This window comes from Gymnoscopelus microlampas (genome assembly GCF_963454915.1).
Source record: "Gymnoscopelus microlampas genome assembly, chromosome: 18".
Classification (NCBI taxonomy): domain Eukaryota; kingdom Metazoa; phylum Chordata; class Actinopteri; order Myctophiformes; family Myctophidae; genus Gymnoscopelus; species Gymnoscopelus microlampas.
The window spans coordinates 7,888,540-7,960,628 of record NC_139955.1 but is presented as its reverse complement, the minus strand read 5'-3'; the positions used below and the strand labels follow the sequence as shown (position 1 = coordinate 7,960,628).

Sequence of the window (72,089 nt, the reverse complement as noted above, 5' to 3'; positions counted from 1 at the left end):
ACTTTAAACAGGCAAAAGTCATGCCTCGCTTGGCCGAAAGTCGTGAAACTTGCTTACACTTGTGCCTTGACTCATGAGGAACACATCTATCGCTTTGACCAGTAAGCTCCGCCCTTAGATTGTCCGCAATTTTGAGCAGTTTGAAAAACACTTAAACCCAGGATTTTTCAGCTATTTGCGTGAAACTGTATCATCTGTGTGATCTCCTTTTTCACAGTTACTTGTCTGTTGGGCCAATGGCGTCTCCCTTAAATGAATGCCTCACAATCTCAAGGTCGCCAGTTCAAGCCTCACTTGATGCAGACTTAATTTAAGTTGAATTGCAAACAACATGACTGTATCAATGAATTCATGTGCAAATGGTAAAGATAACCTGAAATGCTTATTTGAGAGTACGTTTTTTCAACGTATGACATACTTCATTCTGAAAATAGCCGATCTACAATCTCAAAACTTTTCAGATAGCAACGTGTTTCTGAGCTTGTAGATCGGCTGCTTTCACTGTTTTCGGTAGCGAGGAGACATACAATTTCTCTATTGGTAAATGGTTTGTGAACGAGTGATCTTAGTGTTGGCTTGGTTCATGACAGAAGGCAAGAGTTTATGATCTTCAACAGAAAACATCAGCCTGGACAAAGCTATAGCACTATAGGTAGTGTTGCAGCCTACTAGCCTATCATGGGGCGGCCATAGCTGGGTGGTTTGTTTATTTGTTTATTTATAAGGATCCCCATTAGCTGTGCCCTGAAGCACCGCTAGTCTTCCTGGGGTCCGCATCTAAAAACAATACATTTTACAAACATGTGTCATACATTTAAAAACAAATTACAAAAAGGAAAAAAACAAAACAAAAACAAAAAGCAATAAACAGAAACAAATCATAAACATAAAAAGAAAAAAATATATGTATTTGGCTATGTGATCCATTCACATTGTGCTATGGAACACATAAGATTAATTTAAAAAACCAGAGGCCCTGGTTGCCCCAGGTTCGATTCCAGGCCATCCCAGCATATGCGTCGATGAAATTAAATTTGTCCTTGAGCAAGACTCTTAACCCCTAATTGCTCACAGGTTCTCATTGGAAACAAGACCACAAGGACTTTCATGAACGACCTGTTAAAAGGAATTATCCTTATCCTAGTCCGAAGGTTGAGAGTTCGATTCCTGTTAATGGCAATAGGTTGAGATGTCCAATCTATCCATTCTGTTTCCATATCTCTCTCTCTCATCAATCTATTCCGTTTCCATGTCTCTCTTCAATCTATTCCGTTTCCATGGCTCTCTCTCTCTCTCTCTCTCTCTCTCTCTCTCTCTCTCTCTCTCCAGTTTCCATCTCTCTCTCTCTCTCTCTCTCTCTCTCTCTCTCTCTCTCTCTCTCTCTCTCCAGTTTCCATGTCTGTCTGTCTCTCTCTCACTGGCCCCGTATTATCGCTGCTTGCAGCTATATTTTTTATTTTTGTTTCAATTAATTGATTATTTTATTTTCCTTTTAGTTTTATATAAAAGCCCTTTACATAGATTCACCCACACATAAGTACTTAAAATAATCAGTCAACTTGTCTTTACTTGAATTACTTTTTTTTAAGGCTTACATTGCTTTCAAAACAGTGTTTTTTAAAACAAGTTTAAAAAAAAAATACCCTTTTGCTACTCACCAAAACAAAGACGGTTTTATGGAGTTGAAAGCCTACTTTACTAAATGGGAACACTGTGAGCCCCCACCTCACGTGTCACGTCTAAAATACACTTTTTGGCCAGAAAAGTTTTTTTTTTTTACTAGACCAGACGAGAGGCTGCGCTACCGCGGTGCGAGGGGAAGAATCGAAAGTACCATAGCATTAAGGAGAACTCCTTCTAACGCTATGGACCAGAGCTAGATAGGGAGGGATAACTTTGTGAGTGTCTGCAGGCTACTAGCTCTTTTTATGCAAAGCAGCCAGGATGAGGCCATTGTTTAAGGTGTTAAAAACGGCTCGCCCCTGAAGGTGCGTTGTTGTGTTAATGATTGACGGCTCGCGGGCGGCTGACGTGTGTGCTCGCGAGTGCATGTGGAGCTCGTGCATGTGGAGCACCCCAGCCCCCACAGTGTCAGAACTAAGGGTGCGCTAAGGGTGCGCCCCCCTACAATTTTCCAAATTGTAATGGATGAGGTACACATCAATATCAATATAACACACTTGGTTACTAAATAATTCCTGAAACATACAGTATGTTTGACTGATGTTATCTAGGATGACTCTGAAATGGTCTGAGAATGTATGACTGTTAAGACTATAGCTTGGAAGGAGATGGAAATTAAACTGTCATAGGACAACAGCAAAGCCATCATTTGAAAGGCCTTGGCCTACATAGAAACCTATTTCAGTGTGAATATTATGGGTTGTTCCTGCTCATCATCACAGGTGCCCTTTGAACCTTGACACTATGGCTCATAAGTCAGCAACAGCATGTGTGGTTTTAGGGTTTATAGTTTGCTTACATGTAATTTAATGTAATAAGACAATTCAGCTTTAGTGCAACTGATGTATTCAATAATAAACACCAGCAGTTGTAGGTTGATAAAAGTAGCCTATTGAACATAGGCCTACACCAAGACGCATTCCTCGTACAATGGTGCCGTGTGCCTAAAATACACCATCTACAAGACCACAACGGGATGCGGATTTTACTATTACTTGAGTAAATATACTTAGTTACTTACTGCACTGCTCATCTAACAAATGCATGTAATTTGCATCATTCCCAATCCCGAGTAGTCCCACAAATGCATGTTCCTTACCAACATTTAAAAGGGAAATAAACAGGCTTCCCAACAGTATAAAAGTTATTGCCAAGAATCAATGGCAATACAACAGAAATAATCTACCAAACAAATTCCTAAACTTTGTTTTGTTTATTTACATGAACAAATTTCATAAACAACTTAATATTACTATTACATATCACCTCACACTATTTAACATTATATGAACATGAACAAATAAAAAAAATACAGAACTTTCATAAACAACTTCATATTACTATTTACACATTACACACTATTTAACATATGAACTATTTACATGAAATTGGAAAAACTACAAGCGCAATCTCTTCCAGGTTCGGTCAATGCACGACCCCTCAGTCCTCCGACGCTTCACAGTGCATGTCTGCAATGTGTTGGACTGAGTTGGCTCATCTGCTAACGTGCAAGGGTGGTGCATCTGGCCTGGTGTGGATCTCGTTCCTCAGCAGTGTGGGATTGCTGTCCTTACTGATCCCAACTCCTGCCAAGGCATTGTCCAAGATCTCATTGTCCTCTATGAAGCCTTAGGGCGCGCTCCCACCGCACTTTTATTTTACCTCTGGGGCAGAATCTGCCAATGCTTTGTCAATGCAAATGCATGGATTCTTGGGAAAAAATCCGCAAGACCAGGAATCCACGCATTTGCATTGACAAAGCATTGGCAGATTCTGCCCCAGAGGTAAAATAAAAGTGCGGTGGGAGCGCGCCCTAAGTTACCCTGTTAGAATGTTGCAAAAATCTTTCAAATATTCCAGATTTTATTTCAAGATTTTTTTTTAAATAGCAGAGCTTGTAGTTGTAGATCTGCTCATTTCAATGTATACAGTATGCCTAGTGCCTTAGTTGCTTCTTTTGGGCTTGTTTTCCTAGACCTGGTTGCTTACTTCTCTTGCAAAATCTGGCAACAATGCTAGTTGATGCTAAGGGACTCGTTTATTGTATTTATTTTTGCATTTTTTGACTTTATTTTGGGACTTCCATAGATGTGATATATTAAAACTCTATAACTCACAGGCTTTCCGAACAGATAAGAGATGGGATTTTAGTCCAAAAAAAATTGGACACTCCTTCCATTCAATGGTTGTTCTTTATTTTTATTATTTTTACACATTAAAACTATTATTATTATTATTATTATTATTATTATTATTATTATTTCCTTATTTCCTTTTTTCCTTAACGGTAGTGTAAGTGACTTACTTTGGTTAAAATAAGTGTTAAATAGCTCTATATTCTGATAGTACTCATTGCTAGAGTGTTTGTTCAGTAAAAGGAGTCTCCCATGTCTCTCCAGCTCTTTATTAAACATAAAATGCATTTCAGAGCTCTCTCCTGATTGGCTTAAATGTTGTCACCTACCTGAAAATGTACAATATTCTGTTTACTAAAGAGCTGGAGAGACCCCTGTGACCGAAACACTGTAGCAATGATAACTATCAGAATAGTGTAACCTTTTTAACAAAAACAAAAAAAATACCAACAAATATCACCTACGCTACCTTTATTAGGCTCTATGCACAGCAGCCATATTGGGAATGAGAGTGTACAAATGGAACCAAATGGACCCATTTGGTTCCATTTGTACACTCTCAGAGTTACACACCCACCATAAGGGGCCATTTAGGAACCAAAATGGAGTGTTTCTAGTGAGCCAACATGCACGATATCAGCACCCTGACCAGAATGGAACAGAGCCTTCATTAGTATCATTGGTAACACCTGTGAAGGAAGTAAGAAGAGGCCCAATTTCTTTCCAATATGGCTGCTATGCATAAAGCCTATTGCTTGATTTCCGACTAGTTCGCCCCTGTTCAGTCCTGTTTTAGATAATAGTCAAATACAAGTCGTGTCCTTTTCCATCCACCAGATGGCGGTGTGGTGACGAAAACAAGTGAAGCAAACGCACTCGACAGAGACATGACGCTCAATATGGGGATCTTATTATTATGTCACATAGGCTACTTTCAGTGGTGGAAAAAGTACTCACATGTTTTAATTAAGTAAAAGTATCAATACTCCAATGTAGATATAGAAGTCCCGTATTCAAAAAGTAAAAGCACGAAAGTATTGGTATTAAAATGTGCTTAAAGTACCAAAAGTAGAAAGTACTCATTATACAGAATGACCCATTTCACAAGTTTTTAAATGTATACAAATCATTTGAAAATAGCCGAAGGCTGAAGTGGTTAATATATGTTTTGCAATAATAATCCAAATCTAAAAAGTAACTAGTAAACTAAAGTTTAGGGATATATCCAGGGACACATAATTATGTACTGTTTGTTCTCTGCAGTGTTGGAAGAAATACTCGATTTTTTTTTTTTACTTAAGTAAAAGTAGCACCAAAAAAAGAAAACAAGTACCGGTAAAAAGAAAAGAAAGCTGTATTCACTAAACTTACAATATTTGACTCTGAGATCTTACCCCTGAGTCTTATTAGATTCGAAGGTAGTACCAGTGGTCGGTTAAGTAACTATCTACATTCATTTACTCAAGTACTGTACTTAAGTACAATTTTGAGGTACTTTTACTTTATTGTAGTATTTCCAATTGTCAGTGTTTTACTTCTACTCCACTACATTTCAGAGACAAATATTATACTTTTACTCCACTACAATTATTTGAAAACTTTAGTTACTAGTTACTTTGTGGATTTGAATTATTATTACAAAATATGCATTAACTACTTCAGCCCTATATACATTTCGTCCATTTGAAAATAGCCGATCTTAGCTCTCAATGTCTCTCGCGATGAGACGCATTGTGAGCTTGTAGATCTGCTATTTTCAAAAGATATATATACATTTTATACAGTATAGTACATTTTGATACCAATTACTTTTGTACTTTTACTCAAGTAAATTTGAATTTGAAAGAATCCACGCATTTGCATTGACAAAGCATTGGCAGATTCTGCCCCAGAGGTAAAATAAAAGTACGGTGGGAGCGCGCCCTAACAGGGTATTTTTATATTGCAGTACTCTTTTGATTCTTTTACTTATGTACAAAATGTGAGTACTTTTTCCAGAACTGTTCTGTCCAATGATAGTGTTTCCCCTGACAGGCTCTGGCCAATGACAGTGTGGCTTGGTGTCAGGTTGACGGCTAGAAGGGCGTGTTAAGTCTATTTAAACAGTTTGCTTGGCACGAATTACACACAGACACATAGAACCTGTAGAGCACAGCACATCATCACAGCATCATCAGGTAAAAAAAAAATATATATATATATCAATAAATACGTTTTATAGTTTTAATGTTTATGCATTATTTTTGGTATGCCATCTTTGTAGGCTGTTTTATATTTAAAAAATAAATAAATAAATATATATATATATATATATATATATATATATATATATATATATATATATATATATATATATATATATATATATATATATATATATATATATATATATATATATATATATATATATATACATATTAAGCAGGGGCTGTGGTCTATCTTCCAATAGAAGCGAATACATTCTCCACCTGGCACCTTCACCTGTGCTTTAGAACAGTGGTTCTCACCAAGTGTCGTCCGGGAACCCCAGGGGCCTTGAGGGGGTCCCCAGACAAATAATGGATATTACTATTTGGAACCAAATGGACCCTTACAGGTCTGTAACTCCGAGAGTGCTCTCAGAGTTATGGGGGCCTGTAAGTCAAAGTGATTGATACAGTAGTTTAAGTTTCACCAGTGTCACATTTAAACACACTTAAGACGTGCAAGATCTCTCTGCCTGCAGTCGTTCTGTTTCCCAAGTTATGCAGGTGACGAATAGACCTGCTATTTTAAAGTCAAAATTCTCTGCTGTTGTTTTTTCAAGACAACTTTTTGAATTATTTTTGTGTTACATGAATTAATTGTTTTTCTTTGTTTAAAGCCTTGCAAAGGGCTTGGATATATATATTAAAAAAGTGCTATACAAATACATTGCATATTAGTTGAATTCATCCATGCATGAACATTATTTATATTACTCAAGTTCTATTGTTTTATATAATGTCATGGTATATTGGCATTAATTGGCATTATTTTTTATGTTTTGATACGTTTCAAATAGTCGGCCCACTTTGGGTGATTTGAGGTGATTTTTCTTGTTGTTTATATTTTTGACTTGATATGAACAGATAACTATTATAATTTGTAGTTATGATTATATAATTTGTAGCTATAATGTATACGTTTAGTTACTAAACGACACTGGAACCCTAATCTAGACTGTAAAATGCTCAGTGTTCATTTAACGCAGAGAGCGCACAAATGTATTGTACTCTATCAGAGTAACAGACCCGTAAAGGTCTATTCAGAGACCGCTCGTGGTCCCTGGACCAGGTGTTGAGAACCAGTGCTATAGCCTATGACATGACTCTTTCCCAGGCTGGTGCGCACATTACAGAATGAGAGTGTAACATGACACCTCAACTACCTACACTAGTACTACATATTTGTTCTCCGTTGTGAGAAGGTGGCTTGTAAAATGCTCTGTGTGTGTGTGTGTGTGTGTGTGTGTGTGTGTGTGTGTGTGTGTGTGTGTGTGTGTGTGTGTGTGTGTGTGTGTGTGTGTGTGTGTGTGTGTGTGTGTGTGTGTGTGTGTGTGTGTGTGCGCACGCGCCATTGAAGTACATAACTTCAGGGGTAGGTATAGTCAAGGATCAGCATGTCTCTTTAGCTGAGGGCTGAATTTTTACCTGTATGAACATGTCCCTCATGTCCTTTCCTTCCAATAGTCGTGTGTGTGTGTGTGTGTGTGTGTGTGTGTGTGTGTGTGTGTGTGTGTGTGTGTGTGTGTGTGTGTGTGTGTGTGTGTGTGTGTGTGTGTGTGTGTGTGTGTGTGTGTGTGTGTGTGTGTGTGTGTGTATTCTATTTAACCTGTTTTCTATCTCTTGCCCCTCTGCTCTCACTCTACCTCTATCCTCTCTCTTCTCACAGAATACTACAACATGATGGAGCATGCACGGAAACACAAATTACACCCACTGCTTTATAACACCTGTAAACCCTCTTATTCTGATTCTGCTTCCCTTCTCCACCAGAAATAATCCAAGATGCCAGACCCAAAGCCACAGAGTCCGAACACAGAGAACCCAGTGACAGACGAAGTGAAAGGTTTCAACAGGAGCTCTCTGAAAAGAACCGAGACCAAAGAGAAGAACCCACTGCCCACACAGGAAGGTATGTGTCCAATCTGTCCACAACCACACCTGTTGCTGTTTTTTTATTGGTTGAAAACAGTATGGCAGTAGTACAGTAACAACGCTATGCTAAAAGGATAAGTAACACAATAACCCCCGAGGGGCGTGTTTCCATTGTGGTCCATTGTGGTCCCTTCTGTCAGTGATTTTCAACTTTTTTTTGTTATTTCAAGGACCCCCTGGTTGATATGGTCACTGGTGGAATGCTTGTATGTCCAAAATTACTTTTCAGGAAATGGGGAAAATAATGGATCCAAAGTAGTTCACAAACTCTTATTAATACACTTAATTTGTTTAATATTTATAAAACCCACAGACAGATTTAACCATTTACTAAATGTTTACTGTCTTGAGTAAAAGTATTAATTTGGCATCAAAATATCTTAAAGGGCCAAAAAACGTTTTGTCAAAGGTCAGTTCTAGTAACTAAAGTTGTCAAATAATTGCAGTGGAGTAAAAAGTACAACATTTGCCTCAGAGATGTAACGGAATAGAAGAACAAAGTATTGAAATGGAAAGTAAAGTCAAAGTACTAAAGGTTGTACTTGAGTACAGTACCTGAGTAGCTACTTCCCACCACTGGTGATGGTGACCCCACCCTTCATGCTGTCTTTCAGTTCAGCTCAACCCCTCCCCCTCCATTGTGCTCAGAGAGGAAGTCAAACAGAAGATGAATTACTGATTAACTTGCAGGCTGCAGCCGTGGAAGAACTTGTTTCACTCTGTAGGCCTGTCACAATTATTACATAATCACCTGTTCGCAACTATTTGAGATAATCACTGATTGAATAATAGCAAAAATAGCTGATCCACAAGCTCACAGCTCGTCGCATTGAGACGCATTGTATTATTTTTTGAAAGTATACAATTATTATATGTGTGGCATATTTTGGCCATAATACATAATTAATTTGAATTATTGGTGCAGGCCCAATGTCAGTCATTTCTGTGTATGTTTAACTTATTTGTCATATCATTATTTGTTTACAGAAAGGCAAACATAATTTGTAATTGTAATTTTGTTTGTGAGTGTTGTTCACTAACTGGGGCCTCTCCCAGTCAGTGGACAAAAGTCAGGTTGCAAATGCAATATTCAAAGTAGAGGTTGTGAATTTGTTATACATAATATATATTTACACACATTGGTGAAGCAGCTACGCAGTCAAATTCTGACAGTTCGTCTAGCTCAGTCTGAGAATGTAAAAATGGACCCATAAGAGTACAATTAGCCACTTAAGCCCTATATACTTTGTTGTAGCAAAAATTGCCAATCTAAAGCTCACAACGCATAGCAATGCGATGCAAACAGAACAATTTAAACACAAACACAAATAGAACAATTTCTTAATTATCCCAAACATCTCTCTGTAAAAAATGCTTTGTTATACTTAACTATACTAACTTTACATTAAAATAGGTCGGGCTCTAGTATGTATTATAAGTTCACTGAATACAGAACATCCATGTTGCCAGTAAAAAATGCACCTTGAGGCAACTATTCAACTATAACTATATAAGTGCCATGTAAAATACAATATTCCAAGAAATATATACAAATACAATACACAGTGAAGGAGAATTTGACTGACTGACAAATACATGTCATGATGACTCAATTTATGTTTTTGACTGATCCTCTCTCTTTCTCTCTCTCTCTCTCTCTCTCTCTCTCTCTCGCTCTCTTTCTCCCTCGCTCTCTCTCTCGCTCTCGCTCTCTCTCTCTCTCTCTCTCTCTCTCTCTCTCTCTCTCTCTCTCTCTCTCTCTCTCTCTCTCTCTCTCTCTCTCTCTCTCACATATACAGAGATAGAAGCAGAGAAGAAGGAAGCTGCCAGCAAGTGAAACACAATCGCCATCATTGAAACTCCATCCATCATCCTGTCTGTCTCAACTTCTGCTTTTTATAGGACCATGTTTGCCATGTAGAATTTACAAGGCATTTAATCTAATGCAGTCAGTGGTTGAAAAGTTTGATTTGTCACATAATTTACTTCTTTTTTTTTTTAGCTTTTGCACCTTGTAAAATGTGTGGCAATACCAATCTGCCATCAGCAGCACAACCCCATACAGTATGTACCTACGTATGCCTGTAAATGATGCCAGTGTCTTCAGGAAATATTCTTTAAAGTAACACCTATATTTTTGTTTTGCTAATAATGAAAATAAATAAAAAGTCTTTATCAAAATGTTATTTTTTTGATCTGGTCTCAAATCAACTTGATTTTAACAGTTTAATAATAATAATTAGACCTATTTTATCCTGAGGGGGGATTCAGATTTCAGTTTCACCCAGTTGATTATTGCTGAGGTGTTCAGACTGAGCACAGGTGGGGAGCACAATATGTTTAGTCATTATTAATTCATTATGAAGTGTTTATGATAAAAACTGAGTTTGACTATTTTAGTTTAATCTAGCTGTAATATAAAATGTATTACATTGCAGGTATTCCTATGATACATTTTGACAGTTTTTTTTAACTAAAAACTAAAGAGTGATCATTTGCATGTATCTGTTGTGTTCAAAATAGTTTTCCTGAAAAGTTTTTTTTTTTTTTTAAATCTTGGGAAGTTCTGAAAAACAAGTCGACAAGTTTTCTTATTCTTTTTATTTGTGCCAGAATACATATACATTTGGGGGTCCTTGACATGAAAATGTTTGAGAGCCAGCGGTTTACACTACAGGCAAAGCAAAGAGTGTCAGGACAGAGAAGAGAAGTCAGGACAGGATTCCTGTAATATGAGACATGTAAACCAGTCAGCCATCGATGACAAAGAAAAATGTAAATATTTACATTTAACACCAAGCACTGCAATACACAAAACATGGTGGAAACGGTATATCTTCTCTCACACTTCAGGCCGAGATCAATGTATTCCTACTACGATTACATTTATAATGTTTGAGCTTAGAAAATTATGCATTTTACATGAAAGCACTATTTATTTTGTATAAGACAAGACTGTTTACTATTCAGTCTGCAGCACTTGTATGTCATATGTCAGTGGTTCTCAAAGTGGGAGACCCCCAGGGGTCCTTGATTTCGGTTGAGGGGGTCCCCAGCTGGATTATTGATAGTTAGGAACCAAATGGCTCACAGGTCTGTAACTCCGAAAGTTTCTTGGAGACTTATGGGGGTCCGTGGTCTAATCCATACCAAACTCGGGGGGCCTTGAAATGAAAAGGCTTGAGAAGCACTGAGGTGTGCAACCTTGGTTTTAGATATGCATGGTTGAGGGAGAGCCAGCCATCTTGGCTGATCCCCTGCATCTACTTGTACAACAGGTCTGTACCTGCTGCAAGTGTTACATCACACCTACGAGGGTGCTGCTAAGAAATAAATGTGTTATCATGATGGATGAGGGCTGAGGGGATTTTATTGGATTGTGAAATTGGCCTGAACAGAGAAGGATCTTGCATTTAGCTGTTTTGCCACACATTCACAGGGATAGTGGTGGAAAGCAACCATGTACATGCATTTAATCAAGTTCCGTACTTACATTTTGAGGTAGCCTACTTTTACTTCACTTATATGTCAATTTTTCAATACTTTATACTTCCACTCCACTACATCTCAGAGGTGAATATTGTTTCTTTTTTTTTACTCCACTGCAATTATTTGAAAACCTCAGTGACAAGTTATTTCATTTTATAATACTTTTACAAAACAATCAAGCCCTATTTAGTCTGAGTCTATTCTAAAATATAGCTGATCTACAAGCTGAGTCTGAACAGAGAAGGATTCCAAAGGGAAGGAGTGTGCATTTGATTGTGTTTGGCTGGTGTGTCCATATGTGCCTTGTGCCTCATAGTCTATATTTAATGGATAATATGATGAGCGTGTCTTAATGTGAACATATAGAACAGAGTGGGAGGCATGCTTATACATGCTTCTGTTGCAGTGTGCCGCCAGTGCTTCTGGGTAAAGACATTCTGTTCAATCTTAACTCGGGTGATTCTCATGGCTTCATGCAATCATACATCCATACCGAACATGTCATGTCAGCATTGGTGGAAGAAATACTATGTGTTACTTAAAATAGCAGATCTACGAGCTCACAATGCAATGCAGTGCATCGCAACGCAGTGTGAGCTTGTAGATCTATGGTTTTCTGTAATTTACCTATAATGACATGCTCAAAATACACCCTGGTTAAGACCTGGGATGTTGGTTGTCTAGGAAGTTGACAACCGGAAATGGTTGAATTTGGCGGAAGTACCGCCCAAGGAAATGACGTTGATGCTTTACAAATCTGTTAACATTCTCCGTGAATGAAACGAGTGTTGTGATTGGTCAAAAAATATCATTTCCGGGGGAAACGGAAATTCTGTCCACTCAGGACTTCCTAGTCTAGGACCTAGACACTCGCTGCTTTAGGTCGTGACCAGGCTCTTCTTTTCGCAGATGAGTGAGGCTGGGACCGAGGTTACCCAAAATAGGGATGCCAGGTTGAATATGGTTAACTGATGCAACTCTATGGGCGAATTTAATTAATTCTATTAAATGAACTATTAGCGATTAGTTATTTTCTAAATATTTTATTAAATCAATGAATTATCTTAACTGTTACACCCGTAATGCATTAGGCTGTTGTAATCTGAATGTAAATTAATTGCATTCCTGCATCTTCTGTGTCTCACTCGTGTCAGCTGTGTTCCATCCACATGGGTGTGTCTGTGTAAACAATATGGTAATAAAATGCAGAGTTATTATCTTAGAAAACAAGTTCTGCAGGAAGCTACAAGCCTTTCTACACTGATCTGATGAAACACAAATAGAATGCAAGTTCTGTTTCGTTCAAAAGGATATAGCATGATTATTACAAAATCAAACACAACAACAATTACAGAAACAAAACAGTAAAACATATACAGATGGATGTACAGACACTTGGTGTTAGTACATAATGTATTAACATCAGTTTCTCTGTGCTATTATGTGCTACAGTTGCTTGGCTCCATTCTGGCCACACCTCACACTGGCACCATCTGCTGGATATTGTGGTGATGACAACTGTACGGCTGCATGCAAGTACAGAGTGAGAATATTGTATAACACTAACAGGCTGTTTCTCAATGTTGAGCTCGGGGACCACCAAGGGTCCAAATGGACCCTTACGGGTCTGTAACCCTGAGAGTGTAGTGTACACTGAGGATTTCACTGTGTAGATTGGGGTTCCAGAGGTATATGGTATCAAATGGGGCCTGTGGCCTAATGCAGGGGTCTCAAGGTTTTTCAGACCAATGACCCCTTCAGCTGAGAGAGAGAGATGAAGCAGGGACCCCACACTACATATTGTATAACATTGTGTTGCATATTCAACCTTTTCATAGATTTCATAGATAGCTTCATATAGACATTATGTTTGACAGCACTATTGGATCATGTTAATGTATATTTTCAGACATGTAACCACTTAAACCGAAAACACTAATAAACTTGACCTTACACTCATAGCCGATCTACAAACTCTTGTAGATCTTTGTAGATATACAGCTTGTAGATCTGCTATTTTAGGCTAAAGTTCCCTCCAGAACACACACAGATTTGGGGGCCCCCCTTTAGTAACCCCCTAAGGGTCCCGGACCCCCTGTTGAACTGGGCACTGGGGGTCGTTGAAATTAAAAAGGTTTTGAATCACTGGTCTTATCTACAATGTAAAATCCTGAGTGTTTATTTAACTATGAGAGTGTACAAATGGACCCATAAGGTACACTCTCAAAGTTACAGAGGCAAAAGGGTCCATTGGACCCTCTGGTGATCTCCAGACCCGACTTTGAGAAACAATGGTATAATAACTGATAGATTAAACAGATTAGAAGATTGCTTATTGGCACATGCTCTTGTTAAATGAATAGTCACCAACACTGTTTCTCAAAGATTTTGGAAACTCCATCTATCGTTCAATGCTGGCTACTATTTTATATGAAGTATAGACATTTTGAATTTTATAATGATATTACAAAAAGGGGCAATCATTTATCATGCCTTGAGCAGCAACTACATCACCTGCTGTACTCAATAAAGCCCATAAGGGGGCGTCTAAGGGGGTGAAGGAAGGGGCTTCAGTGCTGTGCTGCAGTTCTGATTGGAAGAATCTACATCCTATAGTCCAGAGGGATGGTCGGTCAATAACCTCGACCTCGCATCACCAGTCTTTACACCTCGGAAGTCGGTCAAGCTATGAATGGCTTAGTTGATTGGTTCTCAAAGTGGGGTCCGTGGACCCCCCCAGAGGTCCAGGCGGTCCCCAGCAAAATGTGTTAATACAATCATTTTAACCACTTTATCCATTAATATATTGGCTATTCATAAATAGCAGATATACAAACTTGTGACTCGCTGCAAGCTTGTAAATCTAAAAATCTTGAAAGTGTTTGAAAAATGTCGAATAATTACTTATTTTTTTTTATTTTTTTACACAAATCTTCCCTGGCACAAACCATTTTCAGATGGGGGTCCGCGGGCCAAATATATATCAATTTGGGGGTCCTTAGCAATTGGCACGAAAACGTTTGAGAACAAAATCTCAATCTCAAGGGGTTATTCTTAATAAAGAATTGAAATCATCATCACAACACTGGAGGAGTGTGTGGCGAAATTAAACAAATAAACCACAATCAAATACATTAGTTTACTTGTTTAATCATGGTTTTATTCATTTATTCATGTTGCAAATGTATTAATTTATTTTCGGGGTTTCTAATTAAATAAAGCAACAAATAATAATTATGTATTTATAGTTAGTGAGTGAGTGAGTGAGTGAGTGAGTGAGTGAGTGAGTGAGTGAGTGAGTGAGTGAGTGAGTGAGTGAGTGAGTGAGTTAGTTAGTTAGTTAGTTAATAATCTCTCAAAAACAGATTAAAAACAGCAGAGGGCGCTGTTTTTCATTTTTATTTGGCGATGGGTTCCCAGATTGGTTAGTAAGTAGTTAGTTAGTTAGTTAGTTAGTTAGTTAGTTAGTTAGAGACTATGTTTTGCACCCTGTCTGTCTGTTTGTCCGTCCGTCCGTCTGTCTGCAAGCAGCTAATCTCCAGCACTGTTGGCCTGGACTCGCTGCAAAGCTGTGCACACACACTCCTGGATGCCAGAGCAGAACCTCTGCCCAGAGTTTTTTAGATTGGCCTGTTATAGCGCCACCATGAGGCCGATTTTTGCAAAACATTTTTTTTTACATTACTCCAACAGATTTTGTCCAAAATTCACGCAAATTGGTACACAGTATCTCTATAGCCATGTGATCAATACTGTCTGATATTTCACATTCCATCCTAATTGGCTAATATTGGCTTTGGTTTGCTGGATTGGTCCGTTTTTTAACAAAATGCCTCAAATCATGAATGTAGCGTGCGATTACCGTGACATTTTGCACGCACATTCCCACTAGGCCGAGGAAGAAATGCCACCCACATTGGGCTGTTATAGCGCCACCAGCAGGTCGATTTTTGCAAAATACATTTTTGGAACAAAATGCCTCAAATCGTGAATGCAGCCCGATTTCCGTTAAAGGCCCAAGAAGAAATGGCCCACTTTTCACATTGGCCTATTATAGCGCCACCAGGAGGCCACAATAACCGACCTGACCTGGCGGAGACCTGTGCACCGAGGAACACTTTTTCTAGTTATCACGCCTGATTTCATACTAGTTGCGCCTTGCGCGCCTGCATCACCCACCAGACAATAGCTGCCTTGTGAGCTTGTAGATCGGCTATTTTCGCAACCAACCAACCGCGGATCAGGATTTTTTGGGGAAAGCGGATCTCAACTGGCCAATCAGAGCGCGACCATCCCTTCGGGCTATGGGACTAGTGCAGAGTCTCCCCTGGTGATTGGGGTCTAACTAGAGTCCATCAGTTTAGCAGCAGCAACACACACAGCGAAGCCAGCAGCCATGGATTTTTTAATCTACCGTTAATTGCACTATTATCCAGACAATCACACAAGAAATCCGGTGTTTATCAACGCGTTACGCTTACGCAACGCAGCACACGTTAACGACATGCAGTCGCTTTTTGTGCACCGAAGATTTGAAGTTTAAAAAAAAAATCCCCCTTTTTGCAGAAGGACAACAAACATCACGGCTCTTTACGCACCGCCACCGGTAGGTACGGTTTGTTTTGCTTGTTAGCATGATGCCGCTAGCAACAAAAAAAGGTTACCTGGGATTGCAACTCTAAACAGTTGCGATCAAGCGATTGTAACGTATTTGTATTTTTTGTTCTTGATACCGCTGGGGTTGTTGTGGGTTTGGTGCAGTGCATTGCCAGATAAGCATCAGTAGTACAGTAGTAGTTGCAGCACATTGTCACTTAATAAGGTTGGACGACATGTAGAATGAGTGAGTGATGATGGGCATATAATTATGACCGTTGGTTACTGTTACTGTTAGCCGCCTAGCTAAGATGATCAATGGCGCGGAGGGGATTGAAACGTTGGTTGACCCAAGCAGTGGTGGGAAAAGTACTCCATTTTTTTTTACTTAAGTAAAGGTATCAATACTGCAATATATAAATACTATGTTACAAGTAAAAGCCCGGAATTCAAAATTTACTTGAGTAAAAGTACAAAAGTATTAGTATCAAACGTACTACCAAAAGTAGAAAGTACTCATTATGCAGAATGTCCTGTTTCACAAGTTCTACAAGCTCACTAACGGTGTGATGTGACGCGTTGCGAACTTGTAGATCTGCTATTTTCAAATGGACGAAATGTATACAGGGCTGAAGTGGTTAATGTATGTTTTGTAATGATAATCAAAATCTACAAAGTAACTAGTAACTAAAGTTTTCAAATAATTGTAGTGGAGTAAAAATTACAATATTTGCCTCTGAGATGTAGTGGAGTAGTAAAAGCATTGAAATTTGGAAAAAAAAACTCAAAATTGTACTTAAGTACAGTGCTTGGGTAAATGTACTTAGTTACTTTACACCACTGAGTACTGTAAAGCATTTTGAGTATCGGTACTTGACTTATTCATGACTTTCACTCCACTGCTGTTTCAAAGACAAATGATAGTACTTTCGACTCCACTACCTTTCTAGGAAGGGGGTGAAAAGTACACAATGAATTATAACCACTCTTAATCCCTATTTCAAATATAGTGAAAATGTACAAGCTCACACAACCCATCGCGATGCAAGCATTGGGAGCTTGTAGATCTGCTATTTTCACTACCATCTGCTTTGACTCAAGTACTGGTGTTGAGTACTTTGTCTGTCCACCACTAGCCCTGTGGTTCTGTTCAATTCAATGTTGAGTGTTGTTTCAGTTGAATTCTAATGCAGTGGTTTTCAACCGTTTTCGCAACAAGGACCCCCAAATAAACACATTAGCCCACGGACCCCCATTTGAGAAGATATACCAGGGACTCAACCATTTTGATTTCTTGGGGTTCCCAATCTACACTTTATCATCATCATTAGTGTTCATTTAACTCGGAGAGTGTACAAATGGGGTCTGGGGCTTCCATTTGTACACTCTCAGAGTTACAGACACATACGGGTCAATTTGGTTCCTAACTATTAATTTGGCTGGGGACCCCCTGGAACCCCCTCAAGGACCACTGGTTGAGAACCACTGTTCTAATAAATGTAATAATATCAACAACCCAGTTAGGTCGGTGTGCTAAACCTCTTGTTGCCATGTTTTCACTATTACATAATACCACCAGTGTGTTAAGCCACTGCTTCTCAAACAGTTTCATGTCAAGGACTCCCAAATTCATATGTATTTGACTGCGGACCCCCCATCTGAAAAGATTTTGTACAAGGTACCTCCAATATAAGAATATTCGTGTTAAAAACGTTTTTTCCCTCCAAAATGTCCCCAAATTTTTCAGAGAAAGAAAAAAAGACATTCTACTGGCTCTGACTCCCAACACACACTAAGCGTTGTGAGATTGAAGATCTATTTTCAAAGTATAAAATAGGGTTGAAGTGGTTAAACTGTTCCTAATTTTGCTGGGGACCCCTGATACCCCCTCAAGGACCCCTGGGGAACCCCCAGACCCCACTTTAAGCACCACTGTGTTAAGCAATTAAGCATGCATGTGAGAGCTTTACACAAGAGTATAAAAAGTTTCAGATCTGCAAGCTCAGATCTGCAAGCTCAGATCGCAGCGCGAAGTGATGCGTTTTGAGCTTGTAGAGCCCTACTTTTGCCGTTTTTGTATTTGAATCCTAAGAAGTAAGAGTTTGACGTATGAGGTTTCCACCCGACAGAGACGATATTTATATTATCACTATCTATTGTATTTTTACAACACAATATAATACAGGGTTAAGAGGTCAATCAGACTAATTGATTTTATGTCGATTTGTTGATATATAAGAACAAAAGATAGCGTGCTCCTTGATTATTCGGTCATCATAGGTCGGTTTGGTTATTGGTCCTAAATATCTTTATCTTTATCTTTAAATAGCTTTGATACATTTTGGGTTGATAGGCTCTATGCACAGCAGGCATATTGGAAAGAAAGTGGGCCTCTTCCTTACTTCCTTCACAGGTGTTATCAATGATACTTAATTAAGGCTCTGTTCCATTCTGGTCAAACAGAGGCCACATCCACTCGGAGACGTTTTCAAAAATGTCACAGTCGTTTTCAAAAAGTTTACCGTACACACGGAATCGTCTCAAGAAATGTGTGTGTCCACACGAAACCACTGAAAACACCACAAAACGAAAACGCTGTAGTATATATGTCCGGCCTGTGGGTGGTGCTGTGGTGGAAATTACTCAAGTACTGTAGGCTACTTAAGTACAATTTTGAGGTATTTTTTTACTTTACTCGAGTATTTCCAATTTTCAATACTTTTACTTCTACTCCACTACATCTCAGAGGAAAATATTGTACTTTTACTCCACTGCAATTATTTGAACGCTTTAGTTACTAGTTACTTTGCAGATATAAATCATTACATTATAAAACATACATTATTTGCCCTATTTTACATAGTCTATTTGAAAATAGCCGATCTACAAGCTCACAACGGGCATCGCGACGCATTGTGAGCTGGTAGATCAGCTATTTTCAAACATTTCAGTACTTTAAGTATATTTTGATGCCAATACTTTTGTACTTTTACTTTGATTGAACTCAAGTAACATTTTGAGCACAGGCCTTTTACTTGTAACAGAGTATTTTTATATAGTGGTATTGCTACTTTTACTTAAGTAAAATATCCGAGTACTTCTTCCACCCAAATGAATTTGACCCACTGCTGGTCAGCTATAGTCGAGATGCTGCGCATCAGCTGGGTTGCGAGCGCCGTCACTACCGTCCTGGCTGAATTCAACCGGGTGTTTGTACTTTCTCTATTTACAACCCGTACATCTACATAAACGTTCAGATTTCAAATATAAAGTGCTTCCAGGCAGTGGGGGGGTGCTCGGCGCATGCGGTTTAAGCAAGAGGTGGAGCTATAGCGTCATCGGTTCAGGAAAGCTGCGTATTTGGTTGTATACACGGAGACGCAAGAGTGGCGTCTTCAGATTAATCCACTCTGTGACCCGTTTTCAAAAAGAAGCGTATTGCGGACCTAAAACGCCGGCTCCGTGTGGACGAAACGTCAAAACGATTAAAAACGTATGCGGATTCACCTAAAAACGTCTCCGTGTGGATGTGGCCAGAGTCAGGGTTATGATATTGTGCATGTTGGCTCACTGGAAACACTCTGCTACACTGGGTCTCAAAGTGTGGTACAGGGACCCTCATGGTTCCCTTGAGGGGGTTCCAAATGCCCCCTTGCGAATGTGTAACTCTGAGAGTGTACAAATGGAACCAAAGGGTCCATTTGGTTCCATTTGTACACTCTTAGAGTTATGGGGTCCCTGAAATTAAAAAGCTTGAGAACCACTGTGCTACACGAAATGGAACAGAGCCTTCATTAGTGTCATTGGTAACACCTGTGACGGAAGTAAGTCGGAGGCCCAATTTCTTTCCAGTATGGCTGCTGTGCCAAGAGCCTATTGCCCAGCCCTAAGCTGACATCAGTGTTGTTGTCTCTCTCTCTCCCTGGCAGACTGGGAGCATGGTGGTCCCAGACAGCACCAGCATAGTCCATGAGGCGGACCATGGAAGCTCCAGCGGCCTCCTGCAGAGCTCTGAGCCCGGGTACGAGGCGGAGGAGGAGGAGGAGGAGGAGCAGCAGCTGGCGGGGGTGGAGCTGGAGGAGGTCCGCAAGCTGCAGGAGCTGGTCCGACGTCTGGAGGTCCAGAACCAGACGCTCCGCAACCGGGGAGGCAAGAACCGTCTCCACGGAGGTAGGCCTGACTGCAATTACTTGAGCTACTCGCTATGCTTTTTTGATTCATTGTTAGAATTGTTTCCATTCAAAACCATTTGTTTTCCAAAAAATAATTTGTGAAAACAGCCCCTGACGCGTAGTGAGCTTGCATTTGAAAGTATACAATCATTAAGGCCGGAGGTTCCGATTCTACAAAATGTCTTCTAAATCCTAACAGTTTTCTGAAAAGCTTATGTTGCTGTATCAGTGGTTCTCAAACTTTTCCATGTTAAGGACCTCCAAAATTATATGTATTTGGCCGCGGACTCCCACTTGAAAACATTTCGTTCCAGGGACCCCCAGAAGCAAAGATTTGAGTATAAAATGTTCGCTTTAAATATATATACCGGTATATACATTCAAAGATTTGCACAAATGTTCACAATTTTTCCAAAATAGCAGATCTACAAGCTCACCGAGTGCCGCGATATGAGCTTGTAGATCTGCTATTTTTGAATAAGCAAAGTAAAAAATAATGGTTAAGTGGTTACACAGATGCGTTCCCGGTCTTAATGGGTTATAACATGAACTTTGGCGATAAATCAAACTAAAATGTCCTGCTCGTTACGCAGCCCTACTCCACGGGGGGGGCGGCAACAACAGCAACAACATCACGGCCGGCGGCACCAACATCAACGAGCGGCGGTCCTCCTGCGAAGGAGGAGTCGCCAACAACTCCCACCTCAGGCTGGAGCACAGCGGCAGCAACACAGACCTGGAGCTGTTCCCTCCTCTGGACAGCAGCAGCAGTGAGGACATGTCCCCCGTCCCCATGGCCTCTGCCGGGAGGCTGGAGGAAGAGGACGACGACGAAGAAGGGCCCTGCTTGGGGTTTCTGACCCTGCCCAGCGGCAACGGGCCGCCGCTGAGCCAGGGGCAGAGCCCCACTGCGGACGACAGCCCCTGTCAGGACAGCTATGAGTCGGAGACCCTGGCGGACAGCGACTCGGGCGTGGATCAGACGGCCCTGGACGAGTTGGACGTGCTGGACCTGGAGGACGAGTGTGCGGAGGTGCAGGACGAGGACAGTTGGTAGGTGTCAGTGGTGCCTGCGTCTCTCTGGTGTCTTCCCGCAATTTAGGCATTTAGCAGACGCTCTTTTCTAGGCATGTAACGATTCACTCAACTCACGCTATGATTCGAGTCACGATTATAGGTTCACAATACGATTTGTCACGATTCTTTTAACACAAAATTAGTTTCCAGACAAATGAAAAAAAAAATAGTTTTTATTTTATTTCTCTTACTCAAATCCAGTATCTTCTCTTTTCTTTTTCTTTCTTTTTTTTTTTTACAATACTGTGTTTTCTCTTATCCTCTTATCAATACAGTAGTAAATGACAAACTCTTTTTAAAAAAATCAATTCTCATACAAAGATCCTGTATTTTCTTTTTTTCCCCTGCTCTTTGCATCACGATTCATTAAATCGATTTAAGTTGTCACCAGTTTGAATCGATTTGAATTGATTTACAATAAATCTTTACATGCCTACAATAAGCAAGGTACACATACATCAAATGCAGAGAGACAGACAGTGTAGTGACTCAGTAAACGAGGATCACAGCTAAACCAAGAACCTAGCGTCAAGCACACAAGCAGTGGTTCTCAAACCTTTTTTAATTTCAAGGACCCCCCAGTTAGCTATGCGTTCTGACACATGGACCCCCATAACTCTGAGAATTAAGAGACCTGTAAGGGTCCATTTGGTTCCTAACTATCAACAATGTGGCTGGGGACCCTCTGGAACCGCCTCAAGGACCCTCGGGGGACACAGGGACCACACGTTGAGAACCAATGTCCCACAGCATTCCTCTCCCATTGGTCCAATTAGTGTCTTTCGGTCTCTCTGTCAGTGCTGTATGGATAAATCTCTGCTTTCTCTGACAATGAGGGATAAGGAGGAATCCACTGAGTGGGATGGACATAATGATATCAATATATGATATCGTCGCTGTGGTGGAAACCTTATATGTCCAAAACTGTTGGGAAAAAAAAGAACCTGTGTTCCAATGCGTTATAATGTAGTTATATTTTAGTCACAGGTTCTTGTTAACCCATTGAGACCTGAAGCCGATTCTAAATGTCATGTACATGGCACTCGGTGCCGCGCTATGAGCTTGTATATCTGCTATTTTTGAATAGCCCAAAGTGTAAAATAATTCTTTTTTAGCTCAAATCTAAAAATGACACAGTTCCAGGATCTTAATGGGTTAATACCTTTCATTGCTTTCACGTACAAAATGTTTCAAATATAGCAAAAGTAGCCAGTCTACAAGCTCACAACGCGTCTAAGCTTGTAGATAGGCTCTTTTTGCTACTTTTACCCGATACTCTTGTATGACGGAAGTAGGGCATTCATCTAGGGGGGAGGAAGGGGGGATTCTGCCCGACAGCGGCGATAATGATATGATATGCTGTTTTCAGCGGAGAGAGCTGACGCTCATTATCTGCGTGCATCACAGCAATGATGTCACAAAGCAAGGTTCCGTCATTGTGTTTGTGTATGTATGTTTTTTCTGAAGAACAGCCCTTGGAGCCACATGAGTCAAAATTACGTTTTCCAGTTCTCAACCTCGTGACGCCACAGCCGCATTCGCTCTTTAAGGGACGACGGGGATAGAAGTATCAGGTCACTGCTGCGTGACACTCCAGTGACAGAGAGTCTTAATATTGCTGTCGGGCAGAAACCTTGTCTCTATATTTCATCTTTGAATGTTTTGTAAATTGATGCCCTTCTCTGTGATACAAGAGCGTCATGCAAAAGTAGCGTTTTATTGAACGTGAAAGTGGTCTGTGGGTTTAAGTAATACAACAAAAATAACTACATTGGATCCATGGTTCCAATGTAGACACAGGTTCTTTTTTCTATTTCCTGAAAAGTAACGCCTTTGGACATACAAGGTTTCTGCCAGACAGTGACAATATGTAGCATGAAAAAGAACAGATGAGGGATTTTCCCCCTCCTCCCAGCAACAGAGGCAGGGAGAGTCTAATCTGAGCTATTCTTGTACTTGCAAAGGTCTACCTTTTTGACAGAGCCACGCTTTGATCATGACTAGTGACCGGGAGGAAACTAGAGCACTGGTTCTCAACGTTGGGTCCGGGGACCACCGGTGGTCCGAATGTCTGATAAGAGTCCAAATGGTCCATTTGGTTCCATTTTAGAATCATAATCCGCTTTATTTGTCAATTAGGCGTTACGTGTCTTGATCAGGGACACTTCAACATGTAGCTGGGGCCGGGAATCAAGCCTGGGACTTTCTGTCTCCCAAGCGGCCTCTCTACCCATTCAGCTTTGTCCGTGGCCATGCTGATCTCTAGTGAGCTAGAGCTGTGGTTCTCAAACCTCTTCATGGCAAGGACCCCCACATAAATATGTAATTGGTGGCGGACCCCCATCTGAAACGATTTTTGTGCAAGGGACCCTCATACAGGAATTGTGTATTTTCAAAACCATTCAAAATATTTCACATTTCAGATCTGCTATTTTCAAATAGCTGATGTTTAAAGTGGTTAAAATAATTTGGATGCTACATTAAAGGGCAAGAACGCTTTGGTAGAGGTTTGGGTTGTGTAGTTAGTTACTGCTGTGCCATGATGTAACACCAGAGGTGGATTCAAAAATAATTGCTCCATTGATGCTCCTCATTGACTTTTAAAAACAAACAGTACTGGGTTTTGTGATGTGTTTGTTTACGTGTCTAAAAGAGTGACTTTGAGAGCTATTTCACTATACAATGTAAGTCAATGAGGAGTATTGTGAATGATCAATTTCTAATCAATGGAGCAACCATTTTTTATTTCTCGCCCCACCTTTGGAGTCACATCATGGCATGGTAACTAACTACACAACCCAAAGCTCTACCAAAGTGTTCTTGCCCTTTATCTCATTTTGCTGGGGACCCTCCGGAACCTGCTTAAGGACCCTTGTGGGTCCCCGGACACCACTTTGAGAACCATTGAGCCTAGAGGGCAGTGATGTGGAGAGGAATGGGGGGGAGGGGGGAAGTGAGGGAGAGAGCATCCAGAGCGCTCGGGTCGATCCAACGTGATATAGTCAGTGAGCTGTAGGCAACACAGCAGTGTTGACATGTGAGGGAGGCTGGCGCTCCCTTACAGCTGAGCTGGCCTCTTTCATGTGACAGCGACTAGGCAGCAGCCAGCGTGACTTCACTTAACGGCTCCGTGGCAAATTTCAACAGGACACAGTGCTACTGTCCTTTATTTAAACAACTCGTTGTTAAGCCTGCTTTATTTCCCCTTTTAAATTAATCTGGGATATATGTTAACTCGCTGAGTGCCAGAATTGATGAATTAATGAAGTCAGCACTGACAGCGTTATTGAGCATTTTTACTAACCTTTTCAAGAGCCACAGAATATTTAGTCCCAGGACGACACACAAGTGTCAAAAGTGACTAAAGACGGAGGAGTGTGTCTGCTTACATCGGGGGGGAAAAAAATTTGTCACGTGACCCAACGTTCTTTACCTATTGGCTGTTGAATATAGCTTGTCCACGCCAAAAACACAGAAAAAAACAAGAAAGCAGAGAAAAAAATATTCTTCTTAATCTAAATCCTTTAAGATTAGATCGGACGGGACTGGGTTTGTTGTGATCACATTATTTCCATTTCCAACACTGAAAACACGGTTTGGACGTGCTACACGTCAATGGCACTGAATGGGTTAAAAGATTCGACCAAGGCCAGAGCTATTTGGCCTATACTAGTTCATGGAAGACTTTAAGCTATCAGTGAGGCTTCATGAATTTCGCTGCTGAGGGTGTCCAGTTATAGTGTTAGCGCATGTCTGCCTTATTGTCCTGGTTTGGGACAAATGTCTAATTTGACAGAATATACTCATCAGGATTTATTTTAAGGAAATTAATAATGCAATATCTGCATTACAAATCTGTCTTAATTTGTGGGTACATGTTTGTGTTCTGCTATGGCTGATCTCGACCAGGTTGTTTTGCTGTTAGGTACTTAACTTTAGCAGATCAGCCATGGGGCTTAACAGCCAAACCCGTTGTGATTTGAGTCAGTCGCACAGCCCTACCATATGTGCTTTGTGAGGTTATCATCGTAGCCACAACATCCAGTAATCCACACAGGGGCCATAATCTGATCTGACCTGGGCTGGATGCTGTGGCATGGCTAAAAGCATGTGTTCCGGGGGCGGTGGGAGGGGGGGTCGAGTGAGGGGGCTCTTTGTGACAACGAGAACTAAATGAACCCAACCATGCCGTGAAATTCATTTCACAGGTTCTGGATTTGTTTCTGTTTAGTAATATACGACTCTCACATAAGGTCTCACATAAGGCTCTCAAAACCTAATTTGGGCCCAGCTCAGGAGGTGGAACTTGTTTCCAAATCACCTCCCAATCTCAGAACAGACACTCTAACCACAAGGCCACTGAGCTTGGCTTAAGTGGTTAAATAAATCAAAACATTAACATGTTAATTTAGTTTTGGCTAAGTTAAATGTTCTTCATGTGTTGAGAGCAACTTTCATTGAAATGAATAGCTGGGGGCGGGGCAGTCCGCCCTCTAGATATAATAACTATGTCAAAACATCGATAATCTAGACTCAAAATTGGGATTGTATCGTACCCACAAATCTGGCACCGGTTGGACTCTAGTATTGATCCCTGTGGACTCATCCTAACTATCAGGAGCAGTGGGCAGCCACTCTTAAGACCAGTGCCTTGCTCATGGGACCTGGCAGGAGTATGTCCCGACTCCCTCGCTTGCATGTTTTTTTCTGTGGGAGGAAACCCACGCGAACACGGCAGGGAGAACACAAAAACTCCACACAGAAAGGAAATGGACTTGAAGTATATGTGTACATTATCAACAAATCGATTAACCATTTATGCGTTATTTTATGCTTTGTCGCACAATGGTGTCATAATAGCAGATATAAAAGATGAAAATAGCAGATCTACAAGCTCACAACACGATGGGAGCTTGTATATCACTATTTCACTATTTTTGAATTTCTTTTTAATGTTTCGCCTATGTGAAATGCCCAAAATAGGGACAGACCATTAATCGATTATTTTATTAAATTATCGATGATTTTGTATAATCGATTGGTTCGATTAACTGTAGCAGCCCAATAGGGCTGAAGTGGTTAACTCCAAAGCATTCAGAAGTAGCTCTGACTCTCTGAATCTCTCAGAGGCTGTGCTCTCCAGCAGGCCATGGTGTGTCTCTCTCTCAGAGGCTGTGCTCTCCAACAGGCCATGGTGTGACTCTGTCTCTCTCTCAGAGGCTGTGCTCTCCAGCAGGCCATGGTGTGTCTCTCTCTCAGAGACTGTGCTCTCCAACAGGCCATGGTGTGACTCTGTCTCTCTCTGAGGCTGTGCTCTCCAGCAGGCCATGGTGTGACTCTGTGTCTCTCTCTCTGAGGCTGTGCTCTCCAGCAGGCCATGGTGTGACTCTGTCTCTCTCTCTGAGGCTGTGCTCTCCAGCAGGCCATGGTGTGTCTCTCTCTCTGAGGCTGTGCTCTCCAACAGGCCATGGTGTGACTCTGTCTCTCTCTCAGAGGCTGTGCTCTCCAGCAGGCCATGACCTGGATAACTCTCCGCATTGTTTCTCATCCCAGTGGAACATCATGGCTCGCTCTTTGTATTTGTCCAGTGGGAAGATGAGTTGCCAACGTAGATTCGCTCAAAACCAGTGGGCGGAGGCTTTTCTGCGACTGACTCTCTGGGATCGATCCCACGTAATTGACCACTGGTCCACACATTGCAACCAACCAACCAGCCAACCACCCACCAGGATTAGGGCTGCAACAGTTAATCGAACTGGTCACATTAATCGATTATAAAAATAATTGATAAGTTAATAAAATAGTGAAAATAGACAATCTACAAGCTCTCCTGCAAAGCGTTGTGAGCTTGTACATCAGCTATTTTCACTTCTGCTATTTCCCGCAGTTTAGGATAGATTCTTTCATCCCCTAGTGCACACCAGCATTGTGGACATTTGGATACAGGGCAAAGCCTTGCTGCCATTGCTGCTGAGCCGGTTTGTTGGACAGGATAGGCTTTGGGGTAGAGAAAAAACAGTTGTATTGGTTTGGGCCGGAGATGTACAGGCAGCTCTCCACCGTACCGATTTAGTCCCGACTCTGCGGCAGGAGGCGTTGGAAAGCGTCTGCTGCCGACAACCTGTTGTCGAATAGCGTCGTTCCGTCGGGTTGGTCCCTCTATTGACCCGACGATCTGTTCAGAGCACTGTTCAGTCTTTGGGCCGACTGGTAGAGCCATGGGGTAGTGAAAAAGGGGGAGAGGGGGGTAAAGGTTTGGTCCGAGCTGGCTTCGGTGTTGCCAGATTATGTGAGTGAAACAAGCGACCAAGTCTATGACAAGCCCAAAAGAAGCGACCAGTTTCACCACTTGAGCCCTATTATATCAGCTCTTTTCAAAAAGAATCTTGAAAGCAAGCCCAAATAAGCAACTACACTTCAGAAACAAGCCCAAACAAAAGCAACCAGCAACTATGAAAATTGACAAGATATTATACTTTACAGGAAAACAAGCCCAAAGGCGTTTATAATAAGCCAGCCTGCCAGCTCTAACGCATTAGCACAACACTGTGCGTATCGGCCGTCTGCTTAAATGCCAAAATGTTGTAGTCTGTTGTAGTTGGAAGTAGTAGAAGGTTGTTTAGTGGAGAGTCACCTTACAATGTTGTTCTGTTGACCTGTGGTATTTACTCGCATTAAGTCACAGTAGGGGCGACAGTAGGGCCACAGTAGGCGACAATAATCACGATTAATTCAAACTTTTGCCTTGATTACCATTAATGAACGATTATTAAAAAACTGTCGATGTGACACGTTGTGAGCTTGTAAATCTTCTATTTTCATGATTATACGCGCCGCCTGTTTTGCTGCAGAACCATTATAACTACGGTAGCTAAGACATACTTCCTGTACACATTATATATACTTATTATTAAAGGTGGTTTAAGTTATATATTGTTTTGTTGAAATAAGTGTTGAATAATAGCCCTATATTCTGATGGTAATCATTGCTAGACTGTATAGTGTTTGTTCAGTAACAGGGATTTTCCCGTCTCTCCAGTTCTTTAGTAAACACACTGTAGCCTTTATGAGTTCTCTCCTGATTGGATGGAATTGGTATCCATTCCCAACTCCATCTTCTGTTTTTCTGGAGAGATGGGGAGGCCTCTGTTACCTAATAAACATTCTATAGCAATGATTACAATCAGAATATAGAGCCTGAACCTTTTAACAATAACCTTTTTTGTTCTAACCAAAACATATCACTTACAGAACCTTTTTAAGTGCATACCTTGCAGGCTAACCAAAGCATTTAATGCGCTTACTTACATTCCGCTACAGACTAGCTTGAAACGTAACCACTTATGCCCTACTTTATATACTTTGTCGTTTGGCGAGTGTCGACGAATAGCAAAAATAGCAGATCTACAACCTTACAATGTGTCACAGCACGACACATTGTGACCGTGTAGATTTCTATTTTTGAATATTTTGAAAACTTTTTGACATTTAGATTGATTTATTTTGTATTTTTATGTTAAGGTTGAAACATGTTTAGAAAAATATAAATGAGGGCCACCTTTATTTAACTTGCCTCTTGTTTTATTTGTTTTTATTCATTTACTTAACACTTGTTCCCACTCTCTCCTTTGTGGTCCCTCGTTTGGTTTGAATTTACGGACCAATTCATCCATTTCATTACCTTTATATATATTGGTCCTCACTAATTATAAGATAATTCTGTCTACTCACTCTGTGCCTCAGAGGAGGGCTGTGGACAGTTCAGACACCTGTCCACCAGTGTCACCAGTTTTTGTAATTTAGAACAAGATTTCAAACATTTTGCTTTATTGTGTATTAATTCAAGAACGGCTTCTATTTCAGCATGTTAACTTTCCAGGACGAGAAAGGCTGTAGTTTCTATTAGCTTGAAATCCTCATCGATTAAGTCATTGATTCGGCAGGTTTCTGAACTGTCCACAGCCCACCATTGAGACGCAGAGGGAGCAGACAGAAATTGTGCCATCTTATAATGAGCATTAATGAGGACCAATTAAATGAAGATATAACAGGGGAAATCATTGAAGTGCTTCTTTAACTTTAACTTTTCTTTTTGCCTCCCTCCCTCCTTGCAGGCTATATGTGTCTCCTAAGAAGCAGGTAGCAGACTTGGGTCCAGAGTCTCCATTGAAGTGGTGTCGACAGGTTCTGGACCATCCCAGCCCTGAGACGGAGGTGGCACGTCGCACACTGATGACACGTCTGGACCAATGTACGTGTGTCTTCACTGTTATTTACACCAGGGGTGCCCAAACGATGAGTACGGCGGCTGAGTACTTTGGTCCACCACTGCCAAGCTATTTAAAGTCGGTAGATACACACGGCGCAAACAATGCAAGGAAATGCTTTCTTTTGAGGTCTTTGAACTAAGCGCACCATGAGGCCTACACTATATCTAAAAAAAACTGTTGTACATACAAAACAAGAGATAAGAATCAGTCTAGCACCACCATACATGTACATACAGTCCACTCTACGCCAGTCAGTCCACAAATGAGTTCGATTAACTGTTGTGCCGTTATGTAGGACGCTATGTCTAACAAAAGACAGTGTTCAAATGAGTTTCAATTTGCATTCATGTGAGAAAGGCTTCTGTGACTTTTTACTACCATGGACTTTCCTGGCCAAGTTGTGGAGCACCTGGTTCTCGTGACACTGTCAACCCCCTGCGGTGAATGGATTCTTATTTACTGCTCATAACAACAAGGACCTGTGACTGTAGTTTTATTTACTGCTCACAACCGCAAGTGAATCATGTTGACAATGTCCCACATAGCTTACAGCAGCGGTTCTCAACCTTTTCTGGATCAGGGCCCACTTGAAAATCTGAAAGGCGTTCGCGGCCCACACATCTGACCACTCAACACGGCCTACAATACTTGCCTATGAAATAAATTGACAAAGATCAAAAAATAAGATTTTCTTTGTGATTTTACTTTGTTTTAGTTAGTTTTGTAAACAGTACAGTTTCAGATAGTTATCCAAAGATTTGTTTTGATATTTATTTCAGTTCAGTAAACCCTTTTCCCCGTTTTTTCACGTTATTTTGAATAACCTTGGCTCCCATTCGATACTGACGGTGCTTGAAGCCAGTGCTTCCTGCACTAACGGCACAATGGAACAACAAAGCTATTCACACCAGCTCTGAATGAGGCCTGGGTTGGATTACCTTCCCCCACGGCCCTGGCTCAGCTCACATGTTTAAATACCATCGTCCGCCAGTGGTGGACGATGGTAAGTATTTACACAGTACTTTATACTTCTACTCTACTGCCTCTCAGGGGCACATATTGTACTTTTTACTTGACCACAAGTATTTGAAAACTTTAGTTACTTTGTATATAACATATGTTCAATAGGCTGAATGTAGGTTTTGGAATATTAATCAAAATCTTCAAGAACTAAAGTTTTCAAATAATTGTAGTGGAGTAAAAAGTACAATATTTTCCTCGTGGGATGTCGTGGAGTAGAAGTATAGAGAAAAATAGACCTACTTGAGTACAGTAAAAAATACCTCAAAATTGTACGTAAGTACAGTACTTGAGTAAATGTACTTTAGTTACTTTCCACCAGTGATGCCTGCTGGCAGCGCAGCGTCCACACATGGATGTACAGCTAACAGTGAAGGTGCGTTCCAACAGGTGTATGTAAGGAACATTATGCCCTCGTCGCGGAGCTCTACTTTATGTCAAATATAGGACATGTTGTTCTCAGCATTATGAAATGACCTACCTAAAAGGTGTGTGGGCTTTTTGTGGTTGCGTGCATCCAAAAAGTTTTGTTCCCAACTTTTCACCGATTCAACACAAAGTACGACATACCTTACGCGCGTCATCATGACATACTTAACCACATGATTCCTAGCGTCGCTATTCTTGCGCAAACATTTGGAGAAAATAGCTGATTTACAAGCTGATGACGAATCGCAGCGGTGAAGAGATTTGTTGTAGAGAGAGAGAGAGAGAGAGAAAAAAGATGGCCAAGCACAGACCCCTGAGGGGCCCCGGTAAATTAACTCATTCACTGCCTGAATTATTTCTGGCCGCGTTTGCCCACTGCCAAGAATTACTCAGGAGCCGAGATACAGAATTTTTAAGTTAACAAGGAAGTGGATGGGAGTCTAGATCTTCGAAAAATCATATCTCCTTGGTCTTTGGGTCAAATAAAAAAAAAGTCATTTTTTAAAAAGTCGTTTTAGTCGTTCTAGGCAGGCATTGCTTATGGGACAAAAGTCGTTTTAGTCGTTCTAGGCAGTGAATGAGTTAAGAGTATACTGTAGTGTTTAAGCACGTGAGCCCTATGAATCCCTATTCTGGGGGGAACATTTGCCGAAAATAAAAGCTCTACAATCTACAAGATTGATCTACAGGTTGTGAGCTTGTAGATCGGCTATTTTCAGAGAGCAATTTGGTGTAGAGGGTTGCCAAATACATATACATTTGGGGGTCCTTCTACATGAAGTTTTTTGAGAACCCGGCGCGGCGTCCCCACACGGACGTTACATCGCAATCTAAATTAACTCTGTGAGGGTACAGATGAAACCAAATGGGACCCGCGGTTAGTCCTGTACCCTCTCGCTCTCGGACTACAAAATGTCTCTTTTAAGGCAAAGCCACCCGCTCATATTGAACATAATTCCTAAGTAAATCGTTAATGAACAGAGCTAAATCGGTTTGTGTGCCTCAGCAAGAGCTTGTGTGTGTTTTGTTGTCTTGTTGCTGCTTGATCTGGGTCGCTGTTGGAGGTGGAACCGTGTGTGTGTGTGTTTGGAGTCAAGCCAATACTTTATTTTTTACCGTTTCTTGATTTAAAAAAAGTCATATTTTTTGGTTGCCACTGTGGGACCCCAACGGCACCTTCCCACGACCCCACTTTGGGTCGCGACCCATAGTTTGAGAACCGCTGGCCTATGTCATTTCATTATTATTTTTAATAAATAAACAAAATTAATTGTTTATTTATTTTTATTGTGTTTTTTTTAATGACTGGCCATTATTTTAAGACGGTGACATTTTTTTGTATTCTGTAATTTCTGTTTTGTTAGCTTTTTTTACTTGAAAATATAACTTAGGCCCTTATTTTAATGTTTGTCCTGTCCCGTCCTGTCCCCTGCAGCGTCCCGGTGGAGGAACATGTACAGCAGCCCCTCGGGGGACGCGGGCACCACCAGCTCAGGCCTGACCTCTCCTGGGTACCACAAATCAACTAACAAATCTACCCTACTAACCTGTGGCAACTCAGGTATGGCATGATGAGATTAACACTACGGGTGCAACAGTGAAACCCAACGTCGATTTAATCGATTATAGAAAATAATTGATAATTTGTTAGTTAATGAAATCTATTCATAATCAATCCCTACTTTGGGTTATTGTAGGCAAAACATTTCGGAAATAGTGAAAATAGCTGATCTTTGTAGATCAGCTACTTTCACTATCTTTGCACAGTACCGTTGTGTGACTCAGTATAAAATCACACTTAAGAAGTTAATCAGTTCGTTGATATACAATATAAAATAAAATAAATTGCTTCTCCTTTATTCAATTAATCAGTAATAGATAGAATAAAGGCTAAAAAGATAATGGACAGTTGCAGCCCTAATTAACACGCAGTGCTGTTCAGCCTCTGCTCTGCACAGTATCTGTGCTGTAACTGCATTGAAAGGTTACATGCACTAATGTGCCCTATAAAGCACTGGTTTCTCAACCTCTTTCCTTTCAGGCCACGGACTCCCCATTTGATAAACATTTTTAGATCTGGGTTCCTCTGGGATCCGCTGTGTTTAATTAACTCTGAGAGTTAAATTAACTCTGAGAGTTAAATTAACTCTGAGAGTTAACTCTTAGAGTTAAGAGAGCCATGGCGGTCCCCCCTGGGGATCCGGGGTGCCTTGAGGGAGTGTATTGATAGTTAGTTTAACTGAGGATTTTACAGTGTAAAACTCTGGGGTCTCGGAGTGTTAATGGTATCAACGCATATCATAGTGGTGGTCCTGGAAATGAAAAATGTTGAGAATCACTGTTCTAATTGGATCTGCAGAGTAACAATGGAAAGTTGGAGATGGCATTCAAGATACGTGTGTGTGTGTGTGTGTGTGTGTGTGTGTGTGTGTATGTGCATGTGAGCGTGTTTGCATGTGTGTATGGTGAATTACTGAGCTATGATAATGATATCGGTGAGCCTGGCTTGGTGGCAGTATTGGTTATAAATACTTTGCACTTGTGTTAATATAGACACTAGGGATGTGCACTGCAACTCATTTCACTGAAATGTAAACAATGTTCTTGTACATATAGGACAAATGTTTTTGTACTTGACTGGTACATGACTAATGTAAAAGTAGGACAACACTACTATAAAAAAGCCAATTGGTAATGTTTCATATAATATTCAAATAACCCAATCTTATTTTAAATGCTGCTTAAAAGTAGGGCATATTGTGACCATGTTTATCCTCAGATTCAGCTAAATGGATTTCCTTTGACAACAGTCTTTCTCACGTAAAACCCAAATAGGAAAAAACATGGTTAACCTTGTGGAATGGAAGTGTACTCCAGTGAACATGCTGACGCCATTATCCATGCTGGGGTGTTTGCTGGTTTAAATTTGCTGATTTGATTATTCTTTGTGTCCTGCTTCCAAGGAAGCCCAGCCCATATGAACTTACAGGACACTTTTCCCGTTTATTTTATACAATTAACGTAAACAATGCACAGACATGACAATTCATCACAAGCAATGATCAAACAAATAATCAACAAAAACACTCAAGATACATACTATTATATACAACAAAAAATACAAATACAACCCTTCTAATTGGGCCTGTTAACTCCTGCCTTGTCTTGTATTCCAGGCCTTTATATATATATATATATATTGTCTTTCTAAATGTACCTGTAAGGCAGCCTTCACTTTACAACGCTGACAACGGCATGATTGCTCAGAGTAACTCGGGGAAATAATAAGTTGCCTTGAGCACTTCAGTATGTCATTCATGCTTGAATAAAAGCATGTTTTATACTAAATTGATGATAATAAATAATAGTTTAACAACTAGGATTTAGCAAACGATTAGCAGGGACAGAAGCGTTTAATACACTAGTTGACTAGTCGTGCACATCCCTAATACGCACTGTGCAAAGACCAGCAATGCTTGTGTTGTTGTGCAAACTCTATGAATAACCAATCTTTGCATGAACCTGTGGACTTGTTGCTTGGCTTGTGTGAGGGTGACATTGTCTAATATTTTACATAACCAAATGCCCCTGGATGTTATTGTTGTTGTCCAGTGCCATGGGTGTGTGTACAGACAGACAGACGGACAGGCCTGGCAGGCAGACTTTGCATACAGCTTTCCCTGTCCATTATCACCAGACAGACAAGGACGTTCCAGATTAATGCTGATGGACTCAGCTGGCGGTGAAGACAAAGTGTCTGGAGCCAGACCGATATATTGGCCATTATTTGACTTTGACAACATCAGTACCTGCAATTATGCATTATTGATTTTAAAGTTGAAAGTAAAAATGGAAAGTTATGTTTTTGAAGTTGGTTTCAAGATTTTGCAACAAAGCATTGGTTCGCTTATCAATGGTCTAGGATTCTTCCAAAATGAATCGGCGTCAGACCTAAAAATGTTGCATCTCTACTGGACTGCAAGAAGAACATATTCTTTCAAACACAGGCCATAGCTGGATGTCAGATAGACATAGATGATTCCCAGACTCACATCTACAAGTCTCACACACCGAAGAAGTTGGTGGTGGGGGGGGGGGGGGGGGGGGGTTGTCCATATTTTGGATTACTCTTGAGGTGAAGCGAGATGCTGTTTGTCAAAGCGGTGGATGTTTGGGTTTTTCAGGTTTGATGGGAGTGCGCTCGGCCCTGAGCTCACAGTCGTCCATTGACAGCGAGCTCAGTACGTCAGATGACTCCATCTCGATGGGATACAAGCTGCAGGACCTCACCGACGTGCAGATCATGGCTCGTCTACAAGAGGAGAGTGAGTAGTCGTGCCTTGCATGTCACGTTCACCACAGAAGCCATAAATTACTTTTCCCCCAGAGTCCAAAGTGTACAGTATATGACGGGCAGCTGATAAGGAAATATGAAGTCAGTCTGAGCCTTTTGTACCGATGACTGTGTCAGCTGCAGATTGAGCTTATTGGGACAGGTGAAAAGTGACAAGGAATGTTGGAACAGGAGGAGTAGGACAGAAGCGCTACGTCCTACCGGTGCGGGCTCCTCAATAACACGCTTCTCGATTAACCCATTAAGACCTGAGGCAATTCTTTAAAAAAAAAATCTAAATCCTGACAGTTTTTGGGAAAAAAATCTGCATTTTTTCCCCCAAGATTTTTCAAAAATAGCAGATCTACAAGTTCATAGCGCGGCACTCGGTGCCGCGCTATGAGCTTGTATATCTGCTATTTTTGAATAGCCAAATAAATCTAAAGTGACACAGATGCGTTCCAGGTATTAATGGGTTGATAAAAAAAAAGTAAAGGATATAGTAATCGCTAAGAAAATTGTTGCGGTCAGGTAGAAACCTTGTATCTTCATATTTCAACTTTTAATGTTTTGTTGTAAATTAATGCACTACTTCATACAAGACAAGAGTGTCACATAAAAGTAGTGAACATATCAGATCTACAAGCTCACAACGTCTCGCATTTCGAGCTTATAGATCTGATATTTTCACTATTTAAAATCGTTTTTATGGATAATGATTAAAAAAAGCAAGGGTTTTGGAATTGGCTCAATGCACAGCAGCCATATTGGAAAGAAATTTAGGCCTCTTCTTACTTCCTTCACAGGTGTTACCAATGATACTAATGAAGGCTCTGTTCCATTCTGGTCAGGGTGCTGATATCGTAACCTGACTCTGTCAAATAGAAGAAGCTTGCGACACACATTTTGTTTCACAGCCTACTTCCATCTGAGACTCCTGAAGCAGAATTGATGACAGACGGCATTTTCATTTTTTCAAGCTACTTGGCAGGTGATTGGATGATCCCGCCCCTAGCAGCCGCTGATTGGTTAGAACACGCAGCGGTTCGGGCAGTTTTACTCCCTGAGCAATCCCAGACCTCCTTCCTGAAATCAAATGCAAATGAGATTTCCGGAGGGAGGGGGGTTGACCAGGCTACTGATATCGTGCATGTTGGCTCACTAGAAACACTCCATTTTGGTTCCCAAATAGCCCCTTATGGTGGGTGTGTAACTCTGAGAGTGTACAAATGGAACCAAATGGACCCTTAACTCTTGAGAGTGTACAAATTTGGTTCCATTTGTACACTCTCAGAGTTATGGGGGTCCTTGAAAATAAGACAACCACTGTGCTACACTAAATGGAACGGAGCCTTAATTAGTATTATTGGTAACACCTGTGAAGGAAGTAAGGAAGGGCCCAATTCATTCCCAATATGGCTGCATATAGCCTATTACAAGGTTTCCACCCAACAGTGACAAAATAGACAATTGTTGCAGCCCTAGTTGACGCGTTAAGTGGTTTAGCCACTAGGGGGCAGCCGCACGGGTACAGTATTTGTCTCCCATGTATTGTGTGTGTGTGTGTGTGTGCGTGTCCCCCTCAGGTCTGAGGCAGGACTACGCTACGTCCAACTCTGCGTCTGCCTCGCGCCGTAGCTCCTGTGCCTCGCTGCAGTCCCTGCGGCGAGGAGGTGGCGGCACCTACAGTGCAAGGTTATTATAGTTTTGCATTTTATCATTTATAAAATGCATTCATTATAGTTTACATTTATTTCGTTTAGACTTTTTGTTTTGATTTGTTTTCAATGAGTTTGCTAGTTTAATTATTTTTATAATTTTTTTAAAGGCTTAGTTTTAATTTAGTGTTTTAGTTTTATATTATAATGTGGGGTAGTCAGAGGCAAGTTTCAAAGCTCAGACAAATAGCACAAATGGTACATGTTGACGTGCACAAATGGCACATGTTGACGTTCACAAATACTAGTCTTATGTATGAAATAAGTACATTTTCTGATTTGAGTTTTAGCTAGTTTAGTGAACCCACAATACAGTTTCAGTCTATCGTTCTTTTTATTTCGATTAACTAAACTTAATGTTTTGTCACTCCTAGTTTTGGTTATTTCATAACTTTTCATTTAACTTAGAATAACCCTGCTTACAGCGACCAGGAGTTCGACAGCTACAGCCTGGAGGACGAGGAAGACGAGTGCTGCTCGCTGCCACAGCGCCGCCATCGCTTCACGCCGTCCCCGCTGGGCTCACCTCGCTGCCTCTCTCCCTCCACCTCCAACCACGGCCAGGACTACGGCAGCCGGCTTTGCGCTCCGCCGGCGCGCACCAGAGTGCCCCGCCGCTCACTGCAGGGACCCAGCCCCGAGCTTCTCAAGTTCGCCAAGAGCGAGGGTGAGCTTCTATTCCAATTGGTTCTCGAGCAATTTTCATGTCAAGGACCCCCAAATTGAAAAGGTGTTATGCAAGGGACCGCCCCATTAGATTGGTGAAGCCCCATTAGATAGGTGATGTTAAAATCTTCCAAGATTATTCCAACTTTTCACATCACAACGTGTCACAATGCGACAAGTTGTGAGCTTATAAATCAGATGTTTTCTAATAGCCAAATTGTCAAATAAAGTTAAAGTGGTTAAACTGATTTTGCTGGGGACACCCTGGAACCCCTCAAAACCCCCTGGGGGTTCCCGGACCACACTTTGAACCACTACTTCATTCACACTGTGGCCATTTTGCTCTCGCATTAACAGAGCATAATTGCAGCCACACGGATGTGGGCAATTAACATCACTTGGATTCCACACACACACACACACACACACACACACACACACACACACACACACACACACACACACATCTGTTGTTCCCAAACTAGAGTCATGTGCTCTGGTCTGTAATCACAAACACTTTATTCAAGGAAGATCAAAGTCCTGGGATTTGAGTTCATTGACAAAAGGACAGATACACAACAGCAACAACACCACCACCGCCACACATGACTGGAATAACAAGGACAGACACCTGTACAATTCTGCTGTACTTAATTTTTTATTGTGCTCAAATGTGACGTGTGTGTGTATGGGTCTGTGTGCCTGTTCTGTCTGTTGTGTCTGTCCGTGTGTGTGCTTGTGCGTGTGTTCCAGAGGAGTTGAGGCACAGCATGCCTAACCTGGCCCCCCGCACCAGCCTGCGTTCCCTGGAAGCAGTGCGAAACAGCCGCAGCATGGAGGCTAACCTCCAGAGCTCTGGCAACCGCATGTCCCGCTTGACCCACTCCCCCTCCACAGGTAACCCCTCCCTCTCCACACGTAACCCCCCCCCCCTTACACGTAACCCCCCCCCCCCCTTACACGTAACCCCCCCCCACACGTAACCCTTCCCCTTCCACGCGTAACCCCTCCTCCTCCACAGGTAACCCCCCCCCCCCCTTCCACATTTGACCATGTCTCCTCCACAGGTAACTCCTCCCCTTTCACTCGTAACCCTCCCCCACACAAAGGTAACCCTGCCCCCCCCCCCCCCCCCCCCCCATATTTTTCTGTTTGTTTGGAAAATAGTCCACACACACACACACACATACACATACATACACAGTTTATCTAGGTGTGCCCTGGGATATTTTGGCTATGCCAGTTGTGCCTTGGCACCAAAAAAGTTGGGAAACACTGCTCCAGGTAACCCTTAGGGTGGACTCACACATCTGCATTAGACGCTGCATCATCTCCCGTTCACTTAGATTCTATGGGAGAAACAGGGCGTCCAGTTACGGAGCGTTGTAGGCGAGGCATTGACCGCACCTGGCAGCCATTTCACTTGTAGTTTTCTTTCAGTGAGCCAACACAAGTCAAATGAACTGCACACTGGAAAACCAGCACTCTGGCAGCACTGCCCATAGTCCCGCAAATGAATGAAATGAATGCGTCTGAAGTCTCAACTTGTGTTTCAGATGCGTTGGATGCGAGTCCAGTCTTAGGCTACAACAACACATCTGTGTCAGACGTGTCATAGTCAACGCATCTGAAGCGCAAGTCGATCTGTCAGACGCATATATTTCCTATATTATCTTGCGGGTTGTAGGCAGTGCCGGCAGGAGTGCTGGTTTTCCTGTGTGTAGTTAGTTTGACTTGCGGTAGAGTGTCAGCTCGCACTCAAGAGAACTACAAGCGAAATTGGCGGCCAAGTTGGGTCAATGCAGGCACATCTGTCCCATTGGTTGCCTCCCAGTCAAAATTCATCAATGTCAAACCCGACGCTTCACGTGTGTCGGACTTAACGCACTTCAGAGCCTACAACGCACCGCAAAGAGACACTCCTTGAGACCTCTTCTCTCCCATATAGTAATGGAAGTGAACAGGGAAGCTGCCGTGTCTGACTCAGATGTGTGACTGTAACCTTACTCCTACCTGTCACAGGTGTGTACCCCACATACCCTTCTCCCTGGTCACCCAATAGGCTCTATGCACAGCAGCCATATTGGAAAGAAATTGGGCCTCTTCTTACTTCCTTCACAGGTGTTACCAATGATACTAATGAAGGCTCTGTTCCATTCTGGTCAGGGTGCTGATATCGTGCATGTTGGCTCACTAGAAACTCTCCATTTTGGTTCCCAAATGGCCCCTTATGGTGGGTGTGTAACTCTGAGAGTGTTCAAATGGAACCAAATGGACCCTTACGGGTCCATTTGGTTCCATTTGTACACTCTCAGAGTTATGGGGGTTCTTGAAAATAAGACAACCACTATGCCACACTAAATGGAACAGAGCCTTAATTAGTATCATTGGTAACACCTGTGAAGGAAGTAAGGAAGGGGCCCAATTCATTCCCAATATGGCTGCTGTGCATAGAGCCTATACTGTCACTCCCAGGGTGTATGTTTGACCAAAACAGGGATCTTCAACGTTTTTCATGCCAAGGACTCCGTAGCTGGGAGAGAGATGAAGCATGGACCCCCAATATATTGTGTGAATCTGTGTTTATTATTTTTTTCTTTAAAGCATTCTAGGCAACTTGATGAGAGGCTCAAAGCTAGCTCAACATAGTTAGCCAACTGTGTCATCAATGTCTGTTGACCATTGAGAGATTTGAAAGTATTCCATAGGTTTTTCTTTTTTTTTAATTTATAATTTTTATCCCGCGATTTTTGTAACCCATTTTTTTCACCCGGTGCCAATTTCCTAAGTGATCCTGGGCGCTACACCAGCCCTACACCAGCGCTACACCAGTCCCCCACAGCCAGGGAGGCCAGGGCCGAGCTCATGCTTCCTTCAGTGCATGAGAGCCGACTGACCTTCTTGTCACCTGACAGGGGGGAGTTTCCCTGGTTGGACGTAGCGCGTGGAAGGAACACGTTATTCCAACCAGTTCCCTTCCCCTCCATCAGGCGCCCCGGCTGTCATGGGGGAGGCGGTATAGCGACCAGGATTACTACATGTTTTTGTGAGGGTATTAACTACCCTAGGAGACACGGGGAGAACATGCAAACTCCACACAGAGTAGGCCCTTTCGCCAACCCCACCCTGGGTATGGGCGCTGATGACGCGGAGGAGAAGACACGCCCCCAGCGCCCACAGCGTCCCTGGCGGGAATCGAACCCAGGACCTTCTGGCTGTGAGGCGACAGCGCTACCGACTGCGCCACCGTGCCCCTATTCCATAGGTTTTTCTTATACAGTGTGAAGTCAAGTGATGCTGCAGTTTTGATAGCCTAGCTCGCATGGCCAGACTAATATCACTGCATAGATATTAGTCTGGAATCTCTGTATGGAACCTGCATTTCCAAGGGGCGAATTTATAAAAGATGCTTCTGGTGATAAACCTGCCCCATATTTGCATACTAGGCCCTGATTGGTCCCTCTCTACTTCGAAGGGAGTGAAATCCAATCACAGCTGAGAGATGCCAGACCAAATCTGCCGAGGGCAATTTATTTTTGCAATTGCAGATCTGTCTGGTTTCCAGGCTACAGTTTTGATGCCTTCATAGACATTTAACAGTACTATCATCAGTGTTGTGTAAATTGAATGTTTCTCTTCCTTTCTTTTTTTTAAACATTATCTTTGCAAATAATATGTTGGATTCATGTTAATGTGTTTTTTCAGGAAAACTGGCAGCAAATGTTTCGGTCATAGAACCTTTGTCAGTGCTATATACAGTCCGTGCTGTATACAGCACTGACGAAGGTTCTATGACCAACACGTTTGCTGCTTTTTTGCACCTTTCACTTTGAGCAGAGATTACTTTATGAGCATGATAAAAAGATTTTTTTTTGGTGTGTATTTACAGACATTGGAAACAAAGTCCTATGCACACCTGATCGGCTCAGAGACGGGTGTGTAGGCAGGGCCCAACGTAGAGAATACAATTAAATGACCCGCAAACTGTCTGTACTTGCACAATAGGAACATCCGGGTCATTTTATTTTATTTTCAAATATTACAATTTTTGGGGGGCGAAAAAGCTTCCTATATTACACAATAATATGGCGGCCCCCCCGGTAGTAACTTGGACACCCTGTTGGAAACCCCTGGACCAAAACCATCGTACCATCGTCACAAATCATGTTGGGATCTCAACTGTGTGATATTTTCCTTACTTGTCTACAAGAAATCAATAAGCCACATTAAGCCTGATTTAGTTGTGCGCCAAAAATAGCAGATCTACAAGCATTGTGAGCTTATAGATCCACTATTTCCGGTGCGTGACACCCGCTCGCAATTAAGTCTAACTCCGGCATTAATGTGTCGTCTTGCTTTTTCTTGTGACCTGAAGGTATGACTAACAGTCGGCTACGGGCCAACGGCCAGTCTCCTCTCTCCATTCGGGCCCCGGTGAAAGCCATGACGCCTGTGGGCTCCATGGCAGCGGCTCGACAGCAGTCCAGGGGTCTGCCTGTCATCCAGGGACCGGCCGCGGGAGGAGGGGTCCGGAGGGTCCAGTCACCAGGCCCTGTCGGCGGAGGGGCCTACCCGGTCGGAAGAGCCTCAGCTGGGACAGGGCGGCCAGTGGTGGGCAGGGGGCAGGTTGCATCATCACCCAATGCCCGCAGCAGACTTGCACAGCCCTCCAGAAGGTGACGACTTAAAACTGATACTTTTAAATGTAGGGCTGCAACAGTTAATCGGAACTAATGGGTATCATTGATTATTCAAAATTGATAATCAAATCGATTTTATTAAGAAAATCAATGTTCTTTTTGTTGAGCTTGTAGGTCGGTTATATTTGCACACTATTAACACATTTACTGTCAATCCCGAGATATCTCGGGATATCAAATCCACCCGTTAACCGCCTATCCCGAGATATCTCGGGATTGGCGTTTTTTTTGTGGTTTAATAACGATCGCGGTAATTTCTGTACCATCCTTAATTTTTTTCTCTTCCCTTTCCGCTTTCGACCCATCCTTTGTGAAAATATCTGAAAACCGTTTCCGGTTTCTGGTTTTATCTTAAATTAACAGTTTTTCCTGGTTTTGGCTAGACATCATGGTTTTCACACGGTATAAAAAACGAACGGAGAGCTTAGGTTATATATTCTTTTCTCTGGACGACGATCAGTTATCCTCTTTGTGTTTACCAACGATCTGAAACCCGATCATAAGCTAAGCTAAGATGGCCTGCGGTGAGGGCCGTGAAATATGAGCGCAGCCAAACGGATATGACGACTGCAGCCTGTTTGGGCGGGGCAGAGAGAGAGAGGGGAGAGACGGAGAAAAAAATGTAACCCTTTGAGGGCTGGTCGATCTGTCCTGTTTCTTTATAAACACCATCCATGGATATAAACATTGTGACCGGTTGAAAAGGTTATAAAACACAAATCGCTGCCACTGGGTAAGTACATTATGAATAAACTCTTGCAGAGAAAGTGTTAAAACAAATTATTTGAATTTATAAAAAATTAAACAAATCATAAAAAAGGCGTTTCTCGATTACTCGATTAACCGAAAAAGTAATTGATAGAATAATCGCTAAGAAAATCATCAATATTTGCAGCCCTAGTTAAATGTGCAGACTACTATAAGAATAATATTGCAATATACCATATATTCATGACTTGAATTTGCGACCGTTTTAGTCGCAAATGCCCTTGAAATATAATCTGGTTGACCTCAAAATATAATTGGGAGCATTTGTGCGAGTGCAAATTATTCTTCTGGCAGGCATGCAAAAGTGTCACTTTTCAGCTACAGTCACCTTTTTTGAACCCAAATAGGGCAATTGTGTGACACCTGACCCGAAAGAAAACAACATGTTGTCACCTTTTTCACCTCGGGGCTGTTTGCATGCCTGTTCTGGTGCGATCATAACGGAGACGTTGAGTGAACCAAAACCAGCGTTTAATTTCAGACACTTTCAGAGTTAAATTAACACTACGGATTTTGTAGTATAGGTTGGGGTCCCAGAGATATTTTATAAAATTGAGTCTGTGGCTATTAGCATATCAAACCGAGGGTCCTGGAAATTAAAACATTTGAGAATCACTGCTTTAAGCACAGTCTCTCCTGTCCGTCATCGTCATCTCAGGTCAAGCTTCTTATTTGATTTGACAGGTCTTTGGGGATGACGAAACTCTCAGACGAATCGTGGAAAGATGGCTGCTACTGAGTGTAAACACTGATGAAGGATCGAAACCTCCACCTCACCTAATAGGACAAACAACCACTGCGGCCCTGTGCACTGGAATACCTCTCTGTCCACCCATTCAGAATGGAGCACTACAAGCTGCATAACACCTGTACACACACGCACACACAAAAACAGTCTCTTTCCCCCCGAGCATGAAAACCTCATCCAACGGACTTGCACATGGAGAAGAGGCACACAATACACACACTCCATTTGCTGTATGGACCCATGTGGAGCTTCCCAGAAGACTTGTTTGTGTCAAATTCAGTCAATATATTTTTTTTTTTACAGTGAGAGACTGCTGGGACAATAAGGACTGTAAAGGACTTTGTCCGGTTATTGTAATTGAAATGAAGGTATATGGACAGTTTGTCTTTTTAATTTCTGTGTGAAACCTTACTAATTTAGATGAAGGTGATGTCGTCGCTGTCTGGCGGAAACCTTGTACTGTATGTCCACAGCCGTTTCTTTTCAGGAAATATTAAAAAAAAAGAAGCTTTGTTCCAATGGATCCAATGCAGTTATTATTTAGTCACAAGCTTTTGTTAATACTTTTCATTGGTTCAATATTTATAAAAAACCTCAGACACTCAACCACTTTCACTTTCAAAGTCTTAAAAATAGCAAAAATAGCAGATCTACAAGCTTGTAGATCAGCTGTTTTCGCTACTTTTGCGTGACAATCTTGCACGACAAAGTAGGGCATTAATTTATTTTAAAACTAAAGTAAGAAGTTGAAATATGGAGATACTATGTTTCTGCCCCACAACAAGGATATGAGTGTTGCATGTTTGGTTTTGCCCCCTTCCACCTTTTGATGTATGGAGCATCTTCTTTATTATGCTCCAAATGCAATATCCAATGCCTAATATTCCACACCTCCCACACTGGTTAGTGGGTGGCTTTTTAACATTTCTTGAGTGGTGATTTCTGCAGGTTAGGATTTTCCGTCTGTATTTGTGTTGTATTTTGTGTTTTTGCTGTTTGCCGACATGGCAATACAACAACATCTCTGGACCACACTGCCCTTAGTCTATGACAAAACTGCTGTTGAAGAGAGAACATTTTTTTGTTTAATTAATCGTGCCAAGGTGCATTCCACATGCAGCACTATTTCTTATTTGAGATGTTCTCTTAGTCGAAGAAGGTACTGTAAGCATTTTCCAGGCACTTTTACTGCATATCTGGATATGAATTTAAGTGTTTCGCTTTTGGATACCACTGTAATAATAAACTAAATGTTTATGCACGAAAGGCCTTGTACCTTATAGACAGCTATGCACCCTCATGTGGAGAGTGCCTCTGAAAATTAGATGTTTAAAAAGTAATAAAGTCAACCCAGAACCTTGAGTAAAAATGTCTTTATTCTGAACACATCCATATTAGTCCAGTCTACCAAGTGCAGCTGCACTACTCCATCTGAGGAATGGTGGTAAGGACTGGAGACACATCCCAATTAACAGTAGCTCCTAGTTAATTGTTGGTTCTATGTGAAAGCAGTTACACTGTATCAAATGAAAGCATGCCTTATGTCAGTGGTTTTCAACCAGTGGTCCTTGAGGGGGTTCCAGTGGGTCCCCAGACAAATTAATAGTTAGGAACCAAATTGGACCTTGTGTGTCTGTAACTCTGAGAGTGTACAAATGGAACCAAATGGACCCGTTCACTCAGAGTTAAATGAACACTGATGATGATACAGTGTAGATTGGGACCCCCAAGAAATCAAAATGGTTGAGTCCCTGGCATATCTTTTCAAATCGGGGTCCCTGGGCTAATATTTGTCAATTTGGGGGTCCTTGATGCAAAAAAGGTTGAACTACTGCCTTATGTTATATAGGGCTGAAGTGGCCTAATATAGGGCTGAAGTGGTTAATGTATGTTTTGTAATAATTAAAATCTACAAAGTAACTAGTTTTCAAACAATTGTAGTGGAGTAAAAGTACAATATTTATATATAAGTAAAAGTATTGAAAATTGGAAATACTCCATTTACGGTAAGTAAAAAAGTGAGTTACTTTACACCACTACAGAGTGAATCACGAGGTGGGACTTGTTCTGCAACATGCCAACTTATAGAATAAAGAAAACAAAATAAAATGTACAATAAAAAATGCTATACCATAAATCATAATTTACTTGATGTAATGTAAATGGAGTTAGGGTCTTGTCCTAGACATAGCTTATCTTTAGCATTTTCGAAAATGTGCATCTATCCAGTGATAGCAGCTGTAGCCTGTAATGTTCTAAAAGGAGGCATGCATACATTATAACAGTCTGTTCCGTTTTGTGATTTGTTTTTGTTCCTTTCCTTTTTGTCTCCGCCAGGCCGAAGACATGGCGAGAGAGTATGTTTCACCCTCCGTCCGTCCGTCCGTGTGTCCTTGTGTCCATCTGTCTGCGAGCGACTAATCTCCGGCACCGTTAGCCCGGTCGCTGTGAAACTGTGCACACACACACTCCCTGATACCAATTCAGAACCTCTGCCCCAAATTTTTCACATGGGCCTATTAGAGCGCCACCAGGAGGCCAATTTGTGCAAAACAAATTGTTTTACATTACTCCTACAGATTTTATCCAAACGTCACGCAAATCGGTACACAGTATCTCTATAGTCATGTGATCAACACGAATCTGTCCCATTTCCCATATTCCATCCTCATTGCCTAAGGTTGACTTCCAAAGTTTACAGGATTGGTCCGTTTTGAACAAAATGCCTCAAATCATGAACGCAGCATGCGATTTCCGTGAAATTGTGCACGCACATTCCCACTATGCCAAGGAACAAATGCCACTTCAAAACTTTCAAATCAGCCTCATGGTGGCGCTATAACAGGCCGATTCACATTTTTACTTATAACTGCACCGATCTGCGTAAAACTTGGCACGCACACTCCCTAGAGGCCAAGGAACAACCTTTGCCCTGCATTTTTTACATCTGCCTTTTAGAGCGCCACCAGGAGGTCGACTTTTGAAAAACATTTTTTTTGCTCTTACTCCTTCAGATTCTGTCCAAAAATCATGCAAATCGGTACACAGTATCTCTATAGTCATGTCATCAAGACAGATGTGTCCAATATTTCATATTCCATCTTAATTGGCTAACATTGACTTACAAAGTTTGCAGGATAGGTCCGTTTTGAACAAAATGCCTCAAGTCATGAACGCATTGTGCGATTGCCGTGCAATTTCACAGGCACATTCCCACTAGGCCGAGGAACAAATGCCACCCTTTTCACATTGGCCTGTTATAGCGCCACCAACAGGTCTAATTTAACAAAACACATTTTTGGAACAAAATGCCTCAAATCATGAATGCAGTGTCCGATTGCCGTAAAAGGCCTAAAAAGAAATGCCACCCTTTTCACATTGGCTTATTATAGCGCCACCAGGAGGCCACAGTAACCTACCTGACCTGGCGGAGACTTGTGCTCCGAGGAGCACTTTTTCTCGTTTTTTTTTGGTGTTTTTTTTTACCATACTGTCCATGCCTAACAGGAACAAACTTTACAGTATCACCCGTATTGCCTCCAAAATCATCGGACTTCCCATACCCACACTTGCTAATATGAACAATAAGGCCATCACACGCTTAGCAATTTCAACAACAAATGACACTGATCATCCCCTGTATCGCTACTTTGACCTCATGCCATCCGGTCGGAGATACAGAACCTAAAGTGGAAAAAGGTTCGTTTTAGCAGGAGTTTTGTCCCCTCAGCCATTGCGGCATTAAACCAACTGCCCCGTCCATAGGAGGGTTTTCTGTGTACAGTGGGGACCTCATGTCTTTGTCTTTGTGATATGTTTTTTTTTTTTGTTGTCATGTTATGTTGTTTTTGTTGTGAACAGACCTTGTGAAGACAATTTTCCCCTTGGGGACAATAAACATTATTATTATGCTTTAGTTTTCTGCGACCCGTAAAAACAGGTCGGCGACCCCAAGATGGGTCGCAAGCCTACGTTTGGGAAACACTGATCTATTATCTACGATCAATTGGCTCTATTCACAGCAGCCATATTGTGAAGACATTCACAGGTGTTGCCAATGATACTAATGAAGGCTCTGTTCCATTCTGGTCAAACAGAGTCAGGGTGCTGATATTGTGCATGTTGGCCCACTGGAAACACTCTGCTACACCAGTGGGTCTACAGTTGGGGTCCAGGGACCTTCATGGGCTTCCAAATGGCCCCTTACGGGTGTGTAACTCTGAGAGTGTACAAATGGAACCAAATGGACCTGCAAGGGACCATTTGGTTCCATTTGTACATTCTCAGAGTTATGGGGGTCGTGGAAACCACTGTGCTATACTAAATGGAACAGAGCCTTCATCAGTATCATTAGTAACAGTGATAATATGGAAGTGATAATATGGCTGCTGTGCATAGAGCCTATATTGAGTATTTGGAACTGAGTTTTCAAATCCCCATACATAAATTGTCCTTCCTTCCTTCCGCAGAATGACTAGATCCATATAATCTGTTCTGTTCTGCTGTGCATGACACAAATAGCAGTGGACAGTGGTGGAAGAAGTACTCAAATGTTTTACTTAAGTAAAAGTATCAATACTGCAATGTAGAAATATTCAAAGTAAAAGTCCCGGAATTCAACATTTACTTGAGTAAAAGTACAAAAGTATTGGTATCAAAATGTACTGAAAGTACCAAAAGTAAAAGTACTCACTGTGCAGAAAGTCCCACTTCACAAGTTCAAAATGTATAAAAAATCTTTAGAAAATAGATCTACAAGCTCACAATCTCATGACGCATTGTGAGCTTGTAGATCTGCTATTTTCAAATGGCCAAAATATAAATAGAGCTGAAGTGGTTAATGTATGTTTTTTAGTAATACTTACAAATCTAAATCTAGAAAGTGACTAGTAACTAAAGTTTTCAAATAATTGTAGTGGAGTAAAAGTACAATATTTTCCACAGAGATGTAGTGGAGTAGAAGTAAAAGTATTGAAAATTGGAAATACTGAAGAAAGTAAAAATACCTCAAAATTGTACTTAAGTACAGTACTTGAGTGAATGTACTTAATTACTTTACACCATTGCAAATAGTCGGGCCGGATCAGCGCTGAACGAGGCCACCCCGCCCTCCCTCTGGAGTGGCTACACACTACGTCCCATCGCCCGGAGGAACAATAGCAATACTAATTGGCTAGTTGGTTGCCCGGCAACTGCTGAACGTTGACAACATAGTAAATTGCTCAAATTATGACAGAAGAACAATCTCGTAATAATGGTGTAATTGACGTTGATTAATATTATTTGACATTTCGATGGGACAACAACACTATCCACATGATCGTGTAGCTACGAATCTACTCGGTGGACAGCAAGTACAAAGACGGAGATAGATGAAAGGTTATAGTAGGTAGCTAGTATGAATAGAATGTTATCATTATACTGCAGACAGTGCATAATACATTATTAATAAAAAAAAGTGCGATCCCTCGATGATGCTTTCAACAGGGTAAAACTAAAGATAAAACATTATAGCCTACTCATACATTAGTCATTAAAAAGCCATTAAAACTTAAAGAAATAACATTGATTGATTGAATATTTTATTAGACAGAAATGCAAACAGCACGAGTACAGTCACACACGTGGTCTAAAATGATAACACAAAAAGCCCTGTGGACTTGTTTCCATTGAGGTCCATATTCAATTCATCAACATAGCATTAAAAAAAAAGCATTTACCATAGCGGCCCTCAACTATATTGAACCAAACTACACTTGTACATATTCACATAAATTAGTTCGTAGCTAAACATAAACACACCCTTTAGACTTGTTTAAACTCAGAAGCGTCTGAGCTTAAAAAATAGTTTCTTAACTAAAACGAACGGGTGTCTGGAAGTAAACCTAACCGGCGCGGTTCAGTGTTGCCATGTCCGCTTATTCTAAGCGACTTTCAGCTTGTTTTTCTTTAAAGTTGCGTGTAAATATTGGCAGTTGCTGGTTGCGGTTTTTGGGGCTTGTTTCTAAAGTGTACTTGCTTATTTGGGCTTGCTTCCCAAAACGTTTTTTTAAACCAGTGATTCTCAAATATTTTCATGAAATAGTTGTGCCAGCGAGCATTTGTGTTGTTAGAATGTTTCGAAAAATATTCCACATTTTATTGGAAGAGTTTTTAAAAAGAGTAGATCTACAATCTCACAAGTGTGAGCTTGTAGATCGGCTATTTTCAAATAGCCGATAAAGTGCTCATGTGTGGTTGTTGTAGTTGCTTCTTTTGGGGCTTGTTTTCATAGTCCTGGTTGCTTATTTGTCTCGCACGACCTGGCAGCACTGGAACCTAACCGGCGCGGTTGCCTGGAGCAACCAAAGCGCCCAATCACGGGCGCGGCCATTCGCCCGGGCCATGGGATGCGGTCTGTACGCTTCGGTTTGTCAGGAAGCGACCTGATTGGCCGAGGCCTAGCAAAGAGCGCCCGGGGATCCAAACCAGCAGGCCGCACTTAGCTTACCGTCCAAAATAAACCCCACGTACAACACACTGAACCGACAAGGGGGATAAAACCACCGCGACACTCGGACACACTTCGTTATCAGGTAAAATTACCCGCAATCCGTTGGAAATGCGTATTGAAACGGCCGCGGGGGCCCAGTCGGCCGCAGCGGGCCTCTTTGAGCCCGAGCGCCCAGAACAACATGGAAGATAACCGCGGGCTAGCCGTTAGCACGCTAGCTAACGCAAGCCAACACGGTTGCTGCTGTCGCAGCCGAATAAAAGGTGTAGACAATACACGCTGATGAAGATACCATTGGCTGGCTATTTTTTATTATCATTTTGTGTGTTTTTTTCTGCACAGTGTTGGTGCATTTTGGGGTAATAGCGACAAGGTGTCGGTTTATTCGCATCGCATATGTTAGCTATTTTGGCTAAAACAAGATGGCGCCGGGCGGGGGGAGCAGCCCTGTTAGCCTGGGTGGGCTAGCATGGTGGCTAGCTGTTAGCAGCAGTGGGTGGAGCAGTGTTGCCAGATTCTGTGAGAGAAACAAGCAACCAGGTCTAGGAAAACCAGCCCAAAAGAAGCGACTATGGGCCACACGAGCACTTTAACATATACATCAGCTATTTGAAAATAGCAGATCTACAAGTTCTTGTGAGCTTGTAGGTCGGCTATTTTCAAATAAAATCTTGCGGGGAAATTATAATAAGCCGATCTGGCAACCCTGGTGGAGGGCAGGACGGTAGAGCCAGGCTGCTGTTCATTGCGTAATGCTTGCAGTGCTTTCATTGGCGGCCATAAATTCGGGGCATGTCGTGTGTTTTGCTGCAGAGAGAGTCTTGGGTCTTGATGATGAATGGTGTAAAAGTACTGTTTCCCAAAAATGTCAAAATAATTTCATACATTGGAAAAATCAAAGAAATACCATAAATTGGAAAACAAATGTTTAAAGAAGTAGTGAAAATAGCTTCTCTACAAGCTTGTAGATCTGCTATTTTCACTTGTTTGGGTCCCTGTCAAATGTCTCTTTTGGGTCTTTAGCTAAAAAGTTTGGGGACCACGGCTTTAAAGTGTAAAGAGTCACGAATAGCAAGGGAGATATTCGGGATTTTATATCAAGAATAGAGTTTGATAAGATAACCCACTAGTAATGACGAAAGTATCTCCTGCTCCTTTAAAGCCACTGATGGTATTTTTGGACCCATTATTTACCGGCAAGAGACCCATTTGGACTAAAAAAAACAAACAAAGTGGTTCTGGCTTACATGTATCAGTCCAGGCAGCCTGAGGGCAACAACAGACCCCTTTTTATCTGTGATGATGAACTTCCCCCAAGTGTGTGCATGGATGATGATGATGATGATGCTTCAGGTTGGCGGAGGAGCATGTAGTGCTCCCAAAACGCACAGGATGGAGCCACTGGGCAGAGGAAGGAAGTTCGCCACTGAGTCCACACACCCTTTAAAGCAGTGATTCTCAAATCTGTCAATTTCAAGAACCCCCTAGTTTGATATGCATTAGGCATCGGAGCCCTAATTCATACGATTGTTGTTGGCGTTTTTATATTGTCTGGGACCCCAATCTACATTGTAAAATCCTCAGTGCTAATTTAACATTTTGTACGCTCAAGTTTACAGACCTGCAAGGCTCCATTTGGCTCCTACTGTCAGTCATGTTGAGAACCAGTGCTTTAAAGGCCCACATAGGCATATTTAAATTTAAAAAAACAGAATTGTGTTCTAACTTGAGGGGGACATGGTTTCAGTTCTGTGTCAAGACAAGAGCTTTGCCCCCAAACGCTCTGGATTGGAAACACTCGCCGTCATGTATTAAAGGGATATTTCACTTTCAAACATGTCATTGGGTCATTTTATCAGACACGCCCCCTTCCTGTACACACCCATTGTAACTTTTTCCATTTTAACCATGTTAGATTCATCGAAGAAGACCTGTTCTTGGTCCTGGTGACTGATCTTGTCCTTCTAATGCGTGAGGAGACAATGTTTTTTCAATTACTTTTTTTTCATTTCCCCCCAAAAAATTATAAAAAAGTAGTTGAAAAAACATGGTCTCCCCACGGAGTAGAAGGACAATAACAGTTGTCAGGACCAAGAACGGGTGTTTTCGATGAATCCATCATGGTTAAAATGGAGTTTGAAGTCACAATGGGTTTGTATAGGAAGGGGGCGTGTCTGATTAAATGAATATCAAATATCTAAATACTGAATCAAGCAACTTAAAAACTGTCTGGGGTGCTCACAAAAGCCTGCGTAGACGATGAAATGACCCCTAACAGTGAAATATCCCTTTAACTTAAAACACTCTGATGCGTTTTTATGTTTGGTTTGTTCATGCAGGTGTCAAAGTTGCCCCAGGACAATTACATGTGGTCATCATATCCAGCGTGCCATTTAAAATGTGCTCCCACACATGGCGCTTTCAGCACCATGTTAACAGCAGCTATGATGTTTGTATCAAACTAAATATCTTGTCACAACAAGTGAAATGTTGCTGCACTGAATTTGACTTGTTGTATAACCATATATGCCAAGTTCTAAGCCAGACACACATGTTAAAAGCTTCTATCTGGAACTTGTTTGAATGAATAAAACGTTTATCTTTAACCAATGTGTAGTTAATACAATATAACTGGTACTTCCAGTGGTTGGATGTGGTCTCCCTACTCTTCCATTGAGACATTCTTACCTTGGTGCCTGGTAGGAGTAGGACACCTACTGGTTGACACGGTGCCCTGCCTGGCACTCATAAGCCCAAAATCTCCCTGGCCAACAAACAGTGTATTCCCTCTTGCATGAGCGGTAGATGTTGGGTTTCCCACGCGGGAGATCTGGGTTCGAATCCCAGGTTACAATTACCTCTCTGTCGGGAGAGGACATAAAGCTTATGTAATGGTTTGCCGCTTTAAGTGTCATTAATCCTGGGCTCTGTATTACAACACCATACTTAACACTAACAAGGGGGTTGCATTCTTCATGCATGCACAGTCATTACCCTGGTTTCTCTTTCTTTTATCAGCCAGTATTAAGCGTTGCAAGGGTAAGCTGATATTAAGTGGCTGCTCCTACTTTATTTGTCATTTTTACAGCGTGGTTGTTAGCTAAGCCATCTGGAACAGGGTTGGTCTGTATTTCATCGCTGTTTATGTCCATTGTCCAAAACGGTTTGTTCTGTTAAAGCTGTGTTCCAAATGGTTCCAGTGTAAGTTATTCACTTATTTAGTCACAAGCTCTTGTCATTGGTTCATTTATAAAACCCACAGACACACTTAACCACTTTCACTTTCCCTTTAATTGCCGCTCTACAAGCTCACTGGCAATCTTTTACTACTTTTCAGTGACCCTAGAATGACAAAATAGGGCATTCATTTACAAAGACAGCAACGCTATATGTCTGCCCCTTCAAAAGTAGACCAGTAGCAGCTCATGCTGCTATGTGCATGGCATCACGAAACACAATCATCACCGGCCAGGACAGCCTGACATTCCTGGTGACGTATGGTGAAAGTGAAACTCATGCAGAGAGACGTTTTTAGAGTTGGGTCACAGTTGAAATTCTGTGCATGTCAAAAGAAGAAAAAATCAGTGGAGCTCTTACTTACACCAACATTGTTCTTGTGAAGTACCCTTGTTAGTTGTTAGCATTTATAAAGATGTCCGTTGTTTGTGCAGCTTTATTTTATCCATAGTTAAAGGCTGAACAGGCAAGCCCTGTCGTTTTTAGACAATCATTTTCGCTTTTGCACCTTTTTAAATGTATGACCGTGTTCTGTATTTTCCTTTGCATGCAGGACTATGATGACTGCTGATGGAAGGGAGTGCCGTTAATACCATACTGGTTTCCTTCTGAAGAGCCTTGGCATATCAAATGTGAAGGTATGCATGCTGAACTGTCTGTTCATGGTCCGTCTGACTAGTCGGTCTGGTCAGTCCTAGTCGTCACATTGATGTTGAATTACACACAAAGAAGTGTGTTATGCAAATCCCATGCTGTATGTTTCAGTCTTCTTTTCTGGGAGAGAGAGAGAAAAAAGACATGGACCAAGGCGGGGGTGTGTTGGAGCTGCACACACAGGAGCTGAAGATGCCCCATGCAATGATCATGCAAGATCTTGGTAGGTGAACAAAGTAGACTGAGTGACTGACTGTCTTGTTGTGAACAGCGCTTTTCATCATAAATCCAGGGCTTTGCAATAGAGTAGTATTTAATTTAATAGGAAGACACCCACAAGTATTACTTAAGTTGATGCACAGATCATTCTCTTGTCTCCTCCTTCTTTTTGAGTTTGTCGAAGAGTTTGTTGACCATTGTTTAATGAAAAACTGAAACTCCAGCATGGTAAATCCTTTCATTTAATTAACTTAGATTCAAATGTTATCAATTATGTGACAGTTTCATCTGTAGTCTTTGTTTTATTCTCTTGAGTCCTTTTATCATTACTTACTATTCATCTATGCACTTCAACATAAATTGCATATATTGCAAAATGTTCTTGGAATGATTGTAGGGCTGCACAATTAATCAAATTTTAATTGTGCCCTTCAAACATGTTTGGGGTCATTTTAACATCTACTCAGGCTTTTGTGAGCATCCCAGACAGTTTTTAAGTTGCTTGATTCAGTATTTAGATATTTGATATTCATTCATATAATCAGACACGCCCCCTTCCTATACAAAACCATTGATAACTTCAAACTCCATTTTAACCATGTTAAATTCATTGAAAACACCTGTCCTTGGTTCTGGTGACTGATATTGTCCTTGTAATGCGTGAGGGGGCCGTGTTTTTTCAATTACTTTTTCCATTAATCTTTCAGGAAAATTGAAAAAATAAAATGCAATAAAAAAATTAAGTAAATGAAAAAAGTTATCGAGAAAACATGGCCCCTCACATATTAGTATGAGTCACCAGAACCAATGATGGGTGTTTTTTATGAATCTATCATGGTTAAAATGGAGTTGGAAGTTACAATGGGTTTCTATAGGAAGGGGGCGTGTCTGATTAAATTAATATCTAAATACTGAATCAAGCAGCTTAGAAACTGCCTGGGGTCCTTACAAAAGCCTGAGTAGATGTTAAAACGACCCCAATAATAATATCCCTTTTAAGTTTTGGTATTCAGAGATGCACAGAATTTACAGTACAGTATAGGTGTATAGGTGTACATTTTGATTAAAACATGTCTACATTAGCAGGAATGTACATGTACAGTAGCACAAAATGAATGTGAAAGCAGTGCTACAGTATGTTTATGTGACAGTGTAATCAGCAATATTTTTGTCACTAAACTCAATCGAATAATCTTGACAAATAATCGTGATTTCAATATTGATCAAAATGATCGTGATAATTTTGGCCATAATTGTGCAGCCCTAAATGATTGATACACTGAATGTGTTTGTGTTTGCAGTGGCAGGAATGGGAGGCCTGGCTCATATCGATGGGGAACACATCGTGGTGTCGGTGCCCGAGGGCATGCTTCTGTCCGACGTGATGACCGACGAGGGCATTCTCCTGGAGCACAGCCTCGAAGTGGAGGGCCTGGAGACACACGTGGTGGAGGGCCTGGAAACGGACATTGAAGGTCTTGAGGCGGAGGTGGTGGACGGGCTACAGACCCATGTAGTGGAGCTAGAAGCTGAGGTGGAAGTGGAGGGTCTGGAGGCGGAGGTGGTGGAGGGCCTGGAGACGGAGGTAGACGTCGAAAGCCTGGAAGCCCACGTCGTGGAGGGCCTCGAGGAAGAGGTGGAAGTGGAAGGCCTGGAAGCGGAGGTGGTCGAAGGCCTTGAAGTGGACGTAGAGGAACTGCAACCTGAAGGGGTTGAAAGCCACGAGGACATGGTGCCCTCGGAGCATAACGTCATCATGCCTGAGAACATTCTGGGGACAGAGGTGGCCATAGAGGAGGCTCTGGACCACCACCATCACCACGTCTTGACCTCAGACCTCATCCAGGACTCGGACCACCACCATCACCACGTTATGCCAGACCAGGTGTTTGTGGCAGAGCTGCTGTCCGAGCACCAAGAGAACACCCTGGATGAGCAGCTGGTGTCCCAGGAGGTGATGGTCACGGAGGATGACTCGGAGACCGTTATCCACGAGGAGCTTCCAGCCGAGGCCGTCGCCCTGCAGACGGACGAGGATGACGACGCCAGAAGCAGCTCTGAAGATTATCTCATGATCTCTCGTGAGTTGAAAGCATTGAATGCTGGCCACTACATTGAATATATAACGTCGCTGTCGGGCAGAAACCTCCCATCTCCATATTCTAACTTTTTTTCCCATAAATTGACGCCCTACTTGATCATACTGCACTGAGTACAGCGTCACACAAAAGTATCAAATATAGCAGATCCCCAAGCTCGAAACGCGGCTCAAAACGCAGCGCAAAGTGATGCTTGTATATTTGCTACTTTTGCTGTTCTTGAATTTGAATCCTGCAAAGTACCAGTTTTAAATGTGAGGTTTCCACCAGACAGAGACGATATACGTTTTAGTTATGTATTATGCAATTGCATAGTTTTAATCTTTGGTGACACGCCATTTTGAATAACAAAAACATCTGCAGTGGATGAGGTTGGGGAGAAGCTGGACATTGGAGACACGCCTCTGGAGATCAGCACTGAGGTCATGGAAGATGAGGAGAGCAAAGAGGACGATGGATCGGAGGTCATCAAAGTCTACATCTTCAAAGCAGAGGCAGACGATGATTTAGGCAAGTGGAATCGTCTAGACTATATCATTTTTACGATTTGACCAAGGTGCGTGTGTGTGTGTGTGTGTGTGTGTGTGTGTGTGTGTGTGTGTGTGTGTGTGTGTGTGTGTGTGTGTGTGTGTGTGTGTGTGTGTGTGTGTGTGTGTGTGTGTGTGTGTGTGTGTGTGTGTGTGTGTGTGTGTGTGTGAAAAACTGAAAAGTTTAAGGAATACTTGGTGAAGTGAAAGTTTAGCCGTAGTTGGGGAGCCCGGTGGCTCAGCCAGTTAGTGCACAGAGCAGATGCTTGTGAGTGACGAGGACCCGACTTCCAATCCGACTCCTGTCTTGTCTCGCACGTCTCCCTTCTTTCTGACCTTTGTTTCCTGGCTCTACATTCTACTATCTAATAAAGCAAAAATGGCCAAAAATCATCTTAACTCTTTCACTGCCAGACACACATCAAATAGAGTAGTACCGCCTGAATACCAGCACACACTCATCAAACAGAATTGGCACCACTTACTCACAATGGGTGTGATGTTTTTATTCTCATTGAGCTATCATTCAGATTATTAGTGGAAAACACAGTCACTGTAGAGAGACAGGGAATTGAGTGAGTGCAGAGCGAGGGAAATGCATGCAATACAGATCTCCAGCTCAGTGGCCTTGTGGTTAGAGCGTCCGCCCTGAGATTGGGAGATCTCGGCCCGGCTGGGTCATACCAAAGACTATAAATATGGGACCCAATGCCTCCCTGCTGGGCACTAGGCATCAAGGGTTGGCTGGATTGCAACATATTAGCATCATGTCCAGGGGGTGTACTTGTACATCGTAGCCTGGGGATGTACTTGTACATCAAGCTGCCTCACGCAACAGAAACGGGAGATAGGCTCCTGACCTAAGGGCCACATGGCTCGAGAACCGTTGGTTCCCAAGGCTACTTACTCATTTATGTAAACGCAGTCAACGTAGTGAAAAGGGAATTGAGTGAGTGCAGAGAGAGGGAAATGCATGCAACACAGATCTCCAGTTAGGATCTAACCAGGGACGTTGCAATTATGTCGGTTGTATTTAATACAACCGACCAATGCCCGAATAATAAGTATCCTGGCAGCTACCAGCGTTCTATGAGTTTCATGGAATGTATTTTTTTCTCATGTTTCTGTCTGGTAGGAGGAACAGAGGTAATAACAGAGGATGATTACCACAACAGCCATCCTGATCTGGAGGCGGCGTCATCGGGCAGACTGGGAGTGGGCCGGGACAAAATGGTCTACATGGCCGTGAAGAACCGGCTCAAAGAGGAAGAGGAGGAGGAGGACGACGACGAAGATACCGACGATGACGACGAAGACGCCAGTAAGTGTGAAACAGGCCCTGCTGTTGAGCAGTGGTGGACAGTAATGAAGTACATTTACTTGAGTACTGTACTTAGCAGATCCACAAGGTCACTTATAGATCTGCTATTTTCACTTAAATTGATTTCAATACAGCAATGCATTTTTAAAAAGAATATATACTTCGCAATTTGTAATTTTAAATACTCAACTTTCACCTGTAGTGGAGTTAATATTTGACTAGGAAGTATCTATACTTTGACTGAAGTTGCTGGGGTTCAGAGTACTTTGTCCACCACTGCTACTGAGTGACCAAAACCCAAACATCAGACAGGAGGTCCCGCTAAGTGGCCCCAGGTCAGGTTTTAGGCGTTAAAACAGCGTTGTCTCTGTGACTGTTTGTAGATACAGAGAGAAACATGGCTGAGCAGGTGTATATGGAGGTGGTAGTAGATCAGGAAGACGACGACTCCCTAAGCAACAAGATGTTTGTGCCTGTGTCCTGGGCAAATGCTTATGGTAAAACATTACGGCTTGGATGTACACTGTTTTCATAGTAGGGCTGGGCAATTAACCAAAAATATATTGAAACCGATATTTAGGAGCAATAACTGACATATAACCGAATAATCGAGAAGCAAGTTTATTTTTTTCTTTTATTTTTCCCCCCTTATATATCAACAAAAACCACACAAAGAAATCTAAATCAATTGGTCTGTTTAATCACTCAACCCTGTATTATATTTTGTTGTACAATGGTGGCATACAAATATTGTGAAAATAGCCGATCAGAGCTTGTAGATCTGCTATTTTCACTACATATATTTTTTTAAATAATCGTCAATTAGACGAAGACAAAATTTTGAAATAATCGTGATATTGATTTGAAGTCATATCGCCCAGTCCTATTTCATAGCATGAGAAGTATCATAGGAAAACATTAAATAGAATAAACTGAATTCTTAACAGTCTGAGAAGCTTTCGTGAGTTGATTACAATATATCCGTGCGGATTGTGATGAGCTATGTGTGTCTGTGCAGGTAACAACATTGACCCGGTGAAGAATGGAACAGCAACGCCTTTTCTGCAGATCAGAGAGGGACTCGGACCGAACCGCCCACTCAAACCTAGGCCCAAGAAGAAGAAGAAGGGAGAGAATCGGCAGTGTCAGACTGGTATGATCAGCCGCCCACTGTGACTCACATACAGGATTTGACATCATACTCTTATTATATTGTTGCTGTCGACCATAAACTTCTTATCCCCATATTTTAACTTTTTGTGTTTTTTCGTAAATGTATGCCCTACTTGATCATACTATAGCGTCACACATAAGTATCAAAAGTAGCTGATCTGTAAGCTTGTTCGTGCCGCGCTTTGAGCTTGCAGATCTGCTACTTTTGATATTTTGGAATTTGAAAACGAACAGTTTTGGATATATGATATATGGTTTCCACCCGACAGAGACGATATAATCTTTCACTGGTATATCTTTCACAATAACCTTTTTTTTTTATTGTTTATCGTAGACTAGAATGTCTGCTCTAACATGCACACCAAAATGACACAGGCAGTGGAAATGCATTTATTTATATGTATTTTAAGTTAATACATACAGTTTCAGACAGTGTTGTTGTTGCTTTTCCAAAATATCCTCAGCGGCTAGGATCTTGCAGCATTTGTTTTGGAACGGTACTTAAGTGGTTTTGTTTCAAACTGAATTCTGGGAATCGCAATTTAGACCATAGACAGACATTGTAATAACGGAGCTACCAGAGGTGTCACCAAAAAGACTACTAAAATGAATGACTTAAACATAACCGATAACAAACTGGAAATATTTGTTGACGGAATGACATGGCACTTCCCGAAAGGAACAGCTAGTGCCATAAAGGAAGAATCATACATTGTTTTTAAAATGAAGTTAATTTCCATCATTGTAAAATAATGTCTCTTGTCTGGTTAATCTCCTCTCTCAGCTGTGATCATCGGCCCAGACGGCCTGCCGCTGACCGTTTATCCCTGCCACATTTGTGGGAAGAAGTTCCGCTCGCGAGGCTTCCTGAAGTGCCACATGAAGAACCACCCGGACCACCTGCTGAAGAAGAAGTACCAGTGCACTGACTGCGACTTCACCACCAACAAGAAGGTCAACTTCCACAACCACATGGAGAGCCACAAGCTGCTGAGCCACCACAGCGAGCGCTCTCCCGAGTACACGGAGTACGCCAGGCGTTACCACGAGACCAGCCCCCTGGGCTCTGACAAGCTCATCGTCAAGGACCGCGAGCCTAAACTACACCACTGCAAGTACTGTGACTATGAGACGGCCGAGCAGGGCCTGTTGAACCGCCACCTGTTGGCCGTGCATAGTAAGAACTTTGCCCACGTGTGCGTGGAGTGCGCCAAAGGCTTCCGCCACCCGTCGGAGCTCAAGAAACACATGCGGACCCACACAGGCGAGAAGCCGTACCACTGTCCGCACTGCGAGTTCCGCTGTGCGGATCAGTCCAACTTAAAGACTCACATCAAGAGCAAGCATGGCGCCGACCTGCCCTTTAAGTGCAGCCACTGCCCGCAGGCCTACGCCGACGCGCGGGAGCTGCAGCGTCACATAGAGATGGTGCAGGGTCACAAGACGCACCAGTGCCCGCACTGCGAGCACAAGAGCACCAACTCCAGCGACCTGAAGCGCCACATCATCTCTGTGCACACCAAGGACTTCCCACATCAGTGTGACGTGTGCGAGAAAGGCTTCCACAGGCCGTCAGAGCTGAAGAAGCATGCAGAGACGCACAAGGGCAACAAGGTGCACCAGTGCAGGCACTGTAACTTCAACGCCTCGGACACCTTCACCCTGAGCCGCCACATCCTGTCCCTTCACACCAAGGACCTGCCCTTTAAGTGCAAGCGATGCCGGCGAGGCTTCAGGCAGCCGGCCGAGTTAAAGAAACACATGAAGACGCACAGTGGCAGGAAAGTCTATCAGTGCCAGTACTGCGAGTACAACAGTACGGACGCTTCTGGCTTCAAGCGGCATGTCATTTCTATCCACACCAAGGACTACCCCCACCGCTGTGACTACTGCACCAAGGGCTTCAGGAGGCCTTCGGAGAAGAGCCAGCATATAGCCAGGCATCACAAAGACATGTTGATGTAAACATGCCATGACTCACGCACACTTACACACAACGCACGCACATACCTGTTCACACACACTTCTTTCCCTAGCAAATCTGTTTCACAACCCCAGAGGTAATCTAAGGCTTTTAAGAAAAAGATTAAAGGATGTAGACTGATGATGATGAAGATGACAGCAACATTTTAATTGACCATTCTGTGTTCCGTGTTGAAATAGGTCTAATACACCCCCACCCCCACCTCCACCACCACCACCACCTCCACCTCCACCTCCGAAAGTGATGCGAGAAAACATTCAGTTTTTTTTAAAGAAAAAGGAAAAAAAGAAAGTGTATTCATGTTGTGGGACAGCTGTAACTTTTTTTTTGTCTTGTTTTGCTGCAGAGGAATCACATTATGAACATATATTCAGGGTTTCAAATCTTCTATATTTTTATATCCACTCAGCTGAAATGCTGCAAGAATGACAACTGTGTCCTGTAACATAGAAAGTGGTGCTTTGTGACCGTAATGCCAGTTCTGCTTTGCGACGACGTGGAATGAAAACAGGAGAAACAAGCCTCCCTCTCTCCACACTACCAACTAGTATCATTTTGTTCCTTTTCTAACCAGCTTTTACTCTCGACATTTGTTTTTAAATGCCATTGTGTCATTAATTTGAGGCGCAGGAAGGGCCACTTTTGAGATCAAAAAGTAATTGTTTGGAGCAATGTTTACATCTATAGTACACCTTTTTTTTTAAAGGGTATTCCATGAATCTAACCTCTGTACCTCATTTCTTTTGTATATTGTATTTTCCTTTTTCCTCACAAGTCTGAGCACTCTAAAATAATCATGTAATAATGTATATTCTGTTGTAAATGTAAAAAAAAAACTATGTTTTATGGGTGTTTATAAATGGTGAGATTATTGGCAATGTCTGGAGAAAGATGGAATTGAGGTGCCATTGATTACATTGGTGGAATATCCCTTTTAGCGTAAAAAAAGAAAAATGTTTAGCTTTCTTGCCCGGTGTTGGCGATTATTAGACAGATTGATGCCTGGTAACCTCTTAAGTGATGGCTGTCGGGTCTTACCGTCTCATCTAAAGCCTACTGTATGCTTCGCCACCGCCCTAAAATAGCAGATTTACTTGTGAGCTTGTAGGTCTGCTATTTCAGCAGTGTCGTGCAACAGAGCATAAATTAGGCTTAATATGTTCCCCATGACACAGCCCTCTCCGCAGAAAACATAATCGCAATCAAGCCTTACATCTGTCAAATTCTTTATTCTTATTCATGCACTGAACTCGGCTAATCAGAAAAAAAGTGGTTCTTTTAAAAAAAATCTCAAACATGCTGTATAAATACCTTTCTGAGATAATTATGTATGTTTGAGTCAGTAGACAGCACTTTAATTACTTCTCCCCCAATTTTTTTTATTATTTGTAACTTACGTGTATGGAGGGTGTATGTATGTATGTATATATATATATCCCCCAGATAATGGACAATTTCTGAGCTTTTGTCAGTGAGTAAAATGGCATTGGGTGTTTGTTACCTATCAGCCTGTAGGTGGAAAAGGATCACTCTTAATTCCATGAACAATGAATTGTCATTGAAAGTGGTGCGTGAAGCCATGTATTATTCTGTTTTATGGGTAATTAATTGGACTTTGTGTTCATGTTCATGTGCTCACTCACATCAGCCCCCCCCACACACACACACACACACACACACACACACACACACACACACACACACACACACACACACACACACACACACACACACACACACACACCACCACCACTCTAGTTTCTGTCAACTGGGTGAGTCCCAGACATGGGATTATTACCCTTGAACTCTGGTCAAGATATTGGCATTAGTCTTAAGCGTATTCATTATGCTATCTCCATTTAAAAAATAATAATTATTGTGGTATATACTAAAGTTCCATTCATTTCGTGTACTTCAGTCTATTTTTCTTTCAGTCTGATTGTTGAACTACTGGTGGGGAGGAACAAAAATAAACGATTATCTTTTTACACTTGGTTATCCTTTTTGCCACAAGATGGCAGTCTTGTCCTGTGACCAACAGGTTTCACCTCCACAAGCAAATGAGGGGAGTAATTACATCAGTGATTGTCAATGTTTCAAGGAACCTCAGTTGGTTCTGCATTAGGCTACGGACCCCCATTAAAATTCTTCAATCTAAGAAAACTATCATTGGTCGCGTTTCCCAAAGAGCTTCGTAGAGATGCTTTGTAGAGATGCTGCGCAGGTCCTACGACGGGTCTAACGTGTGTCGTCACAGGCTGCGCGGTACCATAGCAGGCATGTAGATTTCAGGTCATGCGTGGCCTACGCAGCTTGCTTAAGAGCCTCCTACACAGCTGGGACTCAGCGAAACCTACGCTCTACCCTCATTAGTAGCAGGTGGTTGTGCCCTGCGTGCCATCTAAACTGGCTTAGGGAGACACCATCGTCGTAGGTTCTCCAGTGCACAGAGTTACGTGTGTGCTAAACTACATTCGGGCAACGGCATGCACGTAGCCTACTCGCCGCCTACTCCTGGGAGAGGCGTAGCCCTGAGTGCTGTCCTACGCAGCAGTTTGTTGGGCGCTCGTAACACCCATCGTAGCAAAATAGTTCTATGAAAAGACCGACCCCACACACACACACACACACACACATATATATATATATATACAAATATATATAAATAAATAAATAAATATTACGGCCGGGCCGGTGCGTAACGTGCCCAAAAAAAACAGACATACAAGCTGTCAACGCACTGCGACATGCCGTGTCGATAGCTTGCAGATCTGTTCTTTTGGGTAGGGCGAGCGGCTACGGTGCTTCGTCCTCTATGCATGAACCCGAAGTTTACAAATCGTACTCTCACGGATGATCCGATCATCTAATAAAAATATTAAGCATATGCCAAGTTAACCGGTATATAAATGATGCTGAGCTAAACATGTTTCCTTAATTTCGAAGTTTTATAGTTAAACGTTATGATGAAAGTCCCCAGTTCCTCTCACGAAGTGACAGCTGTTGCGCTCGCCATGTTTATGAATGGTTAAAACATCTTTTGAAAATAGCAGATCTACAAGCTCACAACGCGTTGTGACGGCCCTGCCCCCCTCTGCCTCACTGTGGCCTGCTAGCTGCCACAGTGCTGTCACCTGCAGAGGGGAGCAGGCCGTCAGCCAATTGGCCCTCCTAAGAGGGGTGTGGCTGGGAGAGTATAAAAGCAGTGCTGCTCCCAGTCTCTGATTCTCTCTCTCTCCTCCATACAGACAGGTTGTCCCTGTCTGTGGGTCCGGGCCTATGTTGGCCTAATCAGTTCTTTTCAGTTCCCTTTTCGCACCGTTATTACAACACGCACACAGCACACTCCACACATCCATACACTGCAGACACCCTGACTACTGACTTGCTCACACCTCACTACTTTATCATTGATTTTTGATTTAATCTTTAGTACCGTAGTTAGTTAAGAAATAAACATCATTTAAACTGTTTGACTTGTGTGAGACTCCATTTTTGTTATGCAGAACCCTAGTGCATGACAAAATGGGGGCTCGTCTAAAACTTAGGTTGGTATAGTTTGGTATAAGTGAAAGAGCTATTTGAGCTTTGAATTTGACATTGGTTGAAATTTGTTTGTTTGGAGTTTTCACACAAGTGTTTGTTTGTTTTGCTACTAGGTCCTGGAGAGAGAGGGAGCACTTTGCCCCAGTGTGTGCAGGTTCAACATTAAGGTAAGTGTTTTGGGAGGTGAATGCAGGGCATAGGTTTTGGTTGATTGGTGCAAATCCCTAGGCTGGTACTGGTAGAGTGCTAGTGTTTTTTTGTTCATTTTGTTATTTCCCCTTAGTGGTGATTTTGGGTAGGGCCAGATCCTGGGGGTCACAATAGGTGACGAGGGGACCAATCCTCATACCCAGGGGGCCAACATTAGGTAGGTAGGGGTTTGCTCCACTTTGTTAAGTTTGTGCCGCGCCCTGTGTTCACAGTTCCAACACTTGCATTTTGTATTTTTTTTGTAATCTGCACACAAAATGAGCTCAGTTGTTGAGGATTTTGTTAAATCTCCTTCAGTGGAGTTATTGAATAAGTGCACAAGGGACCAATTGCTGTTAATTGCAGGGCGTTTTGAAATAACAGTAAATGAAACTCTGAAGGATGCGGTAAAGGCCAATGTATTGGGGAGTTTGGTAACTAAAGGCATTCTAAAAGAGGAGGAAGTGCAGGAGAACATTCATGAGAGTAATGTTGAGGAGGAGGGTGACGAAGATGATGATTCGGTCGATTCTGATCTTGGGTTTCAAGAAAAGAAAGAACTTTTGGTGCTTAAACAACAGCATTTGGTGGAAGTTGCTAAAATAAAACAGCAAACTGAACTGGCAAAATTGGACGTTGAATACAAAAAAATTGAATTGATTCAACAAGGCCTTCTAACCTCCGAGGCATTGCTCTCTCTCACTCCTGAGGGGGTCCCCAGGGGGTCCGTTGCGCTTTTTTGCACATGGCCCATTTTCACTTTAATCCGTCTATGAATACAGTACCAGTTAATGTGGCCACCTATATCAATGAGAGCAAAGTAAGAACACCTGCTGAGGCTGCTGTTTTAGCAGATGAGTATGTGTTGTTACACAGGCATAACTACAGTGGTAACTACAGTGGTACTGATAAGAGGTTTTCTCGTGTAAAGGGTGGTTCAGAGTTCCATGGCAACACGGTTGACAACAAGGTGACACCAGGTGCACATGACAAATCAGAGGCATGTCATTATTGCAAGGCTGAGGGACACTGGAAAAACGAGTGTCCAGTCCTTAAATCTAAAGGGAAGTTCACCAGCTCACAAGTGAAACCAGCTGCACTTGCCAACTCACTCAGCCCTGTGGCTTTTCCTTTAGGACAACAGAATGCACTCTTAAAGCCAAAAACTATTGAGGCATACTTGCCATTCATTTCTAATGGGTTTGTACCTGTGATGGGAAGCGACAAAAAAGTGCCAGTGAAAGTCTTGCGAGACTGTGGATCGATTGATTCTTTTGTACGAGAGTCGGTGTTACCTTTTACAACTGAAACTGATACAGGCGAGAGTATTCTGATTCAGGGAATGGGCATGTTTGTGTTTTCTGTTCCTGTACATAAACTGTCTCTCATTTCAGACTTGGTTAGTGGAGAGGTTCACATTGGGGTGCGGCCCGAGTTGCCTGTTGCAGGGGTTGACATCATTCTCGGTAACGACCTATGTGGCGAACGTCTCTGGGCTGATCAGGTACCAAATATTGTGACTAGAAAGTGGCCTGGTCCTACACGGCCGGACCTTGCATCTGAGGGGGCAGTGGTTATCCAGCTTGCGCTGTTACACGTGCCATGGCCGCCTCAGATTGCAACGCTACGGATCGGGATATGGGTTCTTCTGGTCTATTGGATTTGACTTTACCTGAGCAGTTTAAGTCTATGTCACATGCTGATTTGGCTGCAGAACAGAAAAAGGATCCCAGTTTGCAAGAGATGTTTGGTAAAGTCATGTCTGTTGACAAGGTGAACAGTAGTGCATATGGTTATTTTCTGCAGGAGGGTTTGCTGTTTCGCAAATGGGTTCCTATCATGCTAGTTATCATGTTAGTTATCATGCTCAGTCGCAGGGGGCCTTACACTGTTGTGAGACAAGACACAGAGCAGAATTACACCATTGCTACTCCAGACAATAGGAAAAAGACTAAACTTTGTCATGTGAATCTGTTAAAGCCCTATTACTCTGGGAAAACTGCTAATGCATCTCTTTGTACTACCAGGGTAGAGGGGTCTACAGCTATGGGGGCTAATCCAGACGTGGGTGAAATTCCTGATGCTCTTTTACAAGGTAGGTTGAACAATTCAGAATCTTTGAGGAAATTAGACTCTAATTTGGCTTATTTGGATGATGACAAACGCGCTGAGTTGGTGGCTCTTGTTAACGGATATCCTGCTTTGTTTCAAGATGTGCCTTCACGTACACATTTAATTGAACATGATGTGGAGGTTGATAGTACAATTCGACCTATTCGACAGCGTTTCTATCGGGTGTCACCCGAAAAACGTAAAACTTTGAATAAGGAGGTTAGTTACATGCTTGATAACCATATCGCTGAGCCATGCAACTCGAGTTGGGCATCGCCTTGCCTACTGGTGAGCAAGCCTGATAAGACCTACAGACTGTGTACTGATTATCGAAAGGTCAACGACATCACAAGGCCTGATGCGTTTCCTCTTCCACGCATGGAAGATTGTATTGACGAAGTAGGATCAGCCACTTACGTCAGTACGTTCGACCTTTTGAAAGGATACTGGCAAGTCCCTCTATCAAAGCGGGCGCAGGAGATCTGTGCATTTATTACGCCGTCTGGTTTATACAAATACAATGTTATGCCTTTTGGTTTGCGTAACGCGCCTGCTACTTTCCAGCACCTCATGAATAGGGTGGTAGCTGGCTTAGAGGGATGCGCTGTATACCTTGATGACGTGGTCATCTTTAGTGATACATGGTCTGAGCACATGGAACGTGCAAAAGCTCTTTTTGATAGATTGGTCTGGGCACAATTGACGGTTAATTTGGCCAAGTGCGAATTCGCACGTGCAACAGTCAAATATTTGGGCAGGGTGGTGGGCCAAGGTAAGGTTTGCATGGTTCAAGATAAGGTCCAGGCTATAATTGACTATCCTCCCCCAACTACAAAAGGAGAAATAAGACGATTTCTAGGCCTAATTGGTTATTACAGATCTTTTTGTAAGAACTTTTCGTTCGTAGCGGAGCCATTAACTCGTCTGCTTAAAAAGAATGTTCTATTTATTTGGTCCACAAAATGTCAGTTGGCATTTACAAACCTCAAGAGTCTGTTATGTTCAGCCCCTGTGTTAGCCGCTCCACGTCTGGGAGACTCATTTTCGCTACAGGTAGACACTTCCAATGTGGGGGCAGGGGCCGCTCTGTTGCAGTCAGACAAGCAGGGGGTCGACCGTGTAGTGGCGTGCTATTCACGAAAGTTCAACAGGTATCAATTGAACTACTCTGTAATTTAAAAAGAGGCCTTAGCATTGATATTGGCCCTACAGCATTTTGATGTGTATCTGGGTTCGGGGTTGACTCCACTTGTGGTTTACACAGACCACAACCCGTTAACGTTTCTGAAGTCTTTGCAAAATCCAAACCAGAGATTGATGAGATGGGTGTTTTTGCAGCCCTTCAATATTGAAATTCGCCATATCAAAGGCTCTGCCAATGTAATGGCAGACGCACTTTCTCGTGCATACTAAATATTTAGTTATACCTGGTTTTTGCTTGTCCTAATCTTGTGTTTTCCATAATAGGCTATCCTGTCTTCAACTCTTAAATTGCTCCTGTGTGCACTGGTTGCTGAGGCTGGAGGCAGGATAGCGTGGCGGGTGGGGAAACGGGTTTGGTACATACAGGTTACAGGTATTAATTGGTTTTGCTGTAAGTATTGTTATGGCGGGAAAAAGTGTTTTGGCTGTAGGGGCTTGGAAATAAAAATGTAAAGTCAAAGTAACAAAGTGAAGATTTGTTATTAAAAGTGGTTTTGGAGGCCATGATTGGTTGCTAATTTGATTTGTTTTTCATTATAGATAATGGATGGAACATAATGTGGTGGAACCCCATTCTTATGGGGGGGGTGTGACGGCCCTGCCTCACTGTGGCCTGCTAGCTGCCACAGTGCTGTCACCTGCAGAGGGGAGCAGGCCGTCAGCCAATTGGCCCTCCTAAGAGGGGTGTGGCTGGGAGAGTATAAAAGCAGTGCTGCTCCTAGTCTCTGATTCTCACTCTCTCCTCCATACAGACAGGTTGTCCCTGTCTGTGGGTCCTGGCCTATGTTGGCCTAATCAGTTCTTTTCAGTTCCCTTTTTCGCACCGGTATTACAACACGCACACTCCACACATCCATACACTGCAGACACCCTGACTACTGACTTGCTCACACCTCACTACTTTATCATTGATTTTTGATTTAATCTTTAGTAGTTAGTTAAGAAATAAACATCATTTAAACTGTTTGACTTGTGTGAGACTCCATTTTTGTTATGCAGAACCCTAGTGCATGACAGCGTCACAAGCTTGTAGATCTGCTATTTTCAAAAGATTTTATGCATAGTAGACTTTGGTAATGGGACATTCTGGAATCGAACCCGAAGCTCCCACTCACCAGTCCGACGTGTTACCAGTCATGCCAATAAACCTGCCCGATAGCCAGGTCTATTGCACGCCACTTCTCGCTAATTTGACTGTGGGGGCTACATATAGAACCAGCGCAGCAGTTATATATAGATGTAGATATAGTATAGAACCAGCACAGCAGTTATAGATATAGATAAATATTCCTAAACTTTCCTAAAGTATTCCCCCCATTGGTGCTAAAAGCTGTCAATCATGCAGGGAGACGCCCCCTCACTGCTCTGAATCTTTTTGAACGGCGGCCATTGTTGCCTGTGTTAATTTAAGAGCATTGAAATGTCACCTTAAAATTACTTTTAATAAATTACAGAATGTACCTAAAAAAAATGTAAGTGTCCAATAAATATAAAGGTAATTTAGATAAAGGTCCGACTTTATTTTTGCAATTTTTTTGGGGTATATGTATATGTATATGTATATGTATATGTATATGTATATGTATATGTATATGTATATGTATATGTGTATGTATGTATGTATTCGCAAAGGGTGTTTAAACTGCTGTGTTGTAGGACAGCACTACGTAGTTTACGTAGGCTATGTCCAGGAGGTCTTTACGTGCATGCTGTCTCCCGAATGTAGTTTTAGCACAGACGTAACGCCGTGCGCTTGAGAACCTACGACTATGGTGTCTCCAGAAGCCAGTTTAGATCGCACGTTGGGCACACACAGCTGCTACTAACGAAGATAGTGCGCAGCGGGGTTGCTACTGCGCAGCTGCGTGGAGGCTCCTACGCAGGTTCTAGGCTACGCACGAGCTGAAATTCGTTTGGGGAACGCGGCCATTGTCTCCGCCAGGCCGAAGGTTGTAGCCGGAGACTGTTTTTGCCCCTTGTCCGTGTGCGAGATTGTCTGTCTGCCTGTCTGCCCGTCCGTCCGCAGCTAATCTCCGATATCCGTGAAACTGCACTGCTCACACACTCCCTGGTGGCCAGAGCAGGACCTCTGGCAGCGGTGGCCTAGTGGTTAGAGGGGCGGCCTTGATACCGGAAGGTCCCTAGTTCGATTCCCCAATTCATCACATCGATCATGAATCACCGCTGAATAGCCCTTGAGCAAGGCTTCCATGCAGGGTCCGGCTGGAAACAAGCTTCGTGCTTAGTCCGACACCCTGGGTAAACAACAAACTTTGCTTTGCTTTGCTCTGCCTCTGTAAATAAATGTGCAAATATCCTCCTACAGATTTTACCCATTATCCCTAAACTTTGCCATTTTTTAAACTATTTTTAAAAACATTTTCAAATAGTTCAACTAGCCGATCTACATCGACCTGTTGTTTTTAAAAAATAGTTTAAAAAATGGCAAAGAAGTTTAGGGATAATGGGTAAGGCACTGGCAAAAATAGGCCGATCTTCCAAAAATAGCCGATCTACAAGCTCACAACCAGTGTTGGGCACAACTTTAAATAAACAGCGTTACCTAACGCCGTTATTTTTTCCAGTAACGAGTAATATAATTAATTACAATTTCGGTAACGCTGTTACCGTTACTGACATGAAATGTGCTCCGTTACTATGTCAAGCGTCCCCAAGCTTTTTGTTACCATGGGCCGGCTGTGTGTGTGTGTGTGTGTGTGTGTGTGTGTGTGTGTGTGTGTGTGTGTGTGTGCGCAGCGCTACAGGCTGGGGCCGCTGCTGCAAAGATGACACTGTTAGAAAAAATACCAAGGATACGACAGTGATGTCTTTTACTTTTTGCTGTTACGCAACCAGGAAGTAACACGGGCTCGACGCTGTTTAAGAAGTGACATATGACATGACATCACTGACGAATCCTTGGTATTTATATCTTCGTGATTCTTTACAAACAAACCCAGCGCGGCGCACACACAAACAATCTCTCGCCAGTAAAGAGATGGCGAGTCACGAGCAATATGCAGCTCCGTCAGGTTAAAAAAGCAAGAGAAGCAAGACTTAGGTTTATAAAATAAATGTCCGTTTATAAGTTGTTGTGTCACTGTAGCTAGCAACATGCTGAGTGATAATGACCCACAGCTGTTTGTTCTTCACGCAGAGTCTCTCCGACGCAAGATAATTTTGTAATTAAAGAAAGCTTCTGCGCTGTATTAGCTACACACACGCATGAACAACAACAACGTTGCTGGGACTGTACTGCTTGTGTTTAAAACAAAGTATTGTTCACAACTTTTCGCTATTGATGCCTTTTCTTTCTCTCTCTGCTGTTGCTCTCTCTGGGCTAGAGCCCA

General features: G+C 42.2%; 2 protein-coding genes and 1 long non-coding RNA gene across 6 annotated transcripts; all 3 read left to right on the top strand.

Moving 5' to 3' along the window:
* The first annotated feature begins 5,941 nt into the window (after positions 1-5,941).
* Positions 5,942-10,182, top strand: LOC311033873. The gene is made up of 3 exons (XR_014599556.1): positions 5,942-5,995; positions 7,835-7,973; positions 9,796-10,182. It is a non-coding gene; the product is annotated as an uncharacterized lncRNA (long non-coding RNA).
* Positions 10,183-15,853: 5,671 nt separating this feature from the next.
* Positions 15,854-45,337, top strand: LOC311065567 (SLAIN motif-containing protein-like). Of its 2 annotated transcripts, XM_084085978.1 has the most exons (12): positions 15,854-16,091; positions 20,011-20,251; positions 20,847-21,105; positions 21,145-21,306; positions 29,445-29,581; positions 32,485-32,610; positions 35,234-35,374; positions 36,969-37,077; positions 37,526-37,767; positions 38,520-38,663; positions 42,142-42,442; positions 43,919-45,337. In XM_084085978.1, exons 2-12 carry the CDS (start codon positions 20,020-20,022, stop codon positions 43,971-43,973), a joined length of 1,908 nt encoding a protein of 635 aa, XP_083942104.1. In that variant the 5' UTR covers positions 15,854-16,091; positions 20,011-20,019; the 3' UTR covers positions 43,974-45,337. The 2 variants fall into 2 exon arrangements, with proteins under 2 accessions (XP_083942104.1, XP_083942103.1); XM_084085977.1 differs by having other exon boundaries at positions 20,847-21,306.
* Positions 45,338-50,421: 5,084 nt separating this feature from the next.
* On the top strand, positions 50,422-63,677 carry znf711 (zinc finger protein 711). 3 transcript variants are annotated; one of them, XM_084085572.1, is made up of 9 exons: positions 50,422-50,557; positions 54,266-54,350; positions 54,478-54,589; positions 55,887-56,666; positions 57,048-57,194; positions 58,347-58,532; positions 58,922-59,029; positions 59,551-59,685; positions 60,490-63,677. In XM_084085572.1, the coding sequence occupies exons 3-9, from the start codon at positions 54,511-54,513 to the stop codon at positions 61,668-61,670; spliced, it is 2,616 nt and encodes an 871-aa protein (XP_083941698.1). In that variant the 5' UTR covers positions 50,422-50,557; positions 54,266-54,350; positions 54,478-54,510; the 3' UTR covers positions 61,671-63,677. The 3 variants fall into 3 exon arrangements, with proteins under 3 accessions (XP_083941698.1, XP_083941697.1, XP_083941699.1); XM_084085571.1 differs by having other exon boundaries at positions 58,916-59,029; XM_084085573.1 differs by lacking the exon at positions 58,922-59,029.
* The last annotated feature ends 8,412 nt before the right edge of the window (positions 63,678-72,089 follow it).

What these genes read in the sequence shown, in the direction of transcription:
- LOC311065567 (XM_084085977.1), top strand. Translation starts at nt 20,020, where the DNA reads ATGGTGGTCCCAGACAGCACCAGCATAGTCCATGAGGCGGACCATGGA. An exon ending in ACTAACCTGTGGCAACTCAG is followed by an intron (nt 32,611 to 35,233) that starts GTATGGCATGAT and finishes TGGGTTTTTCAG; the next exon opens with GTTTGATGGGAGTGCGCTCG. An exon ending in CAAGTTCGCCAAGAGCGAGG is followed by an intron (nt 37,768 to 38,519) that starts GTGAGCTTCTAT and finishes CGTGTGTTCCAG; the next exon opens with AGGAGTTGAGGCACAGCATG.
- znf711 (XM_084085571.1), top strand. Translation starts at nt 54,511, where the DNA reads ATGGACCAAGGCGGGGGTGTGTTGGAGCTGCACACACAGGAGCTGAAG. An exon ending in AATGATCATGCAAGATCTTG is followed by an intron (nt 54,590 to 55,886) that starts GTAGGTGAACAA and finishes TTGTGTTTGCAG; the next exon opens with TGGCAGGAATGGGAGGCCTG. An exon ending in AGATTATCTCATGATCTCTC is followed by an intron (nt 56,667 to 57,047) that starts GTGAGTTGAAAG and finishes AAACATCTGCAG; the next exon opens with TGGATGAGGTTGGGGAGAAG.